Below are 66,089 nucleotides of genomic sequence, written 5' to 3'. Positions count from 1 at the left end.
AACAAATAGCAACGAATATTCCATAATGTCCAGAGCACATCTTGCGCTATATGCCGTCTCTGACAATGATTTCTAAAATAACTGGAAAGACAATTTTCTTACTAAAACCGCTCCATTTGATCCGAGATCTTACGTTACTGATCCGGTTTTTCAAAGTAACGATTGGACACGGTGAATACTATCATGTATTCAAGTTACACACAGCTTATCGATTTAAGTGTGCTTGGTTTCGCTTTTGTTTTCGGAAAATCTGGTACAATAATAATAAAATGAATCAATTTCTTTGCAAACTTTGAAGAGTTTCTTCTTTTTTTGTAAGAGATAAAAATAATGAATAATGGAGAAATATATAGATATTTGAAAATGTTTCATACCTTTTTGTAACTTTTAAATTAGGATAACATTAAATACATTCAAACTCTTAGCACACATACGAAATTCGCGTAAATTCCATAAGAAATTGTATGCCGTAGTTTTGTTTTAATATAGATTAAAATCTTCTAATATTTCATACTTCTATGATTTACCCATCATTAATGTAATTCTGATCAATAAAAACGTCTTTGTACATAGAAACACCTTCTTTTATCGTACTTATTACAGTAGTGAGATTTCTTATTATCAAACTTTTCGAACGATTTACTAAATTAAATGATCGACTATTCACAGGCAGTTTTCTCCACTTTTGCTAAAGCGATGGCAGATAAGTCAGTTTTGCTTCTTCCACCGAAACCTCGTTTTAAACAAATAATTTCTGTTTGAACAAGATAAGGTGAAAGTCTTTTGCATGCATGTACTAGTACATAGTGCATAAGATATGGAACAAAATGTGGCAAAGATGTTTCCCATTTGTGAAACCAAAATTTGCACGAAGTTAATTCAAGGTATCTAAAATCCTACAAGAGGAAGTAACACGCTCTATCACTTCCTTTTCTATTAATTTAAAAATGGAGGTAGGAATATATTGAAAAAAGTCCTTTAAATGAAAATGTAACTATATACTAGTAATGTTTCATATGATCTAAATTTTGATAACATATCATTGACATGGACCGACATACATTTAGTATTGACCAATATACAAATTTTGACCAACAATACACTTAATTCTCCAGATACGCACTAAAAAGGGACGATATCAGATATTTGCTGTATGTTGAATGTTAAAACTGAGTGTGAAAGATGTTTTTGACGAAGAAAGCAGGAACATTTGCATTAAACTATAATGAAGTGTGCGGAATCAAAACAGGATTACGTATACAATTTGTCGGCTTGAATTACATTAAAAATGGCCGAAAAGGGGGGGAGGGGGGTGCTGTATTTTATTTATTTCAATCAAATATATTTTAAACAATATTTAAAACTTTAATTCATGACCTTTATCAATTATAGCCCTTGAAACCAAATTTATTCAATTAGAATTAAACACATTCAATATACATGGCTCGGAAAAAATGATATGATGCCATAGGGAAATTGTTTGAAAATTTCATTTAAAGGGCAGATTAATTCATTTTAATCATTAAAATATCATATCAACAGAACTTAACATGAATTAAACGAACTGAATTCATGTATATCATTATGAAATTAATCCATGTATATCATTATAAGCTGAGTTCATGTATATCATGTATAAGATATCAAACGAAAAATATCATTTTGAGGTGCACGAGGTGGCTTATATAACATGCTTACATAAATAGTTAGTCTCATCATCTTGAATATTCCATTTTCATTCCTGTTCTGTAAATAGCTACTTTCTTACATCCTTTTAACAAGGATAATGCTGTATTTGGTTTAACTTGACGTAAATATTATCTGTTATTCGTGTAATTATAAGGACAATAGACTTATAAAAAAGTGAGCCCCCTTAAAGGATAATTTTAGTATGTTTTTTTTTGTAGTTTTGTACATTTATTTAAACATCACATGTAACTCTCCTAATCTTCTGTCCGTTACGTAACATTATATGACATAATCATCAAAAGACCCAGAAAATAATAAAAACTGAGATTTGTAACCTTTCAATAGATATCTGAGAACTGCAATAGGTTTTCCAGCAGTTCTCTATGGCTGTACATACAGTAAATTTGTTTGACAAATTCACATTCCCTATACATAACTATGTTCTTGCAGTGGCACTTAATTAGTTCTATTAAGTGTACACCACCATAGAAACCAAGTGTCATTATGGTTCATCTAGAGTAAACAGGATTAAGCCATTCAATGACCACAGTTAATGTATCTTCCCAAGCATGGCCCCTAGTTATCAAATGGTTCTATGGACATAATTGACACATCGGGTAGTTGGGATGTTTTTAGGCTGTCTATTTCCTTGTGGAACTAGAATTTTGTCTGGCTCCATTTACTGACTTACAGCTTAATACCTTTGTTTTACAACATGACAATATATAGTTCCAAAAGTGTAAAGTATGTTAAAACATTTGGTGCACTAACTGGTATTCGATTAAGCAGTGCCATAAATAAAGGCTCTCTTCATGCTAATGCCTGCAAACGCAGAGGCTGTATCACAATTAGATAATACATGAAAGAACATAATGCCCAACGATACATACATCCAGCACTTCATATGCACCCACGAGAATACTGATCATGGTATGAATTTGTTTGCCGCAGATGCATTAAAGCAAAACCACATAGGAATAATGTTACGTGCAACAGACGCTGAGGCACAATGGTGTTGTCTACAGTAAATCAGTTTGCTGGTTGTTACTTGTAGCTGCATTTGGCCATTTAAAACACTTCTGAAACAATTGACTCATTCTGTAGCAAGCTGTCATTTTGGGTTAAAAAATGGACTAAAGTCCAACAGGAAAAAACACATCAAGAACACAGCCGCCCATAAAAGCTAAATTAAATGTTCTTTATGCATTAGCTGGTTGTGATACTGTCTCAACATGTTTGCAGGTATATGGCATCTCTGCTAACGGCTATGCCCCGTTTAAAGGTTTGTCAAGTGCAAATGACGATTGGAACGATATATTGTTCTGTTATACAATAACATATCGATATGTGAATTAGTAAATGAAACCAGAAAATATATTTTCTTAAATAAATAGACACTTTGAAAACACTTTTGATGTTCACTTGCATAGAGCATTGTATCAAGCAGACAGAATCTGGAAACAGGCAATTAAAGCAAACACTGACATCGTTATCCTGCCGAGAATAGACAAGATAGCTGGCACTTGGTTTCAATTATGTTACATAATTCGTAAAACTGCTTACAGTTGCAAGAAATTCATCAAATTAAATACAAGAAATACATTCACATGCAGATATTGATATATTAAAGCAAATGTACTCTGTATGCAGTCATGTCAATGACATTATGAATACGTTCGTGTTAGAGAATACCTATCGCTGTTTTGATTTAAAATGACATAATTAAATACTAGAATGCATTAAAATGAGTTTTGTTTACTTATGATCTTAATACTTAAAAATAAATTCACTTTATAAATGATTTTTTTTTTCTAAAACAATGTCCCCCCTTTTAGAGCCTCATCTAATTCATTTGTTTGTGTCTTATATATTAAATGTGTATAAAAGGCAACTGAATAAATACAGTGTCAAGAATAATTACTGATTAAGGTCATAAATAAACTTTTTGGAAAACGCTTTACAATATATAATTAAAATAACAAAAAAATATAGGTCCCCTGTTGGGGCCTCATTTTAGGCAATAACGCCGCGTGTCTCCTACTTTCTTTTGATTTAGCATACTTCAAAATAGGTATATACAAAGTTTCGTATTTTCTCCACAAAAAGAAATATATTTTCCCTATAACCCGCCGCTAAGTCCTATCAGATAGTTTAAACTTTATTTCGACTATTACGCTTCAAGTTATAGTTAAAAGCTGCGAGATAAGCCGACGCACAATTTGAAAATTAAAAATAAAATGGCCTATTTGGCATAAACTATTTTGGACAGTTGAGCTATTACACAGAGCCTAAAATAAATATGTTGGTTAAGGATAACCTTAACCTCCGCAAAGAGACAAAATTTATTGCACTTTCCTTCTTGTTAAATTGTTTTTAAAATGACAATACACTTATGAACGTTCTTTACATTGCTAAGATAACTATTTTTTCGAGACTTCTAAACAAATAGTACTTTAGTATTTTACAGAATATCATAACGCTATGCAAATTTCGCTACAACTGTCATATAACTGTTCATTTGTTCCTTAGTGCTCACGTTTTCATTATACCACAACCATTATATCAATTTTGCTTGCAGAGCAGAAATGTCTGAAGAAAAATTAAATGACTTAACAGGAGCGTTGTCCTTGGCAACAGATGCTATCCCAATGTCACCAAGGCAATCACCTGAAAGTAGTAGACAGTCTGTGATACCGGGACAAAATGATCAGATACATGATGAGCGGACAAACACAGGAACAGAGGTGCAGCCAACGGAATCCTTAGAAAATATACCTGACCCACCAACTGATTGGAACTTTAATATTTTACTAAACAACATAGGAGAGAGTCTATCAGCTGAAGATCTAAGCAAAATGAAGTGTCTTTTTGAAGGTATTAAACAAAACAAGAACAGCAATTACACTGATTTAGTTAACAATTACTTAAGACCACTCCTGGACGTTTTATAATGTTAAAACTTGTCTTTTTGTTTTGACACACAATGCTTCTCATATTTAATGTAGGCATCAGTAAAAGTTTGCTATATAGGTCTTCATATAGATTGAATTATGATCTTCGGCAGATTTGATATTGACTAGATATTGTTGTTATTTTCAAGTGAAAAACATATCCTAGGAAAGAATTGAATATGCGAAGTATTCAGTTTGGAAATTGTATGAAATTCTGTACAATTGTTATTTAAACGTTTCAAAACAGACTTCCGTCACGTCTATAGACCTGAAACTATTATAAACAAGTTTGTTGAAATTGAAGATTAAACAGCATAATTATGAAGATTATCTGAAATAATCTGCACATGATGAAACATTCTGTATAAAACACATACACTTTCAATTCCAAAAGATAAACGGTAAGGGAGGTTATTCTTAAATATACAATCGTGCAAATATTTGCAACAAATAAAAACAGTAAATTAATTTTTTGCTAATGTTACCTGTACATTGTACATATTTCTCCATGTAAGCATTAAAACATATTTTCATTTCCTTCAGGTGAGGGTGGAATAGGCAAAAGCGTCCTTGAAAAAATTAAATTACCACAAGACCTTTTTCGAATATTACGAACACGTGGTTACATCAGTCGTGACAACCTCTTGTATCTTCAAGGGATCCTTTACTTGGCAGGGAGGAGAGATCTTATTCAAGATGCATTGGACTATTCTAAAACAGTTGGAAACGTTTTGCATTTGTATGCGCCATCATATCAGCCAGGTATTTTTTTGTAATTCTTAGCTCGACAATATGAAATTTTCAGCTAGTAGAGCTATTGCTATCACACTTTCATTGGGGAGCGGTGGTCTAGTGGTTACGGTGTCGGCCGCTCAATCTGGGAGTCGTTGGTTCGAGCCCTATTGGGGTCACGATCACGTCTTCTCATATGACACCAGTACTGGTTTTTCCAGGAAGCGGACTCGAAGTGGTTCAAATAAGCTTAAAGCTTTCATCACAGTCCAGCTAAAATAAATTTGTATAAACTCAACTTTCACTGGCTTCGGCATCCGCGTCAAAAAGTTTTTCATGTAAGCAGGTTCTCTTAAACTACTTGACCTTATGCTTTCAAACATTCAAAACATGTATTCGGCATTTTGAGATAGATGACCTAACAGGACAAATTACATGAGTCTAGCTTTTATTTTGGCAAAATCAAGCCTCTTTTTAATTTAGGTTTTCAGATTAAAGTTTTGCATGAAAGCAAGTGTCTCAATAACTGATTGGTCAAGTGCTTTCAGACTTCACACATGCATTTGGCATCATGAGATGACCCATCGCGCAAGTAACTTTTCTCTAGCATTTATTTTATTAAAATAACGGCCAAAGAATATTCGGCTTTAAAGTGTTGCATGTAAGCAGGTTTCTCAAAACTACTGAGTCAAATACCTTCAGACTTCACACATGACTTCGGCTTCATGAGATGACATTGTGTGGCAACACGTGTAACTGTAACTTTTATTTTATATTTATATTATGCCCCTTTGTAACATAGATTTTTATTGTACGGTTTTGCATATACGCATGTTTCTCCTAATGTTTTCAGATTCTCCATACGTCTTGGCATCTTGGGATGACCTCACATAGCAAGTTTTATTACTCTGGCTTACAATTTAGCAAAACGTTGCCCATTTTTCAGCTAAGAAAATTTGCTAACGTTTTTGTATGTAAACTAGTATTAGGTGGATGGTCTTCAAATAGTCGAGCGCGCTGTCATTAGACAGCTCTTGTTACAGTTTGCATTTTAAAATTGTCAAGTTTCGTAAAGGGACAAATGTACTAATCAATCGAAGCCATCTTTTCAAGATCTGCTCTAGATTTATTCTCCTAAATATATGCCTTACTTGTCATTAACTGATACTTGAATAATTAGAGATTAGTTTACATGGCCGGTATGCCTTAAGGCGATATTGGCATACTAGGAGAGATATTGGTCCAGAATGCCAATATCGCCCTAAGGCACACCAGCCCTGTTTTGCAACCTATTTATTGCAAATGTTCCACTCTACTGTTAAAGTAAAAACAAAATTAAAATAATTTAATGTTGCACAGCGTCATTGGATGTTCATGTAATACGCGGGAACGTCACCGTTGTCTGATGACACTAACGTCATTTCCTTTCCAACATTTGTTATAAATTCTTGCGTTCTAGGGCCGTAGTTTCTTGTGTCAGCATTAGTCAACCGCGATAGAAGAGGAAGCTAGCGAAATTATGTTAATTTACCATCCTTTCTTTTGTAAAATAAATGTTAGTTTGTATACACATGACATCCTGTTAGTGGAAGTATAAAATCTGTATGTTTTGCGCAGCCGGAAGTGTGCCTGATATCGCCGGAAGTGTGCCAGATATCGATATCAGGCACACCAGCACAAACGAAAACTAATACCGACCTAACGCTGCTCATATACGTTTGAATTCAGTATAAGTAACTATTTTCAGTAACATATGCAATAATGAAACATATTGTCTTTATATACCTGTGGTATGCTATACATGTATCATATATATTTTCGTTTTTTTCCCGCTTTTTTCAGAAAATGGTTACAGATTCGTAAAATTCCATGTTGCTGGTAGAAACTTCAGAAATTATTCAAGGAAAGATGTAGAGCTTCTGCGTTGTAGAGTACAGAAGCTGCTCTTTGTGCCAGAGAAGTTTGTCATTATAAGTGGAATTGAACCATCCTCAAGCTTAGTTATCACATTTATGATACCCGATATGTATGTTGAAATACTGCAAGATTTGCTAGTGGAAGGTGATGACCTTGTCGATCTACAGGAGAATGGTGTCGATATTGTTGAAATAGATGGAAAAGTTTACAATATCAAAGGTTCGGAAACAGTAATGATATTTACAAACAGTTAGAAAACATAACGATGGGCTTTCTCAAAAGGGCATAAAGCATATTTTCTCAGTAGTAGAATTAACCTACTAGTAGATAAAACAAATGAGTCGTACCGAAAGTAAAATGAACGAATGAAAACGTGTCTTGCGTTATCTTTAAGCTTGATTCGGCAGATAAGAATATGAGTTGCAACTTTTTGTTTGCCTCTTTTGCATATTTTAAATTATGCTTTCTAGAACACCATTCATCACTTCAGTTTTCTTACGATATAGACAATTGTCTGCTATATACTTGTTTATTGATTATAATTGACCTGTCTCGAATACACTGCAGGGGTTGGATGATAACTTTCATAATTATTGCCCATAGCAAAATATAGATTTACAACAAACAAACTTTTTATTCAAAAGGTACCAGCGAGAGTCTCTGTGTGGAAACGGACCAGCAAATCAAGTTGTTAAATGTTTACGAGCAACTTCAACAGACCAAAGTACGCCTTGACAGTAGTGAAATGGCATGCATTGACCTTTCGCGTCAGATCAATTACCTTCAGTCCAACATAGACACAACGGAAGAGAAACTACGCAAAGTTGTGACAGAATTGGACTCTCTAAAAAAAGTAGTTTCAATGTCAAGAGATGAAACACAACCCGCGTCCCTAAAAGAACTTACCAGTCTGAAAGAATTTACTGAAGCTTTACATCAAATTAATATAGAAACGGTCGACAAGAAAGCAGTTCAAAGGTTGATTAATGCCTCTGTAAATATAGTATCTACAAGAATGAGGGAAGGTCACAGGATACAGGAACAAAGTTTACTGCTCGATTTGCAGAACATGCAGTCACAACTTATCCCCCTGATGTTTGAGCTTGAACAACACAGATTTTTAACGGATTTGAGCCACATCGATAAATCTGTGCTCGACGGATTGCAGTTGCTATTACAATCTCTCAAAGGTACATTTATCGATTTACATTTTCAGCATACATACATACATACATACATACATTTATCGATTTAAATTAACAATTTCACCATACATACATACATACATAGTTTTTATAATTAACCCAATTTTTATACGCCCGTTTGAAAAACGGGACGTATTATGGGAACGCCCCTGGCGGGCGGGCGGATTCGGCGTCCACAGACTTTGTCCGGAGCATATCTTCTTCATGCATGGAGGGATTTTGATGAAACTTGGCACAATTGTTCACCATTATGGGACGGAGTGTCATGCGCAAGAACCAGGTCCCTAGGTCTAAGGTCAAGGTCACACTTAGAGGTCAAAGGTCAAATTCAAGAATGGCTTTGTCCGGAGCATATCTTCTTCATGCATGGAAGGATTTTGATGCAGCTTGGCACAATTGTTCACCATCATGAGACAGAGTGTCATGCGCAAGAACCAGATCCTTAGGTCTAAGATCAAGGTCACACTTAGAGGTCAAAGGATACAAGAATGAAAACTTTGTCCGGAGCATTTCTTCTTCATGCATGGAGGGATTTTGATATAACTTGGGACAAATGTTCACCACCACGAGAAGGAGTGTCATGCGCAAGAACCAGGTCCCTCTGTGTAAGGTCAAGGTCACACTTAGAGGTCAAAGGTCAGATACAAGTATGACTTTGTCCGGAGCATTTCTTCTTCATGCATGGAGGGATTTTGATGTAACTTGGCACAATTGTACACCATCATGAGACGGAGTGTCATGCGCAGGTCCCTTCTTTAGAATTACTTCCCTTTGTTGTTACTATAAATAGCTTATATTTGTAACTTTTTCATTACTAGTCGTAGGAAAAAATCGAGACCACTTTTCTGTAGTACAACATGCATGTTACCTGGTAAGTATTTTTGTGTGGACTTTAATTTTTTTTTTAAGATTAACTTCCCTTAGTTGTTACTATAAATAACTTACATTGTAACTTTTTTATAACTGACCGTAGGGAAAAACCAAGACCACTTTTCTGTGGTACAACATAGATGTTACTTTCAATTTAAGGTATCTCTACCTAGTAAGGATTTTTTTGGTGGACTTAGAAAAACAAAAGAATTACAATAATTACTAAAAAAAACATAGTAAACAACCACAAAATTAAAATTCCATTTGCAAATACAGGTGCTAATGTAAAGAAATTTGCTGTGACGGGCGTATATTGTGACATTCTGGCACTCTTGTTGTATTTATATTTATTTCACTATAAGGACTAAATATACATCAATCATGTAAAAGTCCTGCGATGACGCCATTGTTAGATGTTTTTGCCTTTATTCGTGGTAACTGCACCAGAGGGGTTAAGTGTATAAGTGTCGTTCTTCTATTCATTTTTACGGATTTGGTTCCGAAAAGACTAAGATGTATGAAAATGCATTGGTAATAAGACGAGATATGTCTTGACACATTTATATTTAACTATAACTTCTAAATGTTTGCATATTTTCTTTGCTGTGTTAATAGCAGTAAACGCCTAGACTGATAACAACATAAGTTTTAGAGTTTGTCACAAACTATGACAAGTACTGTGAGAAATGAGTCAGAATGAAATTAAATTCACATAAACTAAAAAAGCTTTGAACAAAACGTTAGTTTTACATTATTAACTTGTTTTTTATGATTTACTTTATGCAAAATTACAAACGAATAAGGTTGATATCAACTCCACAATGAAATGACATCTTATTACAAAATTTAATTTTTGTTCCCATGTGTTGTCATTTAGCGCCAACACAAATTTCCCTGACACCGCATGGACTACAGATGTTGAAAAAGATCAGCAGTAAACTCCGCTATAAAGAAAAAGAAAAGCTTAGACAGAAATATCAATGGACTCCAGATGGCAAAATTGAGAAATCCATGGCAGAAGACCCAAACCTATTTCTTGCATGTCTCTACCATAAGGAAATAGAAAGAACAAGATTATATATCCATTGCCGTAAGTGTGGATTCATTGGCATATATTAATTAATAGAAAGCAGAATGTTTAAATATTTCCTGTAATTAAAAGAAGAAATCATAGTAAGAGAAGATGCTATAATTTGACCAGTGCTGTTTGTCAATTCAAATGTTCTTAAAATCTTCTACACATAATATTCAATAATTATTATAGTATGTTTTCAATAGGTTCGGGCCAGTGGAGCAGTTATGACATTATTATTCATTAGAAAATTTTTCCCATTATTAAAAAGTCTTAAAAATTCAAATAAATAAGTTTCACTTGATTAAATGAGTGAAAACTATTTGTCACGAAATATTAACATATTAACTTTTCATAACAATATAGTCAAATATCAGAATTTGTAAGATACTGCAGGAAAACGACGTCGTTTTTGTTAGTGTTATTGGTTTCTGTAAGGATAATGGAATTCGTTCGTTTATATAATGTCATTATCTAAGAAAACAATATGTGTTTTTGTTCATTTTCATCCTATGATAAGGTATTACTGCATTTTTAGCTCACATGTCACGAAGTGACAGTGTGAGCTTTTGTGATCGCGCAGCGTCCGTCGTCCGTCCGTGCGTCCGTCCGTCCGTGCGTCCATCCGTGCGTAAACTTTTGCTTGTGACCTCTCTAGAGGTCACATTTTTCATGGGATCTTTATGAAATTAGTCAGAATGTTTATCTTGATGATATCTAGGTCAAGTTCGAAACTGGGTCACGTGCGGTCAAAAACTAGGTCAGTAGGTCTAAAAATAGAAAAACCTTGTGACCTCTCTAGAGGCCATATTTTTCACAAGATCTTCATGAAAATTGGTCAGAATGTTCACCTTGATGATATCTAGTTACAGTTTGAAACTGAATTACGTGCCATCAAAAACTAGGTCAGTAGGTCAAATAATAGAAAAACCTTGTGACCTCTCTAGAGGCCATATTTTTAATGGGATCTGTATGAAAGTTGGTCTGAATGTTCATCTTGATGATATCTAGGTCAAGTTTGAAACTGAATTAGCTGCGGTCAAAAACTAGGTCATTAGGTCTAAAAATAGAAAAACCTTGTGACCTCTCTAGAGGTCATACTTTTGAATGGATCTTCATGAAAGTTAGTCAGAATGTTCACCTTGATGATATCTAGGTCAAGTTCAAAACTGGGTTACGTGCCGTCAGTAACTAGGTCAGTAGGTCAAATAATAAAAAAACCTTGTGACCTCTCTAGAGGCCATATTTTTCATGGGAACTGTATGAAGGTTGGTCTGAATGTTCATCTTGATGATATCTAGGCCAAGTTCGAAACTGGGTAAACTGTAGTTAAAAACTAGGTCAGTAGGTCTAAAAATAGAAAAACCTTGTGACCTCTCTAGAGGCCATATTTTTCAAAAGATCTTCATGAAAATTGGTCAGAATGTTCACCTTGATAATATCTAGGTCAAGTTCGAAATTGGGTCATGTGCCTTCAAAAACAAGGTCAGTAGGTCTAAAAATAAAAAAACCTTGTGACCTCTCTAGAGGCCATATTTTTCAAAAGATCTTCATGAAAATTGGTCAGAATGTTCACCTTGATGATATCTAGGTCAAGTTCGAAACTGGGTCATGTGCCTTCAAAAACTAGGTCAGTAGGTCAAATAATAGAAAAACCTTGTGACCTCTCTAGAGGCCATATTTTTCATGGGATCTGTATGAAAGTTGGTCTGAATGTTCATCTTGATGATATCTAGGTCAGGTTCAAAACTGGGTCACATGAGCTCCAAAACTAGGTCACTATGTCAAATAATAGAAAAAAAACGACGTCATACTCAGTTCAAAACTGGGTCATGTTGGGACAGGTGAGCGATTCAGGACCATCATGGTCCTCTTGTTTAAAGTTACTTAAAGTTTAGAATATAACTAACAGCACTTCTTTCTGAAACTAAACGCCCCATGGGGTCTTAACACTTGGGTTTGCAGTAACTCTGTGATTCCAGCAGGTATGCAAATTTTGATTCCATACCTCATATTATTATTTCGATGTAAATGAGATGTGGAACCAAAATTTGTAGTCCTGTTCGGCGCCATATAACCTATACTGTGTTGATGCGCCGTAAAACCCAAATAAATAAATAAATGAAATTCTGAAACTAAATAGTTTAATTTATATCTGGATAAATACCTCTTTAAATGGGGGTAAACTGTGAAATGAAATCACTGGAACAGATAAAGTGAGAAGACCTTCCAATTTTCTGGAATACAATCATGATGGTAAACTATGATATAAGAAAAGATCACTTGGTCTGAGACTTAGGGCAAATAGATATTCTACATGCCGTGTTTTCTTGTAAACAGAGATTAGAAAATCGTTGCTTACGACAAAATTGTCAGTAGGGTATACTTTCCATTTTTTGGATGAAATTTCATTTTCAGAAAGCTTTGTAGCAGATTGCCTGACCGAAGTTGGCAGAGAAGACTTGAAAAAGTTTCTGGAGCCCAAACCGCAACCGAACCCACCGAATCCACCGAGCCCACGCTACTTTACCGAGGCAAGACAAAAGGCAGATCCTTCACAAGGTCAGAATAGTCAACAGCATCAAAAGCAGCAACAGGCACAAAGGCAAGAGACACCACAGTTTCAGCCACAACATCAAGATCAATCTGTTCTTATCACAAGAATGGCACAACAAATACAAGAGATGTACAACACCTTGCAGACAAAACAGAATATGTACGCATCAAAATTTGATGACTGGAAAACCCCGAGCTTTCCATTTTCACCACAAGCGTTTCAAAATACACAGCGAATTTAAAATGTCATTGGTCGTTTTTATTCTCGCTATTTTTAGATATTGTTCGAATATTCAAATTTTCAGATAGCTGTTTCTTGTCAGAACATTAACTTAGAATTATCTGACGTAAAGGAAGTTATCGCTTTGTCGGAATGAATTTTGTTTTACAGGAATATTGCTAGAAATCGATGCCTCTTATCACACAAGTAGAAAATATAAACTAGCTCCAGTGGCTTGTTGCTTGTAGTTACTAATGAAGTGAACACAGAATTAAAGTGATTTCCTTCCTATAAAAACAATGTAAAAATATTGAATATATTCCAATTTTATTTTGATATGTGAGGCCGGCCAACCTAGTTCCTTTTCTTTAGGGTGAAACATATTGTTGATGTTTATTGTAAAGATTATGTTCTATAAATTATATATTTAGCGTAACACTTCTGTCACCGTAAATATGCTATTATAGTTTTAATAAGGTTTAGAAGTATGTCTATCATGAAAACAGAAATATTTGGTAAATAAACAACATCTTTACCAGGAATCTACCTGTTCATTACATGTTCAACTTCTACCGTGCTTTCAAGTAGGATTGGACAAATTAAATATTCTCAAAAGTTGTCAGCCTTTAAAAAGGAATGCCATTCGTAAAGAAATGGGGAAAAACAACTGTTGAAAACTACGTTTTACCTAGTTATGTGAAGTTTCAGCACTTTTACATCATTGCAAATGCATCAAAACGCTGATATGTAACAGTTGTTTTTTTAAATTGTGAGTTTTTAAAGGCGCTGAACTGTGCTAAAGTGCTGCACATTTATGCAGTCCTTTTCAGATATTTCAATGACATTTTATAAGAAATATATTTTTCTTGTTTTCAAAGGTTAAGAACTTATTTGAACTTATTATGCAAGTGTTACCCTACTTTTTGAAGATATGTAAACAAAAGGGAGACCACTACTTTTAACAAAGGGATAAGTTTCAGAATACATATTTCAGCAACGTTTTAGTTACCTTCCCTTTAGTGGTGATAGTTTAGAAATATACAAAACGTAAATAAGAACTTCGCCCCTTTCATTGCGCATGCGCAGCAAGCAATTTACGATTGAAGTTTATTATTTTTTTTTTGCAATAATGAAATACTTGCGAGGTAATCCATCATCCGTAGATTTTTTTGTTGTTTGCTGCTGTATTTGTTACTAAATGAATGCAAAGTTTCACCACCAAATTTGTTCGTTACGAACATGTCTTTTCCACCAAAGAAATTACGTGTGAAATTCTAGCGATCGGCACTGTCTACTTTCATTCGGTGGCCGTCACATTTGTTTACATTTAAGCTCAAGGTCATTGAAATACCTACCTTTTCTGGAATTCAATGTATATATAAGTTCATAGACTATTGTTTTATAGAGTAATAATCATGATTTGTTTGCTGTTCAGTATTCATGTAAAACAACCCTTATTTTCTATTGTTTGGTGTTGTTTGATTTTGTTTCTCAAAATATGGGTGTAAGCGTAAAGGATACTTTTCACTGTTATGTTGATGGGTAGTCATGCTTATTTCTACACGACTTGAAATGTAATTCCAACGATTACATTGTGAAATGCTTATTAAGCTCCGTATGAAAAATGTTTTTAGACTAGTAACGGGTCATATCTTTTCATACATGATTATCAAACAGGTCTTTCTTTAGGTTGCTACAACCGTGTATCTGATTCAAAGCAGTAGCAGAAACAATGTTAACAAAATTGGATAAGCTTTTTTAGAAGTGAGTAAAATGTACAAGACAAAGACATAAAAACTGTCATTTTTGGAAATAACATGTCATATAATATTTCAATCATGACAGTAGTTTTAAACATTACAAATTTAACCGGGCTATTTACTTCTGTTTACGACAACGCTGCATGTTTGATCTATTTAGCCTGTTGACTGTTATGGAAGTCTAAACTTCTCGTAATTATAAACTACAGTAAACACTGGCTTAGCGACCCCTTGCTTTCAGCGACATTCTGTCTACAACGACTTTTTTATTTCCTCCCGATGCATTGCGCATTAAAATTAGCTTGTTTCTAGCGACCACCTCTCTGATGCGTACAGCGACCATGATTTCTTAGCCCCAAACCAAGACTTTGAACCTTTATAACGACTTTTTGAACCTCCCTTTCAAAGGGAGAAACTTCTTCAATACAAATCATGGAGTGTGGTTCGTGATTTTGATAACTGGGTCACCGTCTTATCAATTAAAATTAAGTGAAGCAGACTGAAAATGCCTATAAAAATATTCCATGTTTTATGAGAATGTTTAAAGGTCCTTGATAAATGCTAACTAGAATATGTCTTATTTGCCTTAAACCAATACCTCTGCTAGTCAGATTGTGTATAGAGACTCCCTGTCTACAATGACCTTTTTTGAAATTCTCCGAAGGTCGGTCACTGTAGACAGTCTTTACTTTATGTCTAAGGATCACACATTATGTACTACTATGAGCAACGCATCCACATCACAAAACATTTAGTTTTGTTGCAAACAATAGTAAAAGAGAGTGTTAAATTTAGCAATTGACTTGTTACTCCGTTGTAGAAAATATATTGATCAGTTTACAAAAACATTTAATTAAAGTACACATGATGTCAAATGTTACAGTGCATATCTGGGGTGTGATATGTAGTTTTCGTTTTTCTGTTTGTATTAAAACAATTTGACAGCAAAGAATTACAACATCAAACGTCTTTATTCGTATTTAAATTCAGGTTATTGACAATATTTGGTTGAGTGGAATAATTTACTAAATGTTGTGTTGTCAAAATCTCCTACTAAAAGCAGAATAATCTGACCTAAAAAACTGATAGCTACATAAAAGGGCTTTGTATTCGCACGTTTTTCTTTTCATTTGTTTTTCAAATGCTTTGGTACACAATTTATTCAAACTGCGCATTTTCGTTAAATGTGAAGCGATATTCCAATTGCCAAGGCGTGCACATGATAGTATTACTGTTTCTCTGCACATGATCTGATAAATACATAATTTTGTATCAAGACTGATAAATAATACTATTCCTCGTTACTATTATGAACTAATATTGAACAAAACTTCTAACTAGTCAGTATTTGTTTTGAAATTACATTTTAATTAGAGATTATATATCTTTGACATTTACAATATACACTATTGCCTTGCTCGTTCAATTTGTAATAATTGGCAGGAAAAATCTTTTCTAAAACCTTCTTATCTCTGTCAAAGAAGTTTTTTTTTGTTTGTTTTCTTTTTACAAATCTAAATTGCATAGCCAGTCCAAATCACTTACGGAAAATACAAAAAGACACCTTCGACAAGACCATAACTGCTAGACAAGACCATAACTGCTAGACCTTTGGCAAGTTACCCTTGTCAACCTCCTCCGGATTGCCGACAAACTGATATAACCCTACAAGGAATGTAATAAAGAGCAAATCGATATCCAATGCTGATAACTGTCCTAACGATTTGTTACAAAGAAATTTATATAAAAACATCAACCAACAATTAATTTTTCTCATTTATAGCAAGTTTCAAACTTCTTACCATATTTCTAAACAATTTTAGTACATCCTGAATTTGTGTAGTCTTTCATAAAATGCAAAGTGAAATTTTTTTAAATCAAAGGCTACTTAAGAGTCTAAGACTCTCAAATTTGGGAAATGTATTTTAGTTTTGCGTGCTTTCTTGGCAAATAAAACACGGTTTAGAGTTCAGATGCGTAGTAATCTAATCACGGAGGCCGAAGGTTAAACTAAAGGCAAAACTAAAATCTATTTCCATTCTAACACGTTAGAATTACACTAAGAAGGGATACTAACCTGGAATTAAATGCTGTTTTTAATACAAGGGAGTAAACCGGAATAGCTAAAATCAGGTCATTTTGCGAAACGTGTTTTAATCGACAAGACAATACACGGTAAAATCCATCTTTGTTTATATAAAAGAAAATCTTAAAAGTTAGAAAAAGGCTTTAAGAAATAATGCTTTCATTGGGAGGACCCCACTGAAACGTATGGTGAGTGATAAATTACAGGTTTGAAACAAAATTGAGGATTTAGGTTAAAGATGCCAATTTCAATTTAAATCAAAATTGTATATCAATAAAACGATCTCTACGTTAAGTTAATCACTAAAGCTTGAAACGGTCAGTGGTCTCAACGTATCGTAACGTAACGGTCATTTTATTAAAAAAAAAAACAACTGAATATATCAACCAATAATAATCTGTAACTGGAAATAGCAATTTACATATATATTTTTCCAGTAGTTTTCACGCTTTCTGAAATGTTCTCGAAAATAAGACACATCCCCCACAAAATATATCTATAAACTTATGTCATTATAATTATGAAAATAGCATTTAACAGTTATTAAAAACTGATATTAGATTGAAACTCTTACAGCAAAACCAAAATGACAAAGCAAGCGATTTCACATTACGACCAACATAAAAGGACAAACGTTCACAACACGGTCAGTTTTTAAGCGACTCGCATTGAAGTATTAGCTGAATAGGTTTTTTTAAATACATAACCACTAAAGTGATTTTCATTAAAATAAACAAGAAATAGAAAATTGATATGTTCAGCGGTTCAGTTTGGATAGTAAATGCTTTTATGACACAAATAGAAAAGTCGACGCATTCTCCGTACAGCAAATAAATAAAGGCTAACGCTTTCCCAGCATCCTCAAAATCAAAAGGCAAGTACTTTCAGTGTACAACTAAAATTAGACCGCGAAAGACTACATTTTAAAGGGACCAACCAGCATGTTTAAAGCGCAAAGTAATTCCTCTCAAAAATCCATAAAAAGAGAGTACTCTGAACTTCTGAAGTGCCTATTGGTACAAACATATTGATATAAGATTTTTGCAGGATACTCATAAATAACCAAAAAATATTGTGTAGAAGAACGCTTTTGAAATAATTCAGAAAAATTACATTATTCTTCATTTTTTCCAATATCTAATTGGTTTCACTTACTTCATCAGTTTTACAGTGTCATATATTCTTTCAATGCCAAACATGACGGAAGTGAACATGTCGAAAATTTTCACCTTAACTATGGGACAGTAGCTTTAAAAACCAAATGTATTTTAACATTTTGCAATTCTAATCTTGAAAAACATATCCACAACTTGATCTACATTTAAACTTATGAAATTTTCTGTGCTAATCACATCACAGCCCGCCGCTAACGATATTCAAAAATGTTTACAGATAAATTGTTTCAAATTTCTTCAGCTAACATATCCACTAATTCAAGTACACAGTAAGCCGAAAGTAAAACAAGATATTTTGTAATTCCGTATTAGCATATATTCCTTATTATGGCAGTAATCTTCGTATAACATATTCTAGCCAAAATCAAAACTTTAAACAATATGAAATGTCTCATTTTGTTGAAACGATATGTCGTCTAATTTTCAAACTCAAAACATTCGTCTTTACGTTATCATTTACTGTTACCTTACCTAAATTTTGTTAATAGAAAATCCTTAATCACAGGTAAATAACCTTTGTGAGGAAAGTCAGTTTTGAAGTAAAATTAAGACAGAAAAAACTTGATACTGGTATATCCACATTTTAAATTATTTATTTCATTACACTTACGCGCAACGATTATTAAAATTATCGATATACGTATTTGACATTTATTATATCAAAGGGAAGTAATTTCATGCACCAACAAGAAGAAACTTATTTCGGGCACATCTGACCTTTGCACATTTCTTGTCATGGTGAATATTTATACCAGGTCATGTAAATATGTCCATAAATTAAAAGTTACAGACCAGACGAAAACATACAAGCATGTTTATTACCAGGTGTGACCTGGACCTTGAGTTAAAGGTCTGGGTCTTACACGGGACAAATCAATTTACTATGGTAACTGTTTGTGCCAAGTTACTTGAATATCCATTTATGCAAAGTAAACTAAATGTCCTGACCAAAAAAATATTTTTATCATGTTTGACCTCTAAGTGTGACCTTGAACTCGAGACAGTGACCTGGGTCTTGCATGTTACACGTTCTTTTCTTACGGGGACCATTTATGCCACGCATTTTCAAGATCCCTTCTCGGATGTCAGAGTTATGGACCGGGCAATAGCTGTGACAGACTGAAGGACGGACGGATGGACGGAAGGACCTAGCCCATTTTTATGCCCCCCCCCCACCTTCTTTCTTCAGATAAAAACGTTTCAGAAATAGTGAATTGTGTTGATTCAGTTCAGTTTAATACTTATGCGAAAAGTCGCGAAGCCACTTTTTTAAAATACTAAGAAATATTAAGAGTTTACTGACTACTTTTCTTAAAGAATTTGATAATTATATTTACTAGCTTTCTCTAAGTTTGTTCCATAGTTTCATTCAAGTATTAGCGTATTCATTAAAGGAACAACATGAGATGCAATTAGCATGGATATGAAATTTCATATAGATGGAATATAACAATATTTGAAATATGTATTTTCGCGGTAACGACCAGGTAACATAAACATATATCTGCATCATAACGTTTTTTTTTCAAGTTGCGTCTGGGAATATACCAACAATTGTTGCAAGGAAATATACGTATTTTGTAAGTTTTCTACGTCGTCTGCTGCAAAACTCCGTACACCCTAAACTGGCGAGAATTCGGCAAAGGTGGAGTAGCGCTCATTTGGCACAAGTCTCTTAGTCAGAAGATTCAGATAATTATAGAAACAAACAGTGAGCGTATCGCCATTTTAAAACTTATTCTACCAACACAATCGCTGTATATTATTCATGTGTATCTCCTTAGACTAGTATCTCCCATGTAGAGGTGAAAGTTTAGATTACTTTAAAGAAGAAGTTATTTGTTTGTTTGTTTTGGGTTTAACGCTGTTTTTCAACAGTATTTCAGTCATGTAACGGCGGGCAGTTAACCTAACCAGTGTTCCTTGATTCTGTACCAGTACAAACCTGTTCTCCGCAAGTAACTGCCAACTTCCCCACATGAATCATCAGAGGTGGAGGACTAATGATTTCAGACACAATGTCGTTTATCAAATAGTCACGGAGAACATACGCCCCGCTCGAGGATCGAACTCACGACCCCGCGATCCGTAGACCAACGCTCTACCTACTGAGCTAAGCGGGTTAATAAAATTAATGATTTAATCTCGATGATGGATTACGACTCGGGATTGGTGTTAATGGGAGACTTTAACTCCAAAATTCTAACTGAAAATGACAGACAACGTGATAAATTCATATTAAACTTGGTGCGATCTCATTACCTGAAAGTAGTAACAGGAACTAGTATGTGTACCGGAAGTAGGTTCTCATTTGTACCGAGAACTGACATGTCGCCAAGCCTAATCGATCATTTCATTGTGTCAAATAACTTGCACAGGGTTATAAAGTCGTGTTTTATTGAAGATGATGCCCCACTAAATGTATCACGCCACTTGCCGCTACATATGTACATACATTTCAGTGCAATAAACGAGTGCACATTTTCGACAGACCAATTTTGTAATTACTCTTATAAATGGACATCAGAGAATCAAGTTGACGCGTATCGCAACGAACTAGAAAACCTACTTAAAGAGACAAAGACCGGAAGATGAAAGAGGCCCGTGTGAAAGGCTTAGAGCCGTGTAATGAAGTATTTCGACCCCCATAGAATAACGACCCCCGGTCATTATTCTATAGAAAATGTGACTCCTTTCCTGTAAAATATTGACTCCCCTTATAAAAAACTGACTCCCTTTGAAAACTCTATAGAATAACGACCCCCCGGTCATTATTCTATAGAAAAACTGACCCCTCCAAGTAAAATACTGACTCCCTAAAGAGGACTCCCTTCGAATCTCATAGAATAACGACCCCGGTTATTATTCTATAGAAAAAGTGACTCCTTCCATGTAAAATACTCACTGCCGAAATTACTACATTCGAACTCTCATACAATATCGATTCCCGGACATTATTCTATTTAAAAAAGTTACTCTTTCCATGTAAAACACCGGCTCCTAAAAAGACTTTCGACGATAATATCTATTAAAAAGTGATCCCCACCAAACCTAACGGACAATTTTACTAGATCTACAACTCTAATACCCTCCATTTCCAATAGTTAACACTTTGATTGTACTACTACTACTGGTGCCGCTACTTCTATTGCTATTACTACATGTACTTCTTCTTCTTCTACTACTACTACTACTACTTCTACTACTACTACTACAACTGCTACTGCTGATACAACTATACCTGCTTCCACTAATACGTCTTGTACATCTACCTCTTCTTCTCCTGCTGCTGTTGTTGCTGTCACTTATTCCTCTGCTGCTGCTGCTGCTGCTACTGCAACTGCCACTACCACTGCCACTACTACTACCACTACTACTACTACTACTACTACTTTCTACTGTTGCCGCTACCGTACTTTACTGCCACTGCTAAGTATTGCAACTTCTGTTAATACTAAGTTCTATGCTAGCAGTTTCTTGTGCAGTTTTCTTCTGAAGAAGTACTTCATACCGAAGTTTGCAGGGATTATTGACACTGGTGTGTTTTGTGAACGTATTGTGAATTGTTATTTTCCTGAAAAAAATATATACACCAAGATACAGCGTCTAGAAATAGAATCCCTTTTCCCGTTGCGGAATGCTCTGATTTCTGTGTCAAGTGATGGTATCTGGGGCTAATGGTCAAACGGAAGGACGGACGGACGGACGGACAAGGGCAAATCTATATGCCCCCTCCCCCGAGCGGGAGCATAAAATGCAGCAATTAGGCCTTAGATACATGAGTTATCACTAAATTTGACCAAATGACCGGGGGTCGTTTTTTATGGGAGTCAATATTCTTCGTGAGGTTCAGTTTACTTCACGTGGGGGAGTCATAGTACTATGATCTGGAGGTCATAATACTATGACCGGGGGGTCACTTTTTCTATAGAATAATGACCGGGGGTCATTATTCTATGGGGGTCGAAATACTTCATTACACCCGGCCGTCCACGAACCGGCGATTTATTCTCAAGATATAAAGAGCAGAATCGTACGTTCAGGCGTGTTCAAAGAAAAACATCATCAACAAATGAGAGAAACAAATATGACCGAATCGATAGACTTGCTGAAATAGATCAGAAAGCTTTCTGGAAAGTCGTTAATTCGAAAAAAGGAAAGAAATTAAAACAGAACTGTACAGAATGTGTTTAACAGCGAGAGTGCAAAAGAGCCAGAATAAATTCTGCTCGGTTTGCAAACACATTTTACTGATTTGTATTCATTTTCAACCGATAACGAATTTGATAGCCAATTTCGACAACATGTTGAACAATGTGTTAAATCATCCTCTTCACAAAACCAAACAAATTCACTTTCTAGAGAAATAACTAAGAAAATGTCTACCAAGGAAGTACATAATTATGATAGAAAGTATGCCAGAAAGTAAAAGTGCGTCGCACGATAACGTAACATACGAGCATATCAAAAATGACGGCGAGACATTAGTTAACTGTATAACTATTCTTTTCAATGAAATATTAACACAAGAACACGTTCCTAAACAGTTTAAAGAAAGTCTTACAATAACTTTTTATAAAGGTAATGAGAAAAGTAAAATAGATCCGAACAACTACGGAGCCATTTCTCTTCTCCCAGTGCTATCGAAATTGTTTGAAAAAACATTACTTACTCGAATTGAAAAGACTGAATTTAACAGTAAACTTAACCCCCTTCAGAAGGGAATGTCGTGTAAAATGGCCTCATTTATCTATCAGGAAGCCGTTAACTACTGCCAAGAAAGTGGTGACGTCACGTATACATGCTTTATGGACGCCATGAAAGTATTTGACATGACATGGATCGAGGGTGTCATATACAAGCTATTCAACTTCGGAATACAAGGAAAAGCTCTCAGAACATTTCAAAATTTACTGAATGGAGCATCTTGCCGAGTTCTCCTTCCAACACGTGTCGCAACCATTCAACATCATGCAGGGCACCAGACAAGGTAGTATATGTGCTCCGTTTCTGTACAACGTTTCCCTTGATGAACTTCTGAATCAATTAAGCAAATCTTCTGGTGGATTGAAAATAAACAATATGCCAGTCTGTGCACCCACACAAGCTGATGACATTATGTTGATTTCACTCAGTAAAAAGGGACTGTCTGATCTTCTAAACGTGTGTTATAGATACGCGAACAAATGGCGGTATGTTTATAACCCGAGGAAATGTGCAGTACTTATCCATAATCAGAAACAACGTATGCGTCACGAAGAGACAATCATAATGTATGGCAAATCACCGCTACAAGTAACTACAGAGTATAAACATCTCGGCATTACCCAAAGCAAAACTCGTAAAACACCCACTAGCGTAGACAAGGTACGCCAAGTCGCTAGAAGGGACTCTATTCAGTTTTAATTGTATACATAAAAACGGGGTCAATCCAATCACATCTGCGCGACTGTACACGTCAACAGTTCTTCCGAAAGTTATTATGGCTGTGAGTTATGGAACAATACCAACATAAGCGACATGCGTCATATGGAGGCAACGCACCATTTTTGTCTTAAACGTATACAATCGCTGCCAGACAGAACACGTTCATACATGGTAAAGGGCCTCCTAGGATTCACATCCATAGAAACGTACATAGACCAACAGAAACTGAATTCCCTCGGATCACTTTGTAGAATGAAATCCACAGACATTGTATTAAAATTGTTAATAAACAGATTATTTCATTATTGTAATAACTGTTTATACGAATTTTGTGCCAGATATCATTCGTATTCTGTCCAAATGCAACTTAGAACACTATTTGATTGAATTTTAACATTCAATGTACTATCCGTCAAAATTATCTTGGAAAAAAACCTGCTAACATTCACTAATTTCGTATGAACAATCGAAATGGATGGAGCGTATGAAAATATGTTCAGATTTCAGCAGATTCCGAGAAGTGCATTCTGAACTGACACCTTCAAACATTTGGCGAGTCGTGCTTATGAAACCAGACAGTATCGAACTCCTGACATTCCTGGCAAAATTATGTTGTACACTGGTTACAAATATAGACACTACTTGTTTTGTTTGTGATACAGCATATAAGGACTATATCTCTCACCTAACTCTGGTCTTATAGCAATACGTGATACATTAATTCTTAACACAAATTTCAGTTCTTTTCGAAGAATTTCATAAACTGTTCACAGACAATATAACCAGATCGTTACAATTACAGTATCTACTTGGATATGTCGACAATAGACTGACAAATGTTGTTACCCCTGAGAAATACGCAGATATCATGTGTGCTGTAGCATCATATTAAAGACATTTATTTAAAACGTATCCTGTTTTACAGTCATAAATCTGTATGAATGACAATATAAGAAAAATAGCTAAAACACTTGAGGTAATAATCCTGTATCATAGTTCGCTTTCGTTCCTATTTCGCTCTTTTTGAAGCTACTGTCAATGGGTTTTATTGCTTTATTGTAGTTAACGAAGAATGTGCAGTAGTATTTAGCCTTAAACTGTGTATATTTTTAAGGAAATGCTATGAAACATATATACATGTATTTTGATGTATGATACGATAACCACGTTAAATAATTTTGTATATAACACAGAGGCTCTGTACTCTGTCTTTATAAATTGATTTGCTTTTCCTTTATACATGCAATAACAGTTCTGTATTTATACTGATATTTGTATATTTGTATTATTAATTATATATGACTCTTCATTGATCTGGAGGAAATAAAGTTGTATATAGTTAACGATTGCAGAAACATATTCTGTATTGTTAAATAGTTCATATAAAACTTTCGGAAGTAAGTATTTAAAATGCGTTCCTATGTATAAAACTCATTTAGGATATACACACGACAACTACTTGACATTTTGATGTAACGTATGTACCAATAAGCTGCATCTAGCAAAAGGATGCACTTTGAATAACTTTCCATGAAGAATTATTCAACATCCATTAACTCTAGAAATACTTGTAAACTAAGCACTGAAATTATATGTTCATTGTGTAATTAAAAAAGCTTTTGACCATCTCAAGTGCTATAATGTAATAAAGGTTCTGGTGAAATAAATGATAACTAAACAAAGCATGATATACTAAGTAGTAGACAGTCATTGCTCAGCAGCATATCGTATTTTTGACTACTAAAAAAGGTATTAATTTTTTGAACGGCGGGTATTTCAAATTTTCGTTTGTAATATTAAAGTCACTTTATCATGCCTTACTGGTCAAAATTATGTTCCTAACATTTTCATGACTTCCTTGGATCTGAAAAAAAGTTTACTTCGCATTGACGTTTTCTGCATCGAATTTTCATCTGCCTCGCTAATACAGTTTTTCGTTATCAGTTTTTTTATTCTTAGTTTTCTGTATGTCATTGTTAATTGTATTTTTCATGAATGTGAAAAGTTTAGAACTTTAAAATGTTTTTCTTAGAGCACAAATGCAGTAAATTGTACAATCGGAACTACTGTACTATATTCGTCGAAATGAGATCCACTGGGTTAATTTAAATTATAATAAAACATTGGGCTTTGTTGTTTCCTTTTCTACCATTTTCAAACTACTTCATCATGCAATCAAAAATTGGTAAATAGTAGAAGGAGCATTCTGTTTAAAAATTATGTGAAATGAACGTGACTTGTAAAAAGAACTGACTAATATAAAAAGAAATCCAGAACAACACCTGTGTTATGTAGTATAGTATAATAACGCAAGTATCGGAACACACGTTACATTGGAAGCATGCTGAAATAAAACGGGAACCCCATTCCCTATAACAATGCTTATGGTATCTGTGCGAAGGTATTAACCTAATATGCAGACAAAGGGAATGTTCATTTATCAAAACTCATTGGTTGTTGTACTATACATGATGGATGTTAATGTAAGTGTCAAGGGGCTGAGGTCGAATATTTAATGTGTGCTTAAATATGTAGATAATACAGAAATTATAGATCCCTGTGTCTATTGATTATGACCATCTGCTGAAAAGTTTTCGATGTATTTGAACTCTCCCATAGGCAAGTGGATTAACAGAGACGTTTTAACAAAGGCTTTATCAACTGATGCGATTGACATTAGTTCTGTTTATGCAACTGAATAGAAAGTAATGCCAAGATACCAAACTTACTTTTAGTAGTATTTCAGTTGGCAGTATAGTCTCTATACTAATGCATATTTTGCTGATATAAAACTGGTAAACAATGAAACTCATATTTGAGACACTTTAGTGACATTTAGTGGTTAACGGTATGGCTCAGACAACTAAATTCTATAAAGGGAGATAATTTAAAACATGATCGAGATGGACTAATATTTTTTTTTACACTGCAATTTCTTTTAATCGCTTTTATCATTGTGTGAAGTTTTAACTCAACAAAATTGGATAGTTTTGTGAGTTATTCTTTGGAAAGGAAATGTTACATGTAAGTTTCATATAAGGAAATAATTCCAAAAGTAAGTTAGATAGATTCACTGTCCTTGTATAAAGCACTTTACCTTAATATCCTTAGTCGTTATATAAAGTTTGAATTAATTCCATTAAATTCCTTTTAGGTAACGTATTAATAGTATCATTAGGTCCACATTGTCTCAACGTGAATAGATAAAGTGCATGACCTTTGACTCTAATTCCAGACATTTTTTTTCTATTTCTATTTTCTATTTCAGCTTTGCATAAATTCTAAATGACTAAAAATAGTTCCATAATACATTTTGGGTACAATGTTCCAGAAAAAAGTTGTGATTATATAATCATATATAAGCTACACAGAAAACTTACAAAATCAAAATTTCATTGAATGACGTTTTGACCCCTCTAATTTACAAAAGAATATTGTTGTAATTTTGGAGATACCTATCAATGTAACCGAGAAGGTTCAAGCTTTAACTAGGCATTAACATACTGGCCCTCGTGGCACTTTTGTCGCTAAGACCACCTGACTGAAAAGACAAAAACATTTCTTAACTCGCATATATTTCTGGAAAAGGACTGCATAGATGGGCCACACTGTTGGACAGTTCAATGCCTTTAAAAACTCACCATTTTTAAAGAACTGTTACGTGTTTTCGTTTTGATGCATTTTCAATAACGTCCGAGTGCTAAAATTTCACATAACTAGGTAGATGAAATTTTTTAGTATATTTTTTATTTTTACAAATGGAAATCATTTTAAAGGGGGTGGGGGCAACTTTTTGAGAATAATTTTGTGTTTTTTGTTTGATTATCATACTCTCTAAACCTTAAACGAGACGATATCTAAATAATAACAAGCGGAAAGGCGTTATTGTACGCTTTACGAACACAACACTTATACAGCTCTAAAATAACTAGGGTTTAATTCAAGAACGTCACAAAATGACATAAAATTTGTTACAAGAAGGACTTTCGTCTAAATTGCTGATCACATCAGCAAATACTTTTCATTAAACTTATTTTAATTTTATTTTAAATGCCTATTGGAAGTTATTAAGATCGAGCCAGCCTAGGCAAGTGCTTATTAAATTTGAGTTTCAGGTATAAACAAAAGATTAGCTAGTTCCGTTATCAGTTTCGAAAATGAGCCTTACATTTCATATACTTTGAATTTTTTCAACAAAATAATATGTTGTTTCATGTTTTACTTAAAAAGTATTATTGAAATCAACACTTTCGAACTTGGTACTTCGAAGATTTTGTGTCATGTCGTACAATCACCCTCTATGTAACTTGAGATCGAAATAGTCGATATTGCTCATGTCAAAATCTTTTAAAGACAGTTCTTTTAGGACTTACAGTTAATAGACCCAGAGAAGGGATTTTAATCATTACTGACCTAATTTCAAATTTATTACAGACCGGAAATCGTAATACAAAACTTATCAACTTACCAACTTCCAACAAAATGGAAACAGGCAATTGTAAGACCTTTGTTGAAGAGAATAGGACTGTAACTTGAATTCGCAAACTACAGGCCTGTTAGTAAACTATCGTTTCTGTCAAAATTAATTGAAAAAGCAGCTCTGTTCAGGCTTAATGATCATGTAAACAAACACAATCTTCTACCGAAAAAAAAACACTAAAAAGAACCAAAAAAAAAAAAAAAAAAAAAAAAAAAAACCAATCTGCTTATAGGAAAAACCATTCTTGCGAATCAACATTGTTACGTCTTGTAAATGATTTACTGGATGCTATGGAGAAGAAAGAAGCTACGATGCTAATTGCCATCGATCTCAGTGCCGCCTTTGATACTGTAGATCATGACATTTTTGTTGATGTATTAAACAAGCAGTATGGCGTTCGTTGAACAGCACTGAGCTGGGTTGATTCCAATCTGCGCCCCAGAAGTTGCCGTGTAAGTATCAATTCAGTCATGTCATTTCCACGCCAATTAAATTGTAGCGTTCCACAAGGGAGCTGCTTAGGATCGTGGCTATATTTAACATATGTGGGGACACTGTTTGGTATTATTTCGCCGTCAATTTCAGTTTAGGGCTTTGCGGATGACCACACTGCTAATAAACGCTTTCAACCATCATCTCCAACAGTAGAATCCCAGGCAATACAAGAACTTGAACAATGTGCTAAAACAATCAACAACTGGATGAAAGAAAATAAGCTCAAAATGAACAAATCAAATCCAAAACCGAGTTCATCATGTTTGGTAGTAGGCAACAGCTCTCTAAGTGTTCAACTGACAAAATATGCATTGTATGTGATGAAGTGAAATCAGTGAGATTTATTCGATATTTAGGTGCATTCCTGGATGAAAACTTGAATCTAAAAGAGCATGTTAAACAAAAACGTAGAACAGCAATGCTCAACTATCTCAGAATAAAATGTATCCGGAAATATCTTACCAAAGAGGGTACCGAAACCCTTGTACTGTCATTTATGATATCCCATTTAGATTATTGTAATGTCATTCTGTATGGTATTGCTTAAAGCGAAGTAAACAAAATGCAACGAATTCAGAACATGTGTGCAAAACTTGTCCTAAATCGAAGAAAATATGACAGTTCCAAGCAAGCGCTGTATGATCTTCACTGGCTACATGTATAATTGTTCAGTTGGAAACTCTCCAAATATCTTTCTGAACTTCTCATAAAACAAACAAAGAAAATAAACTTGCATTCTTCAAATTCCGTTACTGGGTGTTTCGTTGTTCCTTTCAACAAGCGCAAAACGTTCAGCGACAGAAGTTTTGGTACTGTTGGACCTAAACTCTGGAATGAATTACCTCTCGAAAAAAGGAACTCAGACACAATAGATGTTTTCAAAAAGAAGTTGAAAACTCATTATTTTGGAAATTACTTTGCACTCTTTTAGAGACTGTGACTGTGATTTTTAAGAGATTGAAGTAACGTGAACAGGATGATTTTATTGTGTAAATACATTCGAATATGAACTATTTTATAACAAATACAAAAATACAGTTGTTTGTAATAATTTCCGGACATGTCGCAATAACCCACTTATTCTTACTTAATAACAAACAGCCATCTTACTGTATCTTAATGTTCTAATATTTTATTAATCTTATCTGATGCCTGATCTTTTGTTTAATGCTTACTAAATAGTTAATTCACAATGATATTTATGCTCATTTATGTCATATGTCATTTAAAATGTATTAATTTTTGTCGTATTTTTTATGTATTTGTAAAACGCCATTGAATATGTTTTAAGTAAAAATAGGCGTTAAATCAAATAAAACAGTTTCAAGTTTCAAGTTTTTATATCATTTACTGCGTTTACACCCATGAATGATTTCAAAATTTAGCATCAGAAATTATACGCAACAGGTATATGTTAACGTTAAACTAATCGAAATATTTTTTAAAATAAACCCCTTTAAAAGCGGCTCAGTATAGAATAATGCACACAACACCCGTTTCAACTAAATACTATTTTGGGAGAACTATTTAAAACCGCTATATGATGATTCCTCGAACATCAGTCCCAAATTTGTTGTTTAATTTCAAGCAGGTCCATAAAATCAAGGATAATGCATGTCTCGGCAAAAATGTTTTCAAGCATTTTATTAAATAGATATTAGGCGACCATTACCACTTTGTGATACATTTTGGACACACGATTTCTGATGTTGACATTTTTATGAATAATGCACTTTAATAGAAAGTGTTCAGAAAAACATTTGAAATGGTTCGCAAGTCTGAAAGTATTATTACTTTTGTTTTGATTATAGTATAAATCGAACTTGTGACAATATTTTTAAAATCTTTAATGAATACTCTTAGTAGATTTATCGTGTTATAAGTATTTTAAATTCAGAAAAACGTAATGTATCCCATCAATGAATTACCTTCCCTCGTTAGCTTTAGATAAGCTCACCAGCAAAATCAGACGTGTGTTAACATGCTGAACAGAAATTTAGTAATGTTTTCTTCATGAAAAAGTGAAATAGTTTGTAGTGCATTTTAGTGCATTGACTTTGTCGATGGAACAATTTGACAGAAAGATAGCTAAAAACCTAAGTGCGCAACAGTTTTATTATATAAAATTTTATGCGAAACTTCTCTTTGCAAAGAAGTCATTTTTACATTTTTCTCCTAGCAGTCGTAAATTATTTATTTATGACATTATAACATTTCGGATTAGGTTATATTAGACATATGCGATTTAAGACGAAACGGACTGTTGACACCTAGGATATTTGCAGGGGACCATCTCGACATAATTTTATTATATTATGTGCGGCGGGAAATACATGCCCATAATGATCATAAGAGTTCTTGCTTATCATGCCAACACATAGTGTCAGGGAATATATAGTTGGCTTTGTCTGTCCGTAGGTTCGTCCGTCCGTCATAGAAAAGTTTGTGACCTACCGTCATTACAATTAACTAAAATGTTCTTCAACATTATAAGTTATGCACCTGAGACAAGCTAGTCAAGGTGAGATGGTGTGATGACCAAGTTTCCATCGTTTATCGTCGTCGCTCGGGCGTGCGGCATGCCCCTGGACCCCCCATCTGGAAGGCTAATTATCTAATTCAACCTGTTCAACAAAACTTATTGACAGCCTTGTACTTGTAAACGGCTAACAACAAAACACACATATCAAATTATCTAGTGTATAAAGACACAATTCTATGTTTGTCATAGCTGGAAACGACTGATACGTGTCATAGTGGGGGTCGCTTGGATCCCCCTCTGAGCAAATTGGCGGATCTGCGCATGTATTGCGACTTAGGCAGAATGTTCTTCTTAACAAAATGTCGGAAAACTGTGAAACTGGGTCAAAAGCAGGTTACTGGTGTGTACATAGTCAACAAAGTTTCCTTCTATAATTTGACAAAGTGACATGATTTTTAGACCAAGATAATTTAATATTGAAATTGATCTAAATTTCATGAAGACAAATATTCCAACTGAATTTCTTAAAATTCAAACAGAAAATTATTACGTGTGTAGTGCTAAGAAGGTTTTTCTATGATTTACTCTGGTTATTGGCCCAATATAACAGAGTATCAAACTTGACCAGATTTTATAAAAAGACAAACTTTCTGACCATAATTACTTTTATGAAGATCAGGTAGAAAATAGGCATTAAGAGCGTTAAGAATGTTTACCATGATATAACCTTGTGACTTAGTTTTATATCCCAGATAACTATGTTCTAAATTTGTTCTACACTTTATAAAGAGAAATGTTTTGACTAAAATAGAAAAATTGGAAACTCCACAGGTTGCTCAACACGACAAAAACGAAAATGTTGCAGACTCGGTTTGATTGAGCCTGTTCATGGACGGTAGTGAAAATGCATGTAAGTTTCATGTAGACGATATTGCATCTAAAGGGTAAAAAATGTTTTTCTATGACATACATTTAAACGTTAGTTGACCAAGTTTCAAACTTTACCAAGACTTGATTAAGTAAACATTATTCATATAGACCAGATAACTAATGTAGTCTCTATAGTGTGAACAAGGCTTTCTATTATTTAGCCTTGTGACATAGTTTTGACCAAGTTTCAAAACTGATTTACATTTGATAAATATTCTGAGCCGGATTCATAGAAGAAGTGGAATATATTACTTCTAGTGTTTACAACGTTTGCTTTTCCTATGATACAAACTCGTGACCCCATCATTTTTACTGCCAGATGATCGAGCTTGAAACTATATCTAGATTTTATAATGTCAAACAATGTTTTTTTCTATAACTTAACCTAGTGGCTTTGATTTTTTTGATAATCCAGTTTCAAACTTGTTGTAGATCTTACAAAATATTCTGACTGGTCAGGTCCAATATCAAGATAGAAGAAAGATGAATCTAGAGTTTTAACAAGGTTTTTCAATGATTTTACCCAGTCAACTAGTGTTTGGGCCATGATGACGTAGTTTTAAAATCTACCGAGATTTTAACACAATATTCTAAGTTTCATTACGACTTGGCGAAATTTGTGACGTCTAAAGTGTTAACAGTAAAATTGTGAATGAAGAAAGAAGACGGACGGCGGACACATTGCTACAGCAATAGCTCACATTGAGCACTTTGAGTTCACATGAGATATAAACTCGGTTGCGCAACTCCTTTATGCTGAATGACATTTCTATACACTTTCATGACGGTCGGTATATGTGTAACATAGATTATCTCTGAACGACAGACGGACGGACAAACATGACAAGGCAAAATCTATATCACTAACCGCAGAGTACTGGCATAATAATCCAGCCCTTGTCACCGATACACGCGTATTTTTCTACTGCACGTAATACAGTCAAAATATGTTGAGATGATCACATTGAAAAATCGTTCGTCATAGGTGTTCACACTAATTTCGTCTTAATTTGCAAATGCGTATCACAAGGTTACAAGTATGAAAATGAAAATGTACATTATATTGCTGAGAAAAAATAGCAACAAATTTAAAGTAAATGATTTTTGTTATAACTGTTTTGAGAGTCAATAATGTTTATTTCTGTGACAACATTTGCTACCGTACAATAGTTTACTTTGTATTCTGAAAATTTACTATGTGATTTACTCAAGGTATCATCGTTATTTCTCTTTCGGATTAACTTCGAAGAACACAATCTTAACCTGCAAGTGCAATTTGGGATATCTTCCTCCTATTTTTATTCCGTTTTACTCTCTTTGATAACGGACATTCTTTGATAGGCGTAGCATGGCAAGTCGTATTGATTTTCTTCCTTTTGAAATTTTGTTCTTGTTTCTTTTAATTCTAAGGATTTCTTTCTCTAACTCCTTCAATTGATAGGTTTTCTGTTGAAGTTGCCTCTTCAGCCCATTTATTATGTTTTCACTTTGTGTTGCTTCAACGGTGTGTAGTGTTTCGTCTATAAACAGAAAACAAAAGATATTGTCTCAGAACGACAACGCACACTTATGAACAAAAGAATAAATGATAATAGATAAGGGCAGAGTTCTCGGAAGCATAAAACACCACAAACACAGCCTCATAGTCACGCGTTTGCAAAGTAGTAAGCATACAACAAAAATAATCTGTAACGGAAAAACATTATAGACGGGTTGCAAGCCGCTGGAATAAAATGTACTAACGATATCTTCATTCCTGTGTTTAGTTTGCAAATACCGGTCCCTTTTCCAAGTAGATTGAAACATTTAAGGATGTTCAGTCATGCTGGTTTAAACATATTTTACATCCTAATATATAAGATACATAGATGAGTTTTGGACTGGAAGTCAGTAGGCTTATTGAAATCCTCTCCATAAGGTTCAGTCAAGTTGGTCCGGTCCATATGACCACTACATGAGAAAAGTATCTTGTATACTTTCTTGTAATTGAAACAGCGAATTGATAACTATCATACTACCCAATCGAATATCAAATTATAAGCCGGGTAATAAAGAATCAGTAAGACAAATATTATATTTGTATTATTTACCTTCAGTTTCTACATTGAACGTAGAACAAGGCAGTTTTATTTCGTTAATTCCTAAAAGACCCAATGGCTTCAATATATATCTTAATCGCGGGTTTTCAAGAATCTTTCGGAGTGTTTCAATGAAAAAATCTGGGAGCATAAATGTTAGATACACGCTGTTGCTTTCTTCTATGCCTGCAACCATTATATCGTCCATCGGAATGAGAAATGCCCCAGAAATTGTATTGCGTATTGTTTGCAGGTCGGCTCCCGTGAGACATCTTCCGCCTTCGACATGAATGCGAACGAAGTTATGGCCTTTTGCTAAAATAATGAAAATCTACTTTTGAGTTTATATGTTAACATGCAGTTATTACGTAAATGTGTTCAATATATTTGTTTTACAAAGTAACTTAGATAAATATAACTATTTGTTTTCTGTATCTCCATTTATACTAAGATTTACTTGTAAAAAAGAACAGATATCATTTTGTTTACTGACCGATGCTTATTACAACAGTAAAAGAAAAACATACGGTGCGTTGCTGGCATAGGGTAGAAATGAAGAATCCTTTGTTTATTCGATTCCGCATATACAACAGTCTTTTCAAACAGGTCTGAACGGTCAAGAGCACGCAAAATAATTTGGAGGTAAATCAAATTGTCCGCGGAAATATATCTTTCAACTTGTAGTAAATGAAATGCTTCTTCCCATGATCTGACGGCTTCGGGTATGATTCCTGAAGATGGAATAAATAAATTTAAAAATATGAACAAAAAGTCCTGTCGATCTTAAGGTTGGTCCATATTTCTCCTACTCCTGTCGATTACAATAATCTTTAATGATCTTCAAGCATGAAATATTTGTTAGAAGAATATGTGCAGTAACCGAAATGATATATATGTATGATATTCTTGTATTGAATGGGGCCCCCATGGCCGAGAAGTTAAGGTTGCTGACTTCAAAGCACATGCCCCTCATCGACGGGTTTCGTGCCTCACTCAAAACGTTGAATTCTGCATGTGAGGAGACTATCCAGCAAACTTACGGAAGGCCGATGATTCTACCCAGGCGCCCACACGTGATGAAATAATGCACGGAGGGACATCTGGGTTCTTCCTCCACTATTTAAACTTGAAAGTCGCCACATGACCTTTTACTGTGTCGGTGCGCCGTTAACCCCAACAAAAAATAAATAAATAAATTTTGTATTGATGAGTTCTTTGATTTGCGCATTGATTGTTCTATGTGGCCTTAACGTGCTCCTGTTTGAAAAATGTGACACATACTTTAATATTGCTTTAGACATTATTCAAAATTCCGTTATTTCTAAAGTTAATACCAGATGATTTTAGAAGGGTTAGCAAAAAAAAAAATGATTCACTTACTGCTAAAAATACAAAATTTAACGTTTATAAATAATGCACAATAACTTAATTATATGTATCGTGATTAAAGCCCTTAGTATCAAGTTCAATCAGCCTATTTATTTCACAAAATCATTTACCTTTAAAACGCAACTTTATTTTTTCAATATCATTTGCATCCAAGTTTTGACGTATGTCTGCAACGAGATTGTTGAAAGCCCAATCACTTGGTGGCTGCATGAACTGACTGCGAACCATGCTGTCCGGGCCGTTACTGCTATCACAATGTATGGATTCAGCCATAATTCCGACTAGATAAATGATAAACATTTTATGAATTTTGTCATGCTGAAGTTTAACACAATATCTGGTAATGATTACACAAAATGTATACGACTCCAAACTTGGTTTTCCGAGGTTAATTTTCTGAAGATACATTTCTGAATAAAAAAATAGCAATAAGTAGTATTTATCAAGAGACTACACTAATTTCGTTCTAAATCTTCAGCTTTAACAAGACTTTAAAATGCTGTCAGAAGCTTTAATTCAAGCGCTCTAGTAGACTGGAATAGAACTAATTTATAAATTTTGGTAGATGTTTTTGATATTTCTATTAGTGCTCATGCTATTTAATGGGAACGCTTACTAACAAATAAAACAAAAGTATGTTATCAAAACTTGTCGAAAGAAAAAACATAAATGTATCTGAAAGAGGTAAAGAATAGGAATAACCATGTTCCCAACACACATCCCAAAAGAAACCTACAATTCAGTTTATATAGATGTGTATATGACTAATATGGGCATAAAAGTACCTAGAAACGCAACACCTAATTTTCAACAGCAAGTTTTGAATAAGTGTAACGATAGTATTCAACAAAACTGTCTTCAAGACATGGCAGGCTCCCTTAGCCTCAGATCCCGTTTCTATCTATTGTTTTATTTTAACTGCGGACCATCGCTTTTTATGGAATTACACACTAGTGCGTCATTAAAGGTTCCTTACGAACCTCTATAAAACATATCTGCGGATGTCTCTGAATTGTTAATGATAGTTGTAACATACATATGTAATTTTTTGGCACGATTTTTTATCATTTCTGTGTATTTTCATTAGATGTTAAGAATGTATACATATAAAGCATAGAATGCCACTAAACAAAATGAGACGAGATTCGGTTTGATTTGAGCTCTTAAGAAGAAATGAAACGTTTAATACAAATTCGTCCCCTAGCACCGCGTAAAAACTCAGTACAAATTTATTAATTTATGAGAGTGCATAATAGAAGGTTCATTATTCCGTAACGAAAAAACACCTTCCCCAACCTCCACATTCCAGGGATACGCTTACACCATACGATAATCAGTTGCAGAATATTTGTAACGGATAACTTGACCCCAATTTTTCTAAGTAGGAAGTGGAAGAATTATGCGATTAGAAAGAGAGACATTTCGAATTAAATAAGCAAGTGACTGAACGCAACCTCCGCGCAGGAATATTGTCAAACAATCATCCCTGCAAATCACTTGATGAGGGTTCAAAATGGTGTCACGCTTAGCAACGCCTGGTAAATCAAATGCCTGCCATAATCTAAAGGCAAATTGGCATTGATACCACAACCGTTATGAACATTATGAAAGTATTTAATGTATCTATATTTTGCAGTATGTCATTCGTCAAATTCTGGGCAGTGAAAATGTGTGTAACACTCTAAAATTTGGTAGTCTAAACGTAAATGGCCTCAAAAAGAAATTGAACTACCCCGACCTTATTGAATATGTGAACAGTTTTGATGTGTTTTGTGTTTCTGAAACTCATACTGACTCCACAGATAATATTGATATTGAAAATTTTGTGTTTTTTGCCAATCATCGCAGTCAAAATTATTTGAGGAAAAGTGGTGGTATTGGTGTGTACGCATGAAAAGACATTGTGTCTTAGGTTAAGGTTTTAGAAAATGATTCTGATTATATACTTTGGCTAAGCTTTGACAAAAGTTTGACCAATCTGTCTGAAGATTTGGTGTAATTTATTTGCCGCCTGAAAAAAGTAGGTTTTTTAATGCTGAAGACTTAAATGTTTTTGAAAATGAAATCACAGTATTTTGTAGCTGGTATAAGTTTGTCCACTTGGCAGGCGATACAAATTCAAGAGTAGCTAAAGAGTAGCTAAACTGAAAGATTTTGTTTAAGCTGACAACTTCCTCTGTGACTATTTCGATATTGAAGAAGAATCACAAGAATTTTTAAATAAATACCTAATTCTTGAATGGTTGTCTGTTCCGCTAGAACGTTATTCCTGTGACCTCAGAACAAATACACACGGTTATAGGCTAACAGAAATATGTCGTAACAATAACCTCTTTCTTCTAAACTCGCGCGTTGTTCTTTTACCTTTAAAAATCGATCGGTCATAGATTTCTCATATCTACTGCTTTTAGTACTTTACAGAATTTGAAGTTCTCAGGAAACGAACAGCCTTTTTTCTGTCGGCCATAGCGCCCTTTCGCGGGAGATGAAAATAGTAACGTTCAGAATGTCTAAACAACCAAACCAAGTTGGGATAGTACATCGAAAGAAACATTTATTAAAAATATCGATTTAGATGAACTAGATTTATTAAACGAACATCTCGATTCGGAGCCAATCAACAAGCAAACTATTGAAAAATTCACTGATGAATTAAAGAATTTATTCCACGGTTCGTCAAATAAAACATTTCCGCAGAAAAAGTAACTTGTTCCGGAAACAAATTGAATAACCAAACATCATGATTCAGTCCAAAATGTGCTAAAGCTAGAACAATTTATCACGATGCCAAAAATGCTTACCGCCTAGACGACAATTTTTATAATAAAATACGACTTCGAAAGCAGTACAAACGTACAATGGATTTTTATATTAAAAGAGAAAGATTTTCTAATGCGAACAAATTACGAAATTTAAGCGAAAACAGCCGAAATAAAGTATTGGAAATTTCTGAATAATTTAAAACCGAAACCAAAACAAAGTCTGTATCCATGTATTGATGACTTTTACAAACATTTTTGGAAATGGATTCAGACGTTTCGATGGACGGAGCCAAAAACCCTGATGATATTTTACATATTCCTGAAGAATCGAATTTGCTATTGAACTCGAGAATAACTGAAAAAGAAATTTCGAAATGTATCAAAAATCGTAAAAATGGTAAAGCATCTGGTCCAGTAGATAACATTATTAACGAATACATTAAATCTTCTAAGGACTTACATATTCCTACATACACCAAACTATTTAACCGCGTTTTAGACTCTGGAATTATTCCAAACTACTCTTAGTTACAAGGTATCATTATTCCTTTCTTTAAAAATAAAGGCGACCCAAAACGTCCAAGTAATTACAGACCTATAAGAATACTGAGTTGCATGGAAAACTTTTTACTTCTGTTCTATAACAAAGATTGACTAGTTACCTCGAAAATAATGATATTTTGAATGAAAACCAAGCGGGGTTCCGAAAAGGATACTCCACCTCTGACCATTTATTTACTCTACAATCAATTATAGAAATTCTAAGAACGGAAAAGCAAAATTTCTTCTGTGCTTTCGTAGATCTTTCCCAGCCTTTCGACAAAGTCTGGAGGGTCGGTATGTGGCATATATTACTTGGAAATTTTATAAATGGCAAATTTGTCAAAGTTATACATAATATGTACTCCGATATTAAGTCTTGTGTATCACATAATGGCGTTTCTTCAGCTTTTCTCATCTCAGAAATCGGTGTTCGTCAAGGAGAGAATTAATCCCCTGCCCTCTTTTCCATCTATTTAAACGATCTGCAGAAGTATTAAAAATATAACGGTACCGTGGGAGTGGAAGTAGAAGACTCTCCTGATTTTTCACTTTGGCTTAAGCTGCTAGTTCTTCTCTACGCGGACGATACTGTCCTTCTTGCTAGTACATCAGTAGATTTACAAAACTGCCTCGACTCATTTAATACGTTTTGCAATACTTGGCGCTTAAATGTTAATGTAGCCAAAACAAAAATCGTCATCTTCGGTGCCCGTCAATTTCGAAATTTTAATTTCGAGTTTGGAGATAAAGAAATTGAAACTACAGACAAATATCACTACTTGGGTCTAATTTTTTCTAGCAGCGGAACTTTCCTCAAAGCTAGAAAGCATGTTGTCGAACAGTCTAAGACAGCGATGTTCATACTACTATATAAATCCAACAACTCAGATCTTCCGATCGATCAAATTATTAAACTGTTTGATCATACGGTGCTACTTATATTAACCTATGTCTCAGAAATATTCGGATTTGAAAGCATTGAAATCTTAGAAAAAGTTCATAATGATTTTCTACGTAAAATTACCAAAGCGCGGATTTCAACGCCTTTGTATATGCCTTTCGGTGAGCTAGGCCGATACCCACTATTTATTGTCGTAAAAACGAGAATGATCTCATTCTGGAACAGACTGATAATGGGCAAATCATCAAAACTATCTACGCAGCAATATTATTATATGTTAAGTCAATCAAATGTAGAATACAAATGGTTGAAACATGTCAAACAAATTCTAAGTTCTGTTGGTACACCTGATATATGGCTGAATCAGAACTTAACAAGAGTGCCAGAATGTCACAATATACGCCCGTCACAGCAAATTTCTTTACTCTAGCACCTGTATTTGCAAATGGAATTTTAATTTTGTGGTTGTTTAGTAATCATTGTAAGTCATTTGTTTTTCTAAGTCCACAAAAAAAACTCCTTACCAGGTAGAGATACCTTAAAATACACCTAAAATTTGAAAGTTACATCCATGTTGTACCACAGAAAAGTGGTCTTGTTTTTTCCCTACAGTCAATTATAAAAAAGTTACAATATAAGTTATTTATAGTAACAACTAAGGGAAAATAATCTTTAAAAAAAAAAAAATTCAAAAAAAAAAAAAATTGTAAGTCCACACAAAAATCTTCACCAGGTAGAGATTGGTCAAAATACACCTCATAATTGGATGTAGCATGCATGTTGTACTACAGAAAAGTGGTCTCGATTTTTCCCTACGACTAGTAATGAAAAAGTTACAATATAAGCTATTTATAGTAACAACAAAGGGAAGTAATTCTAAAGAAGGGAACTGCGCATGACACTTTGTCTCATGATGGTGTATAATTGTGCCAAGTTACATCAAAATCCCTCCATGCATGAAGAAGAAAGGCTTCGGACAAAGTCATTCTTGTATCTGACCTTTGGCCTCTAAGTGTGACCTTGACCTTTGACCTAGGGACCTGGTTCTTGCGCATGACACTACGCCTCATAGTGGTGAACATTTGTGCAAAGTTATATCAAAATCCCTCTATGCATGAAGAAGAAATGCTCCGGACAAGGTTTTTATTCTTGTATCCTTTGACCTCTAAGTGTGACCTTGACCTTAGACCTAGGGACCTGGTTCTTGCGCATGACACTCCGCCTTGTGGTGGTGAACATTTGTGCCAAGTTATAACAAAATCCCTCCATGCATGAAGAAGATATGCTCCGGACAAAGTTTTCTTTCTTGTATCCTTTGACCTCTAAGTGTGACCTTGACCTTAGACCTAGGGACCTGGTTCTTGCGCATGACACTCCGTCTTATGATGATGAACAATTGTGCCAACTTTCATCAAAATCCCTCCATGCATGAAGAAGATATGCTCCGGACAAAGTCATTCTTGAATTTGACCTTTGACCTCTAAGTTAGACCTTGACCTTAGACCTAGGGACCTGGTTTTTTGCGCATGACACTCCGTCTCATGATGGTGAACAACTGTGCCAAGTTTCATCAAAATCCCTTCATGCATGTAGAAGATATGCTCCGGACAAAGTCTGTGGACGCCGCCCGCCCGCCCGCCAGGGGCGTTCCCATAATACGTCCCGTTTTTCAAACGGGCGTATAAAAACCAGTAAATATATACATAAGTCAGTCAAGCAAACACTTATAGATCAATATAAAAAAATCGTGGTCACCTAAACGTATGGAATCTAACAAGGGACGCACATACAAAGACCTACATTGTTTCGAAAATTACTTTAAAGTTCTAGATCTAGATGACGCCCTGATATTATTCAGGTTTAGAACTGCCAATTTCAAACTACCAGTTGAAAAGTTACGATACGAGAACATCCCTTATCATGATAGAATCTGTAATATCTGTGATAAAAACGAAATCGGTTCTGAGAGTCATTATCTGTTTCAATGTTATTTCTTTCAACAACAAAGAACTCGTTTCTTAGAAGAATCGCAGTCAAATAGACAAAACGTATCATTTAAAGTACTACTGTCGTCTGAAAACACTCAAATGCTTAAACCATTGTGTAAATTTCTAAGCACCATAATGAATAAATTTCGTTAAAATGTCTGTTTCAGCAAAGCACCAATTCCATCAACGATTCATCTTACTTGATACCATTGTTATAATGTTTATTTTGCTTATTAACCAGCAACTGATATTAATTTTCGTGTATGTAACCGCCAGCATTCAACTGTACTTTAATATTTATCTGCTACATCCGATTTCTTACGATGTACTTTGTAATTGCGAGTACTCTAATCGATGGATAAATTCCCGTTCTTGAAAATAAGGCAATGTATCTATATGTATATTATTACACATGATGCTCATGGTCTTAACTCGTAAAATAGATCTGTTTTAACTCAATCCCATTGACATACTTTTTCCGTAATTTAAAACAAATTGTAAATTATTTTCCAAAACGTTAAAAGGTAAACTCAAAATATCATTATTGTACTTACAAGTATTTCTTCTTAAAGCAGCATGCCTCCAGATTTGGCTAAAAAATAATCTTTCTTTCAAATTGAAGTTTTGATCATATTGTGAACATTAGAATATGAATTTTTGTATCTAAAACATTTAAAAAATTCCAAATCAAGAAAAAAAAGATGACCGCGTCGGGAATCGAACCCCGGACCGCAGCGGCAATAAAGACATGTCCCGTCGTCGTAACCAATAGCGCTATAGCAGAAGTAGTTTAAACATAGTTTATTTCAAACAAAATTGCAATATTTACAATTCATGATACATGGTACATAAGATAATGCCTGAAAAAGGATCAGAGCCGAAAGCAACAGCTTATAGAGATCTTCTCCTACAGAAACATATTGTTGTAGGTACAGTACGGCAGTGTTTATGATCTTGTCTGAAATATTATCTTTAAGCAATATAATAAATCTTAGCGCTTAGTCAAAGAACTATATATAAGAACAATATCAATAAAGGGGTACAAAAGTGAAACAAGCACCCATGGCTAATGAGTGTATAAGTTTAAAGTGAGATAAGCAGAGAAAGAAAGAGAATGCATTAAAGTATAAAGATTCATTCGGATTGTAAAATGGTGGCAGCCAGTTATATTACATAATCAAGTGCTCATGAAAATCTTCTACTTTCCATGATGTAGTTTTGAACTGCTTGAAATATCTGGAAGTTAATATCATCGCTGAGATTCCTGTCTCCATTCAGTAAGGTGTGAAGTGTTACAGTACAAAAGATGGAAGCAGTCTCAAGAAGACGGACTCTGATGTCACTATAACGGTGACATTCAAAGAAGAAATGATGGTTACTCTCCGTAGTGCCACATTGACAAAGAGGTGATGGATGAATGTTTTTTCTAAACAAATGCTGGTTTAAGGAGCTGCATTCAGTACGAAGACGAGCATGATGGACTTGCCATTTCCTGTCGCCTACGTAGAAGTATTTAGGACATTTCGATTCGTTCAATTTAAGCTGCGTCTTGAAGGAGGCCAGGGACGGTGAATTTTGTAGCTCTCTCGGAAGTTCATTCCAATCTCTCAGAGCCGATGGCAGAAAAGCATTATAGTAAAGGGATGTCCTTGTGTGGAATGACTGGATGTCATCGGCATTGCGTAGGTTATACCGAGAAGTTTCTCCAACAGACGGTGGGACTAAGGATGAGAGGTAATCAGGAGTTAGGCCGTTTTTCATTTTGTATAGTAGAGTTAGTTTATGGTTTTGTCTTCGGCGCTCCAGGGAGTCCCAAGGAACTTCTCTGTTGAGTTCATTGAGAGACACAAGTTTAGTTGTCCCAGAAACGATGCGGGCAGCTTCATGCTGAATTTTGTCAAGTTCGAGTTTCTCATACTGCGTACAGTTGATATAAACCACATCAGCATATTCAATAAGAGGTCTAATAAAAGATAAGTATATCACTTCTAGTGATCTTCTGTCAAGCTGAAACTTTAGTTTACGCATGATATGTATTCTTTTCCAGGCTCGCTCTTTAATAGAGTTTATATGAGAATGCCAGGAACAGTCATCAGAAAGATAGACTCCAAGATGTTTATGTACAGTTACTGAAGAAATAGACTGATTATGCATAACAAGTGGTGGATGTAAGGGTTTGGATAACTTACGTGAGATGGTCATAGTTTCCGATTTGGAAGGATTAAAGGTAACTAACCATGTATCGGCCCAATTTGATATCCTATCAATGTCGGATTGGAGTATTTCTGCAGCCGAGACAGGGTGATCAACAATTATATGCAAGCTCGTATCATCAGCAAAAAGATGAACATTTGAACCCAAGTCGTCAACGATATCATTGATAAACACTAAAAATAAAAGCGGGCCAAGAATAGACCCTTGGGGAACTCCTGCGTTCACCGTAGACCAGTTTGACTGGGTACCCGGTAAGACAACAGACTGGCGTCTGTTGAAGAGATAATCAGAAAACCAATTAAGTAGACGTCCATCCAATCCAGCATTTTTTAACTTGAAGAGTAGACCTTTGTGCCATACTTTGTCAAAGGCTTTGCTTATATCAAAAAATACAGTTCGTACTTCTAGTCCATCATCGAGAGCTTTACAGAAGGTATTGTACAAGTATGTGAGCTGATTCACTGTTGAATCTCCTGGTGTGAACCCAGATTGTAAAGACGAAAGAAAGTTATTATCACGTAGAAAATTGAAAAGATACTTAAATATAATGCGTTCAAATACCTTTTCTATGCAGCAAAGCAACGATATCGGTCGATAGTTGTTGGGTAAAGACGGGTCGCCTTTTTTGAATGTAGCACAGACGTTAGCGTCTTTCCAAGTTTGAGGTACCTTGCTGCATTGTAGTGAAGAATTAAACAGGGAACAAAGAGGAAATTTAAGCACAGGAGCAGTTTCGCGCAATATACGGTTGCTAATTCCATCGGGTCCGGCAGCCTTGTTGATATTAAGGGACTTCAGGGCGTCTTCAACATCTTGAGGGGTAATAATAATAGAGTCAAGTTTGTTTCTTTGTTCTGGATAGTAAAAGTTAGGAAGGTCCTTATTGGAATCGTCAATCGAAGCCTGGTTACAGAAGGAGTCATTCAATAGATCAGTTTTAGACTTAGAGTCAAAGACTAGCTCATGAGTGGCTGGGTTTATGAGTGGAGGAACAGTTTGTTTGTCAGATGGAGAAATGAAGTATTTAATAAGTTTCCACCAATCTTTGGTAGTAGCAGAATCAGATTTAAGCGAATCAGCCATTTTTAGGAAGTGATTTTGTTTAGCAGTGCGGATAAGTGATACTATTTCATTACGTATTGTTCTGAATTTATTCCAATCAACAGGGTTCTGAGAATGTTTAGCTCTGTGGTAGTACTTCTTACGTTTCAGAATTTGCTTTTTTATTTGTGTTGTGATCCATGGTTTATCATTAGGTTTAACATTTATAATTCTTGATGGTATGCACTCCTTTGAAAGTTCAAGTATTTTGTTTGTAACAAGTGAAGTATAAGTGTCAATATCATCATTCTTTAGTTGGTCCCAGTTTATGTCGCTGATTTTACGTCTGAGTGAGGTGTAGTCTCCCCGGTCGTATAGCCAAACAAACCGTTTAAAGGACTTGACATGAGGTTTAGAGAAGTTAAATAGTGAATAAATAGGGCAATGGAACCGTTGGTTTTGATCTAGAACTGGTTCTCCAACACCAGAGGTAATAACTTTGTGGCTACATGAAACAAGAAAGAGATCCAGTATAGAAGCAGAAGTAGTGAATAATGACTTTAAAATATAGATATTTATAATTGAGACAGTTTACCTGGAGTAAAAGCGTGACAAACGCTTTTCGATTTTCATCATAAAAAGTAGTAAAAAAAGCAAATTCTTATGTTTCCGTAACATAAAGTTTGTCAGTAATTAAGTTTTAAGAAATATAGCATTTTTTTTCAAGATATCTTAAAAAATATATTTTTTTGTTGTCGAACGATCTGGAGGCATGCCGCTTTAAAATCCATCTCAACTTTTACACTGTACATGTTGACTATATTTAGTTTGGCCGTTACCGTAATTAGAACAGAACTACTTTCAGTTCTTTATTTAGAACAGGAACTACTTTTGGAGAACCCATTGAATTACGAGCGTAGCTGGATTCAAAATTTTAAGGCTCTCCCCTCCAAAGAACAACGTATTTTCTTGTTATAGTTATCCATTGTGGAACATATAATTTCTTTCCAAATATGAAATTTATATCTATCTTGTTTCGGAACCGCTGTCAGTATATTAAATAGAATGCGTTTTGTTTTATGCCCTTGCTGTATATGTTAATGTACATGGCTTAAAATAAAAGAATAGCTGAGTTGAGTTGTTGAGTTCTTACTATATTCAAAATATTGCGCTATTTTTTAACCTGTCAAATGTGCATACATTACACGCTTTGTGCATTCGATATTATGATATTATAATATTCGGCCCAACTTCGGTGCTATCCCTATGGTTTACGGAAAGAAATTTTGGTTAAGTGTCCAAAATTCATTATTAGTATTGATGGTGAAACACGTACTAATCGTTCGTGTCTGTGGCCCAGTGGTTACAGCACATGACTCAAATGCTGGAAATCGCTGGTTCGAGCCCATTAGGGAGAACATTTTTATTTTTCATTTTTGATTGTTTATATGATTTATATGACTCTGATGACAGCAGTACCGACACCGCGAGCGAAACTGAATAATGAATTTAGCTAGTTGTAATTTATATGTATGAAATTCATAATGCAGTGAAATGAACTGTGAATAAAAATAACATAAACATATATTTAAAATGAGAAATTAAAATAAAAAAAACGACATATAAACATAAAAAGATACTTGTGAAAATTCAATGAAGGGAACATTGCATAAAAATGTACATACACAAAGTGATTCTTGAAATTTGTAAAAAAAAAAACGAAAAAAAAAACAACAACAAAAAACAGACTCTGAACGGTTTCAATCTAAAGATCTCCAGGTTTAAAGCTATTGACGCTGACCACTGAGCTATCGTGACTTGCGTACATGCGTATGCACGCTTTAAATATAAACCATTTTAATTCCTTGTTACTTTCCGTATACTATACGGAATGTACCGAAAATCAACCGAAGATTAAAATATTCTGTGCACCGCCCATGTAATCAATATGCATTTGACAGTTCAATAAAATAGTAGTCTAAGAATACCGGTAAATAATTCAATTGTTTACATTTTTAGCAGGTGGGCGTCCAAACACCAGAAAAGGAAGTAATCTTAGTATTACTGATTTATTTCCTCGTTTTAAAGTAAAATATATATTATAATATTTAACTACTAAGATAAAAACTTTGTACAACAAAATGAAAATAATGAAAACTATAACTCGGCTGAAATTCAGCCCAATTTATACTTGGTGGCAGTGTCTATTGTACCGATAGGGGAAAGAAACATTGTGTTGGGGTTTGGAATGAAAGGTGAGGCGATAAGTATTCGTTTGATATTTTATGTAATGTTTCAAAATATATAAATGTTTGTGAGGAAAATATTGATAGCCAATTTAAGTTCGCGGTAGACCCAGTGTCGGTATATTTCCAAATGATGACTTAAAGCTTTCAATGGCTGATAATATATCAGGTGAATGTCTGAAATTCTCTCGAATTACAACCTCTTCTCCAAACATCAGTATTAAAATCCAAAATTGATTTTAGGAAAACACCTTTGTTTTATTCGGTACTGGTTACAAACAGGAGGTCGTTCTAGAAAAGTCGCATTGAATAACTATCTTGTTTTTACTGAAGGAAAATAAGAGCATATATTCTTTCGTACCTGACGGGATTTTTTTCGTGTTTTTGCCGGTGCTGGAAAGACACGTCCTAGACGCCAGGCTGTAAGGTGACTCACGTTTAGCTTTATGAATGAATGCGTAATTTCATAGGCTTCTATAGTCAAAATGTACTTTAGTATCTATCACTGTTTGCTGGTGCCTACCTAAATATCCAGCGCTCGGGTAGCTGTTTTCCAAGTAGTCGACATAGCCTCGTCACGCATACACAGTGTCTGGTATAGTAATGGTAGCACCGTTATTCAAATATTTAAATTGTAAAGTTAAAGATTCAAGTTTATTGAATCGGTTAGTATTAATATTCATAATTCCTGATGTTTTTTTTATGAAATTTTCATTAAAGTGAAGTAAATTGCGCAAAACTATGATTTATCACTTATCTTTGATTAATTACTAATCGACTAATAAAAAAACTGTTTCAGTTCACCTGTTTTAACACTACTGGTCAGATAACGGGTTTTATAACCATTTTATAAGAAGTATATTCATTAAATTATATTCTCAAACTGTCATCAACGTAAAATTGAAATCAGTCGAACATTTAGAATATTGTTAATAATCTTACCTCTTATCACTAAAACATTTCTCTAACTATGCTGGAATGCAACGTTTTATATATTTTTGTATCATTTACAGTGTTAAACTAAATTCTTTATCATAAATTCATAACCGTTTGTACTTTGTACGGTATCATGATATCATTTTTGGTATCTGTACATGCTGATTTCATTGTTCAAACTTGCTTACGTAATACACTCGAATTATCATAAAATTGTCACACGTCAGTACATTGAGTACAAGTTCGTTTAATACTTGTCATTATGGAAAGCGAGATGTGCTTTGTTGAAAGACTACTAATTACACTAAGTACAAATTGACGGTAATGATAATGGTAGCGTTTTTCGCAAAGTTACAAACGTATAAAAAGACATTATATGTTTTCGTTATTGAAGACGAATTAGTTTTATATGAATTAACAAAGAAAACATTCTTTTTTTGTTTTATATAATGAAACCATTTAATTTCCTATACATAAAAGTTAGATGTATTGGCCAAAAACAGCCCATGGGTCTTACACTTCAAGAATGACAGAGGTAATGTAGTTTTTTGTGCGTTTGATAAACCGAAAGCAATGGCGTAACGACATTTATCCGCATAACGTTACCTGGACTCGAGATACGAATATGAACAAATGACAACACGTGTGTAAATTTATTAAAACGGCAACGTAACTATTATTCTAAAGATAAAATATATTATAAAAATGTTTGACACATTAAATAATTCCAAATAACGTGTAATGCGTGAACCTCTTTAATCATGTGTAAATATCTTAAAAAACAAACACATGGACAAATAAATTTAATTCCCCCATATTATTGACTATTAGGTGTTTATCTATAATTGAGAGAGGTTTCTTCAAAATCTAGAGAAATTTCTATCAACGAATGTATTATCAAATTTGTGATTTTCCCTGTGATGCCCATTTGGAAAACTTGCGCGAGGTTCAAAGTTTTCAAATCAGTATAGCAGCACACGGTCCTACCCCTTTTTGCACTCTTGGATTTAGGCCATTGAATTACTCGAAAACTACGAATTTAGCGTTGTCCACTCTCTAAGTCGAACAGTTTTCATTCGATCCTCACCAAACTTGCTGACAATATTTGTGGGCATAATGTCTCGACCAAGTTCGATAACCGGCAAAATCGTCCCAGGCACTCTTGGAATATTGCCCTTGAATTACTAAAAAACTGCAAATTTAGTCTTGTCCGCACTCCAAGTCGAACAGTTTTCATCTGATCTACACCAAACTTGCTGACAATGTTTTACGCATAATATCTCAGTCATGTACGATAACCACCTAAATTCCCCAGGCACTCTTGGATTAAGCCCATGAATTAGGCCAAGTTCGATGACGGGCGTATTTTGTGACTGTCTGGCACTCTTGTTATTACATTTAGAAAGTTTAAAGGCATATATATATTTGGAAATGTCTCAGACAAATTATATTGAAAGAAACAGATACTCTTCTTTTTATATATTTTCTGATGTTATACTGAGATGATAAATATGGTCATTGTATTTATTTGTACGGCAAAAATTTAAATTTTATAGAAATGGGATTTCTCTCATTTGGGCTTACGGAAGTACTGTTATATCACTGTTAATGGGACTAAATAAACAACGTACTGTTATAAACGCTTAATTTGTTAATAAAATATCTAAATATTAAGTAGATAGGTAGGATTTTAGGTAGGTATAGTAGTCGCAACTTGACCGCGATGGTTGACCTTAGGCTGATTATTCATATCGATTATTTCATTACAGTAATCAAGGGTGCTTAGGGTAGCCGTGTATATTTATATTGAATTAGTTTGTATACATTGCAGTATCAACGTATAATACTTGCATTTGATCAGTTAAAACTTTCCAATACACTAATCTATATTTACATAAATTTATATTTCCTTTTTCTCGTGCAGCTCGTGTTTTACGTACACTCCTTTTCAATATTAGGTTGTGCCTCATTATGTTTTATAATGCAAAGGTCAACCATCGGGGTCAAGTTGCGTCCACTTTTTTTTTTAAAGGTAGGTAAGTAGGTGGGCGGTTAGGCAAATTATTCAAACAAAAGATTATTCAAACAAAAGACCAAAAGATTATTCAAACAAAAGACATTATAATTATGAGCTTACAACACGTAAATAAATGGAAACATGATATAAATGCAGAAGAGCATCAGTGTTATCAATTGACGTCATCATAGGCGGACGAATTTAGTAGCGTTATCATAAGATATGACGATGACATTTACTATTTTTTTGACATTAGTATTGAACTATACAGATCATCATATCTTCATATCGGACACTTGACTAGTTTACGATAAAGTGTGCAAAGTTACTTCCGTGTATGACCTCCACGATTTGTCATTCGTTATGCTTATTGTCGGCTGCATGGGCCGATTTAATAGTTTTTGAAAGTTTGTGAGTTCTGGTCTTTGGATTTTGGCAGCGTTAAATAGATTCAAAAGCAAATAAATTTTTTAGTCGGAAATTAGACTTAAAATATGTTGTAAATATGGTGCAGACGGAGAAAAGTGATTAGTAAAATAATGGATTTCTTTAAAAATTTCTCACATGCTTAAAATAAATACATCGATAGTTTTATAATTATTGTCGGATTCTCTGATGACAACAATATAACATTTCAGGATATTCGGCCTATTCCAATAATATTTATATAATTATGTACTGTATACTAAATTCATTAAAATGTTTGCATTCCAACAAAAAATAAAATCCATCTTCAAATTTATTGAACATTCAGCATTTCCTTACATATTTTACAATTTGTTTTAGGTTTATGCCATCTTCGTGTCACCAATAGTAATCTGTGTTCAGAAAATCTTATATCTAATACTTTTATATTTGTTGTATGTTAATACAAGAAGCATTTGAAAAGTAGTGGCAACAGTGGCGGGCTATCCATACCTCAGTCATTTTTTCAAGAAATGACTATGTGATACCTTCAAAGTACAATCCACGTGACTGTTCACACTTTTCTAGGCGCAACAGCCATTCAGAAAATACATTTTGGAAGCGCTTTTAGGTATACACTGAAATAGAGCTTAAGTATGATTTATTGTATGGGTTCAACTAAAGGTCATAAGAGGAGAGATCAGTGCTATATGGTGGGTGTTGTAAACCTCGATATAATTCTCCTCGAGGCATTCATGTAGTACGGCTGAGAGGACATTTTCTTTATAAAATATACCAGTAACACTACTGTGTTCAGTGACAAGTGTTTCGAGCCGAAATGCCATCGGAGCCAGTGTAGAAGTATATATGTTTGAAATCTATGTGACGAGACCTTTTCCACGGTGATGGTCCCAAAGTTCTAGAAGGGTTTTTAAATTTTGATTTAGAAAACAAAAACAATACAGGGCCATAACTCGAAACGATTGAAAATCTAATCGTTAACACCATATTCATATTGAAGGTAACGACTCATTTTATCGATTGATGGCAACCATGATTTTAAATTCCATATCGTAAAATGTGGCAACAGAGATAAACAAGAGAGCCAGAATGTCACAATATACGCCAGTCATAGCAAATTTATTTACACTAGCACCTGTATTTGCAAATGAAATTTTAATTCTGTGGTTGTGTAGTAATTATTGTAATTCTTTTGCTTTTCTAAATCCACAAAAAAACTCCTTACCAGGTAGAGATATTTTAAAATACACCTAAAATTTGAAAGTCTATGTTATACCGCAGAAAAGTGGTCTTGGTTTTTCCCTACGGTAAATTATAAAGTTACAATATCAGTTATTGCTCCAGACAAAGTTTTCGTTCTTGTATTCTTTGACCTCTAAGTGTGACCTTGACGTTAGACCTAGAGACATGGTTATTGCGCATGACACTCCATCTCATGATGGTAAACAATTGTGCCAAGTTATATCAAAATCCCTTTATGCGGGAAGGAGATACGCTCCGGACAAAGTCATTCTTGAATTTGACCGTTGACCGTTGACCTCTAAGTGTGACATTGACCTTAGACCTAGGGCCCTGGTTCTTGCGCATGACACTCCGTCTCATGATGGTGAACAATTTTGCCAAGTTTCATTAAAATCCCTCCATGCATGAAGAAGATATGCTCCGGACAAAGTCTGTGGACGCCGCCCGCCCGCCAGGGGCGTTCCCATAATACATCCATTTTTTCAAACGGGCGTATAAAAACCGTTCGAGGATCGAACCTAAGACCTTTATAACATTGTAAAAAAGAATGATGATGTCCACTGCATTATTGTGCAGGATACTTATTGTATTCGGCAACCTGATTTCTTATTCAGTTGCCATCCACCTTACATTGTAACCAATGTAGCGTTGAAGTTTAGCCGTTAGTCACGGAATTATATTGCTCTGCCTATTTTGCTTGTATTTTGAGATGCCATTATGTCAGAGATTAAATCCGCCCCGACAGGTCGAATAAAACGCACAAGAGTAATTATTTAAATTTTGAAATAAGAATTTTGTCCAGTATACCTTTAAAGATAGGACTTTAAGTGTTACTAAATGTAAATGTTTTATATTGATTATGAATATTAATATTATAATTTTTATATATTTACCTCAATCTTAATCCAATACGGTTAATAATATTTCTGATCGCTTACAAAAAACTTAATCGATCAATTATGTGTGATAAAATGATGAATAGTAAACTTTTCACTGATAATGTTAATAATAGATAACGTTTAATCGTTTCGCTGACATCATTTGCTTCATGGAAATATGTTTGTAAATATATACTGAACAGCAAAAGAAACTATCCAGATGTTTAACTGGTACATTTTGAAATAAAAAAAATGATTTTTTAAATTTGAATAGTTTCTTCATTTCAAAATTACAATTGAAGATCTTCACGTAATAAGTTTTTAAAAATCAATCAACCGTGAACAATAGCCCTTTGAAAGTCTATATCTTCTGCGTGTCAGTTGCATTGTAACATCCCAATTGATTCATTCGTATGGTGCAACCAACAATATTTTTTAAACTTTATGCTGTTTTTCGAGTTATCAATATTTCCAATGACAACAAAATTTCACAACGAAAATTGTTAATTACAGGCGCACGCGAATTTCGTGCAAGACAGCTATTTTGGGACTATTGACTTCACGGTTGATTGATTTTTTTTTTATTTTACACGTGAGATTCTTCAAGTGTAATGTGACATGAAAAGAGACATGAGAGGAAATAGTGGTCTCTGACCTACAGCACGTTGTCAGATATTAGCGGGGAACAGTTTTTGATGATTTTTGTGAATTACAGACTGATTTAATCCGTATTTATAAAGCTGTTCCTTGTATAGATGTTCAGAGAGTGTATCTGCCAGAGGTATCTCAGATTTTATTCGCAAGAAGCTGAGAAATTAAAGACATTTATCTCAAGGAGACTATCTGGTCGTGAGGTGTTTACCTCGTCACCGGTCTCGGCGGAGTGTCATAGGTTTTCGCAGTTTCGACATTTACATTTTTGAAGTGTTTTGGACTTCTTTTTATGATCATTTGTTGTCTGGTGTATACCAACACCAAAATTCTGGTTCTATATACATCTGTGGTGATTTTAATAGTAGGACTGGAGAGCTTGATGACTTTATTGTTGATGTAGATGAGTTGCCTCATCGCAAAATTATTGATTTTACCACAAATTATTATGGTGAACTTTTTATAAACTTTCTAGTCAATACAAATATGTGTATGTTGAATGGACGGGGTACTAGTAATGATCAAAATTTTACATCTGTATCAGTAAATGGTTGCTCAGTGGTTGATTTTTGTATCGTACCACATGAACATTTATGTAATTTTATTGATTTTGACGTTAATTTGACGTCAGATTTGATGACATCAATAGGAAGTATTGCTAACTTATCTCCTACTAGTATTCCAGACCATTCTTTATTAGTATGGAATATTGTCGTAAATTTAAACTGGGATGACAACAAACAGTTCGTGGATAGTGATAGTAACGAATATAGCTATGTTTAATTTGATTTTAAAAACATGCCAAGTAATTTTCTTGGTGATCAGTCTATTTTGCAGGAATGTAAATGAGCTTATCTTTAGACTTGAAAATAATGAAATAAATAGCAGAAATATTGATTCAGTATATCAAGAGTGGTGTGATATAGTTAAGAGCAATATGTATACCAGTATTCCACATAAAACTGTTGCCAGTAATTTGTCTAGTAACTATAGAAAGCACAGACCAGGTAAACCCTTGTGGAGTCTTGATCTTACTGAATTGTGGTCCAAGCTATGTATTGCCGAAAGAAATTTGTTAAATTGTTCAAACAGAAGTCTTAAAAGCGTTCTCAAAGTAGAATATGTTAATATACGTAAACAGGTTGATCGGCAAGTACAGAAGGCAAAGCGAATGTATTGGTATACTATGCAAGATAATTTGTTAAAGGAATGTGATGTTGACCATAGTACCTTTTGGAAATCTATAGGCAAAATAGGAGTTAGCCATACTAAGAAAAAAACATATTCCAGAAGAAGTTGTCTTGGATAATGGAGATATTTCTTCAAACATTTCAGACGTATTAAATAGATGGAGAAATGAATTCAGTTCTCTTTTTGTTGATAGAAATAAGGATAATACACAAGGGTCTACTTTTGATAATAGTTTTAGTTTTGAGTCTGATGACACCAAATCCTTTAATGAGTTTATTACTGTAAATGAAGTTAAGGCGGCAATATTGAAGGCTAAAAATGGAAAGGCTTGTGGCATAGATGACATTCCTTCTAAGGTTTTTACGTAACGACACAGCTATTTACTTTTTACATGTTTTATTCAATTTATGTTTTAATAATGGTATAGTGCCCACCTTATGGAGCAAATGTATAATCAATCCTATCCCTAAGTCCATCACATTAGATCCAAAGGAGCCTATGTCTTATCGAGAAATTGCCCTCGCTTCAGTTATTTATAAGGTTTATTGTGGAATACTTAATGATAGGTTGACAGTTTATGTGGAGAGAAATAATATGTTAGTGGACGAACAAAATGGCTTTAGAAAGAAAAGAGGAACTGTCGATCAAATTTCCTCACTAACTAGTATTATAGAAACTCGTAAAAAATGTAAACTGTCTACATACCCTGCATTCATAGATTTTAAAAAGGCGTATGATTATATTAATCGTTCGAAGTTATGGCTTAGATTACAAAATATTGGCGTATCTGGTAAAATGTTACATGCTATAAAGGCAGTATATAAATCTGTTTTCTCATGTGTTAGAGTCAACTCACACAGAACAGAGTGGTTTGATGTCAACTGTGGTTTAAGGCAGGGATGCATATTATCCCCTTTGATATTTAATCTGTTCATTAATGATCTTGCTGTGTATTTAAAATCGCTAAATATTGGTATTCAGTTAGATGAAGATAAAGTTTGTATTTTACTCTATGCGGATGATATTGTTCTTTTGGCTGATAGTGAAGAGAATTTACAAATATTGTTAAATAATCTGAATGATGGTGTAAAAGGAACGATATGTATATAAATGTTGGTAAAAGCAATATTGTTCATTTCCGTTCGGAGGCAGTTCCTAGATCTAATTATGTTTTTACATGTGGAGATAATATTATAGAATATGCTGATAGTTATAAGTATCTTGGTTTAACACTGAATGAACATTTAGACTTCAGTGTTACAGCTAAGATGATGGCTCAAAGTGCTAGCCGTGCAATAGGCTTACTCATTGCTAAAGTTAAACTAATTGGCGGAGTTCCGTATAATGTATTTACCAAACTTTATGATTCAGTGGTTTGGCCTGTCATTGGCTATGGGGCGGCAGTATGGGGGCATAAATCTTTCTCCTGCATCGCTGCAGTCCAGAACAGAGCCATGAGGTTCTTTCTTGGAGTAGGACGATACACCCCTAATCTTGGAGTCTCTGGGGATATGGGTTGGGTTCCGTCAACTATACGTCAGTGGAAGACAGTGACTAACTACTGGGCCCGGCTTTCCACCACTAACTCTTCACGATTAAATAAGCGTATAGCACTCTGGGCCAACACTAAAGCTGTGAACTGTAAGAACTGGTTCTACTTTGTTAGAAAACATTTAAATCATTACGGTTTAGAGCAGTACTCTGATTTCACTACACCAATATCCAAATATAATATTGTCAAGCATATTGGAGAAACTATGTTTAAAAGTCACATAACAGAATGGAATAATAGTATTAATGCTGTCCAAGGAAACTCCGGTAGAGGTAGTAACAAACTTCGAACATACTGTACCTTTAAAAAAGAGTTTTGTGTTGAGAGGTATTGCACTTTGATACTTCCAAATTCACATAGATCAGCACTGTGTAAATTTAGATGTGGAGTTGCTCCGCTCCGAATTGAGACAGGGAGATATGAAGGTTTACCTATAGAAAGAAGGATCTGTCAGTTTTTTAATGTCAATAACATCAATGTAATTGAAAATGAGAGCCATGTTTTGCTTGATTGTAGTATGTACAATGATATCAGAGATACCCTTTTTAGTAAGGCCATAGTTTCTGCACCAAATTTTATGGAGAAGAGTAATGCTGATAAAATGAAAATTCTTTTTACTTCTGATGTTTCAACTAGAGTATTAGCCAAAACCTGCTTTTTAATATTACAAAGAAGACAGTTTTATCTTTGTAAATAATATCTGTCTATTATAAGTGATTTCTTTTTACTACTTTTGAGAAACAACTGCTAACGAAATCAGCCTCAACAATATTTTAAAGCCGATTTTTTTTTGTTTTTTTTGGGGTTTTTTTAGTCACATTTTAAAAATTAAAGTTGTTTCTGGTTAGACTGATTAGCTGTTGTTGCTCAATTTTATCTATGGGTATGTACATAGTAGTGTGATATATGTGCAAAGTTTACTAATGTAAAATGTAAAAGTAATCTTTTTGTCATTTACTGCTATTACTAACATTTTTAACATAAAGTGTTTTATGATGTGATATTGTTAGAACATAGATTTAAAAATTAGGGAGTCATTTTCAGAATAAGAATATTTGCCTTATTCGAATATGAATAGATAACGAGTGGATTTATTACTTGACAAGACAAAACAATTACTTTAATATAAACCACACTGGGTTGTCTGTGATTAATAATAGTTGGTATTCTTATGAAATCCACCATTGTACTGGTAGATTTTGTAGTCAATGTAAGTTTAATTTATAAGTCTACAATTTCTTCATACAAGTGCATACATATTCTTCATTGTACTCAGTATGTTTAATTATTGTTCCTTAGTCACGTGTTCATTGAAATATGGATTTGACTTCCAAACTTAACATATCAGTTTACTTTGAGGTAACTTTCCCTCATCAGATTCAATCACACACACACACACACACACACACACACACACACACGCACGCACGCACGCACGCACACACACACACACACATTAAAGGTTTTTTTTATCTAGTTACACATACACACAGACACCTGCAGACAGATACACACACACGCACCCACAAGCACATGCAATACACATGTACACACACGCTTATACATTTGAATCTGTACTATTTTAAGTAATCTGGTTGCTTTTGATGTTTGATTTGTAATTTTTACCGTTTCATATGTCTCTTATAATTCTAAATTGAATGGCCATTTACATATGTTTGTATTGCTATGATGTATACTTGTATATACCTGTATTTTGTAAATGGAAGAGACTGAAATAAATAAATAAAATGAAAAACACGAATGATTTAAAATTAAAGTTTTTAAATAAAAAATAACCCAGTTATAAAACTGGATAGTTTCTTTTGCTGTTCAGTATATAAACTATCATAACATATCTTATATATGACTGATATATAATATTAAAACAAATATTTGCATTACACACGCGACCGTAAAGGCTGTAATGTTTTTTTAAATGACTTAACCCTGAAAAAGGAATTATTATATTTCAAGGGTAGCATATCTAGCAATATTCTATAGCGGTAATTATTTCTTTCCAGTGAAAACCTGGTTTTTGCGTATTACATGCGTAGAGAGATATCAAAACACATTAGATAAAGTCTATAATTCATTTCTCAGTCCTCGAAATAACAATTAAATAAATAAATAAAAATGTATATTTTCTGAAAAATGTGTTTGCAAAGAATGGCAACTCTTGCCTTATGTGTATGTTTTTATTAGGTCTGTACAAGAATGGATATGTATAAGTTTACTTCACTTGTACTGTCACAATAGGGCGGACATAGGCAAATTATGATATTGATTTAACAATGAAAACAAATCATATTTATTCTTCTGTGTAAGGCTTCTTATTGCGTAACTATGTCAGTGTCCGGGTGCCAGCAGAGATATTTAAATTTGTCTTACGTAAGACGAGTAGCATCTCCTACGTAGGACTTAGTATCTCCTGGTAGGACATAGCATTTCTTACGTATGACTTAGAATCTCCTACGTAGAACATAGTATCTCCTACGTAGGACGTACTATTACCTATGTAGGACTTAGTATCTCCTACGTATGACTTAGTATCTCCTACGTAGGACATAGTATCTCCTACGTAGGACTTAGCATCGCCTACGTAGAAGTATCTCCAACGTAGGTGTTAGTACCACTATATCCTACGTAATACTTAATATCTCCCACGTAAGAGAAACTAAGTCCTGCGTAAAGGATACTATGTCCTACGTCGGATATTCTAAGTCCTACGTAGGAGGTAGTATGTCCTACGTAGCAGATATTATGTCTTACGCAAGAGATACTAAATCCTACGTAGAAGATACTAACACTTAAGTAGGAGATACTAAGTTCTACGTAGGAGATGCTAACTCCTATGTAAGAGATACTACGTAGGAGATACTTAGTCCTACGTAGAAGATAGTAAGTCGTACGTAAGACAAATTTGAATCTCTCTGCTGGCACCAGTACGCTTCCATTCTTAACTGCTTCTGTTGTGCCAGATTATATATTCAGGAATCCAAGCGCAAATAATAGTTTTAGCTTGCAACAAATTATTATATTCTAGAAACATACGAGGGTGTAATCATATTGACCTGTATAACATATGCATAGCATTTGTCTACTAACGAAATTCCCTTCTGTCATACAGCCCGCCCAGTCAGCTTATCAGTGCGAGCGCAGGTCAATGGATCGTGGGGTCGTGAGTGCGACCCCGGGCGAGGCGTTTGTTTTCCGTGACGATTTAGTAAATGCCTTCGTGTCTTAATTAAAGTGTCCTCCTCCTCTAACACATTGCAGCGAAACTGGACTTTGAACTTACATCAAGTCACTATGAGGAAGATATCTGCTGTCTATTATTAAAATATTATTGAGGGGCATCGTTTTATTTACATTTTGAGTGTTATGAAGGTTGAAATTCACACATCGGTTTTGGACATTTTCGTAGCATGGCGCACACTTGTGCCAAATATTTTTTATTAACATTATTTTGTGACACTGATATAAAGCATACGAATATGTACTATGTTGCCGCTACATAATGTGAGTTATAGGAGCTGGTACTTATGCTAGATAATTACGCCTAGATATAACCACATTAAAAACTTCATATGAATCCGACAGAAAGCTCCCCATAAACATAATGGTGCAAGAGAAGTAACTTCCGTTACAGCCTTATACTATGACAGGGAAAAAACTGTCCGAGCTATAACAAGAATGAGAATACCCGTAATATAACTTAATTCACGATTCAATCCAGATCCTACAGAAAAATAAAACACCATAAAACATTGTTACTTATTTATTGTAAAAGTACTTGTCGCAATTTTAGAACTTTGAATGAATTAGGATCTGCAGAGTATCATGAATCAACTTTTTTTAATCTTATTGCACCAGATGTACAAAGTATACTTACAAGGATTAAAGGTAAGTTACCACTGCTCATCTAAATTTTAGAAACATGCAATAAATGGGTATCTTATAAAAATACTGAGAGAAACATGTCGTAGCAATACTTCAACAAACCTTGAAAGATAATGTCTTTGGAAGAGTGCAATAAAAAGTGAATAAAACGCTGCGCTTCAGAAATCCACAAATGATGGAAATGTTTTTCAGGATACTCGTATATGCCTTTATCCATAGGGTTAATCATGATAACACATGTATGAGTCTGTCTTTTTCTCTTTTCACTAACCCATAAAACTTTATACATTATAATACATTTTGAACACCCCTTTATTTCAGTTATATTTAGTAACCGGATCTAGTTATTCTTGGAAAAGGCCTACATTAATCTGCCTACGCCATCGAAATCTTCCATATACGGATTTATGTGTTACAGTTGCACATGTTATCGATTAATATCTATTTATATCATTTATTTACTATATTTAAAAATCTATAAATAAACAAGTACATTTAAGAGAGTGTTCAGTATTTTAAAGTTAGGGTGATAATAAAGATGTGAATGATTGTTCTGTGTCATAGTCAACTGTACTCTGTAATTATGTCTGTGATTTACAAGGGAACGGCTACAGAAGAGCAAGCTTTTGGAAACTTTTGTACAAGAGTTAACGAAATGATATCTGACGAAGAACTGGATGTTATGAAGCAGTGTGTTAAAGGTATCATACATTTTAGTCATTCTAAATAATGATTATATCGTGATTAATACTGATTATGTCTGTCTCTATACAGGTGTTTATGTTTATTACGGTATACTGTATTGTTTCGGTTCAATAGTTGAACTTTTCTGTTTTAAAGCTAACTATCTATTAATAATCAAAAGTAATAAAAGGTATTCTAATTTGCTCACAGGAATTGTGTTCTATTGCAGAGAAAGATTCAATCGATGAAAAATATTCTGCTAAGTGTTATATGGCGCCTGCTTTTTAATTTTGTCTTTTGGCAGCTCCTATGATATGCAGGCTCCATAACCTCAGATCCCCTTTCTAAATTTTAGTTTGTTTAGTTCTGCTCATTGTTTTCTCGTTTAGGGCAAACCCATTATTGGGGACCATACGCCGCTTTTCATGAAATTACACACTAGTGTAGCATTATAGGTTCTATGTGCACCGCCGTATGAACACATCTGCGGATGTCTCTAAATTGTTTTTTGTACTTTTAACATGTGTGAATGTTGAATTCTGCTCAACCCGGGGCCAGAGGGCGTGGACGGTAGCATGCATTTCCACTACCGTCCATGAACAGGCTCAATCAAACCGAGCCTGCAACATTTTCGTTTTTGTTGTGTTGAGCGACCTGTGGAGTTTCCACTTTTTCTATTTAGTATTTAAAAATGTTATTACTACAATATTTTCCGAATATGACATACTAGTAGTACACGTAGATATGTAATCATGAATGAATCAATTTGTATTGTTTTAGATTACTTTGGCGAAGAGTTAATGGATATTCAGACGTTTCCGTTGCTCATACAAGAGTTAATCGGGAAAAAGCATCTTTCTAGTTCAAATTTGGCATTACTTAAAGAAATGTTGTACAGCGTCGGTAGAAAAGACCTTATTAGATTGGCAATAGAAGACAAAGATATAAAAACAAACAACAGAAAAACAAAATACGTGGACACAGGTAAAATTTGTAAATGATTCTAGTCATAATTTCAATACATATATCGTAGGCATATCGTAGGCCTCGTTCGCTTCCACATATTACTTGAAAAGGAATGCACTAATAAATGTACATATGCACAGTGTTTCTTAAATACTATGAACTTGAACTCCAAATCAGTTAGATATTGTTTTCTTTTTGTAACTGGTATAAACAATCCAGTGATATATTGAGAAGACAAAGAATGTGTTCAAAGTCCGATGATCTGTTTATTTCAAGCTGCTATATCAACCAGTACAGAAAGGATGCGATGTATACTGATAACGTTGGTAACCACTGATCAATTGATAACTCGGGTTAGGTAGTAAGACAATAACTTTTTCACCACTTTTGTCACTGACGCAAAAGCAGATATTGCTTAACCTACACTAAAAGTTGATAAATAATTATCAAAGTCCGAGTTTTTATGAAAGTTATATCCAGCCCTGATTCACAAGCCTTCCAATACGATGATCGCAGTTTCGAATCTAGGGCCATTGGGCCACGATTCTGTTCATAGTTACATCTATTATTATCACTGGGCCTCTAGATTTGATATATATGGTTAGTTGTTTTTGCTTACTGGTCAAAAGCTCAGCAATACTGGTTGTCACTGTACCTTACTAAAGTATAGTGTAAATATAGATCTAAACAAAACGATCGAGAATTTTAAATTTTCTACTTTTAGACATAGAGCGTGTGTCAATAACAGTCCGGATTGAGTTTTCGTCGTGCACAGATGACCATATGCGGGAGTTGTTGCGGAAACTGTCTGATCTGGTGTTTGCACCAGCTAATCACATTAAAGTAAATCGGATTGAACAACTATCTGCAGGAGGATTTATATGTGTTCTGGGGATTGATAAAATCTATGCAGATATTTTGCAACCCTATCTTGAATACGATGATGATAACAGTGGACTGAACTATTGTGCTATTGTGGGTGACGAATGTTTTCATCTGTAACACAACGTACAAAATAAAAGGTATAATATTGTCAGTTTAATGCATTCGTAAAAAATTAGTAAAGCTTTTAGTGTATTTTATAGTAATGTTAAACAAAGAATGTATATTTGATAGATTGGACCAAGTCTGAATTGACTGCAATTAATAAAAGCGTTGTATTTACTAAATAAATTTTAATAATGTGTTATATTATAAACATGTTTCTAAACAAAATGATAGTGTGTGATACATGTATTTTAAGAAGTTCACACTTCACAATTTATAAGTTTATTACCTCTCGCCTGATATGAATCACTAGGTAATGGTGTTTGCTAAATGCTAAAGAAAGTCAAACGTCCGTGCATAATCTTGTGGTTTAACAATTATTTTACCGAATATAAACAGGTAACTGTCGCATCATTTTGTCACTTATCAAATTATAAAAATGTTTAGATTACAATAAATATATACTTTAGATTATTTCTTGTCGTTAGCTTCGTAAAGTTGTTTTTAAAATCGCACTGAAAACAAGTTAAGAGGAGTATGACACTTCATTTAAGAGATATCTGTTTCAGAAAATTGTTATATGTTTTATTGACCTTTTACCTTATCTGTACTTTAAATACAAAATATCCATGATCTGATCCCAAATTAGTTATTGATTTCTAGGGTACCTTTGAGATGTCGAGCCGTGACCCCTCCAGCTTGACATTTGCCCGTTTCCCTGCAAATTACGGTTTCCAGTCTGTGTTACATTTCCACGGAAATTAGCATTTCCGCCGCGTTGTGAAAGCATTGCGTTGTAATTTGGTCCCCAGTTAACATTGTGTGATCTATCATGCATTCTGTCATTACGCCTATTATTCCCATGGGATCGAAACCCACCTCGAGTCTGCGATTGGTTCTGGTATGAACCCTGTCTGTTATCATTTTGCGGTCGGTACTGGTAAGAGCCCTGAATGTGGCTATTTTGCGTTCACTTTCAGAATTACTGTTCTGTGGTTTCAGTGAAATTATGTAACGCTAAAGCCTCTACCACATCTTGACTTACCGTTGGATAAGCTTGCCGTGTCATTTTTCTGACTGAATGCGCCAATTCAGGGATTATCTCCTTTTTTCCACGGGTAGGGTACGGGATTTTAGTTGGGTACGGAAAACTTCAGCCTTATTTTCTGATCCGAAGCGAGCTTTAAGCTTTTCTAGTAATGATTCATAGTCGCGTCTCTCACGTTCGTTCATCTCGCGTAATAAAGATCGCGCCCCACCAGTCAAACAACTGGTCAAATACAAAGATTTTTTAGTATATCTCCAACCATTAATTTCTGAAGTAATTTCAAACTGAGTCAGGAAATCGTCCAAGTCTTCATCACCACTGTATGCTTTTTTTGTTTCATTTTAAGATTTTGCCAAGACGTCTGTTATAAGACATGGTATCGGGCCGGGTTGTGTTTGGTCGATCGTTTCTTTGAACATTGTAATTGAATTGTATCTCGTGATCAGGATTCTCAATTTGAGTAAATTTTGATTTCACAATGTGAACTTCATTTTCATCCGTATTCATTTGCTTTTGTAATTGTGTGTTTACACCTTAAGTAGTTTGTCCCAAACCATAAATTTTATCAAGACTTTGCGACATTTGATTGTCAATGTAACTTTCTAAGTCGCGGATTCTAGAATCACTACGATCAACATTTCGGTTTCGTGTATTATCCCAGTTCAAATTAACAGAAGTATTCTCTGTGCTAAAACCTAGCTGTGCATTTTCTGAGTTCTAGATATTTTTTCGCCATTTTCATTCTCTTTAGATAAGTCATTTATTTTCTGTGGATGAACCACCAAACACATAAATATGTCTACAGTCATCCGTTTTATTTCAAGTTTCTATCAACACAGTTTTATAATATAAAACTTCTATGTAAAATTTTACTTACTATTTGTTTGTGATGACAAATATATTTCAAATTAGCTAATATTTTTCTTTATCAGATTCAAACAGCGGTCACTAACCCAGTTGATGAACAATACAAGTCATTTTTTGCAATTAATGTGCACTTATTCAATAAACAATACTATTCTATTTTGTCATTATCTATTTTACTATCTTATAACCTGTAAGACAGACTTTTCCAAGATTTGTGTCAAAAGACACCAAAGCAATTCCAGATGTTCAGAATATTCCCATTTAACTGAAAATTACACAACAATATAGAGTTGACCTGGACAGAAAACAATTTCCAAATTTGATGATGGGTGTCAGAGGGCAATTCAGAAATTTAAGATCCCACGTCTGACACCAAATGCTGCGCTTGCCCTCAAATAAATGACTGGTGTCGCTGGCAAGGCTGCTTGCAGTCCAGGCTGTAAGTCTTGACCTAGAGTCGCAACATGAAAACCTAAGATGGGCACATGTGTTCGAATAGGACACCTTTAAGATTTCTGAACGTATAAGCTGAAAAATTCAACCAGTTCATATAATTATTATATTTTGTATTGTTATATTTATATTTCAATGATACAAATATGCATGGATCTCGAAGAAAATAAGTTGAGACCGGATTCGGTCAAGCACCAGATTGGGTCACTCTGACCAGATTGGGTCACTCTGACCAGATTGGGTAAAAATCACTATCTTCTATAAAAGGCAACTGCCCGGTACAGTGACAGAAACACAACTGACAACTAGCTGTCAAAAATGTAAACAATGATCCGCAGTATAGCGTTTGCCGCACGTGAATGCCAATATGACGTCACGTCCGGATAAACAAATGTGCATAGGAATTGCGCGTATATTTGGGAGCTTGATATCTACGATAAATATGCTAAATAGAATGGTAACATCGATGGAAATGAATAAAGTACAATCCATACTAACAAAACCAACAATCCAGGTTGACAGCGAGAAATAAGCGTAAAAATAGCGATATAACTGGAGTCAATACTGGTTGCCAGATGCAAATAAAAGGTATAGTAAGAAAGCGTCGCAAAACTGTCAGTTAATGTCAAGCTCGGTAGGCTGTTCATAGCAATATATGGAGGGCTGCCCACTTCGTGATGTCAAACATGGGTCAATTTATGAGGCCAGCCACTGTGTTAAATATAGGTTCCATGTACCACATGCATATATGATTTTTAAAGTAGCCTTTTAAACGTATAAATTTTTTTTCAAATAGTTTGGTTGGCTGTATTTTCATGTACGGGGGTCATTCTAAAGGTAATGACAATTATGCTCGAATGTGTACAGACTTAAAATTTAGTTTATCCATTCAAAGTAATCTTTGCTTCCACGCACTTCCAAGGTCGAGAAATACAAGAGGTGAACGCTGCAGAGTAGTCTACTATGATCTAAAGTAACTGCAAAAATAACACTCCCAACCCAAGTGCTTTATTCGATAAATATTTGAGCCTAGCCAGCATTTTTTGTCAGCCTTAGGAAGACGAGAAAGTCAAACGGACTTA

The 66,089-nt window shown here is 34.4% G+C and overlaps 3 protein-coding genes across 6 annotated transcripts; 2 read left to right on the top strand and 1 right to left on the bottom strand.

Moving 5' to 3' along the window:
* Window positions 1-4,267: 4,267 nt before the first annotated feature.
* On the top strand, window positions 4,268-13,867 carry LOC128554974 (probable basic-leucine zipper transcription factor R; the record flags this gene model as incomplete). The annotated part of the gene is given in 6 exon segments (XM_053536312.1): window positions 4,268-4,563; window positions 5,184-5,402; window positions 7,215-7,508; window positions 7,934-8,479; window positions 10,242-10,454; window positions 12,855-13,867. Coding segments are annotated over 6 exon segments (1,941 nt in total). The 3' UTR covers window positions 13,235-13,867.
* A 15,670-nt stretch (window positions 13,868-29,537) lies between these two features.
* Window positions 29,538-52,812, bottom strand: LOC128554975 (uncharacterized). 4 transcript variants are annotated; one of them, XM_053536313.1, is made up of 6 exons: window positions 48,152-48,249; window positions 47,571-47,801; window positions 35,625-35,795; window positions 34,653-34,856; window positions 34,138-34,440; window positions 29,538-33,567 (listed from the first exon to the last, which is right to left on the bottom strand). In XM_053536313.1, the coding sequence occupies exons 3-6, from the start codon at window positions 35,785-35,787 to the stop codon at window positions 33,356-33,358; spliced, it is 882 nt and encodes a 293-aa protein (XP_053392288.1). In that variant the 5' UTR covers window positions 35,788-35,795; window positions 47,571-47,801; window positions 48,152-48,249; the 3' UTR covers window positions 29,538-33,355. The 4 variants fall into 4 exon arrangements, with proteins under 4 accessions (XP_053392288.1, XP_053392289.1, XP_053392290.1 ...); XM_053536314.1 differs by having other exon boundaries at window positions 47,733-47,801; window positions 48,152-48,234; XM_053536315.1 differs by lacking the exons at window positions 47,571-47,801; window positions 48,152-48,249 and adding an exon at window positions 52,724-52,812.
* Window positions 52,813-60,327: 7,515 nt separating this feature from the next.
* LOC128554976 (uncharacterized) lies at window positions 60,328-62,669 on the top strand. Its single transcript, XM_053536317.1, has 3 exons — window positions 60,328-60,703; window positions 61,467-61,670; window positions 62,377-62,669. Exons 1-3 carry the CDS (start codon window positions 60,547-60,549, stop codon window positions 62,652-62,654), a joined length of 639 nt encoding a protein of 212 aa, XP_053392292.1. The 5' UTR covers window positions 60,328-60,546; the 3' UTR covers window positions 62,655-62,669.
* The last annotated feature ends 3,420 nt before the right edge of the window (window positions 62,670-66,089 follow it).

This window comes from Mercenaria mercenaria, unplaced genomic scaffold (genome assembly GCF_021730395.1).
Source record: "Mercenaria mercenaria strain notata unplaced genomic scaffold, MADL_Memer_1 contig_914, whole genome shotgun sequence".
In the NCBI taxonomy this organism is placed as follows: domain Eukaryota; kingdom Metazoa; phylum Mollusca; class Bivalvia; order Venerida; family Veneridae; genus Mercenaria; species Mercenaria mercenaria.
This window is presented reverse-complemented; position numbering and strand designations above follow the sequence as displayed.

Bases quoted from the DNA above. Each gene is read 5' to 3' on its own strand.
- LOC128554975 (XM_053536315.1), bottom strand. From the start codon at position 35,787: ATGGCTGAATCCATACATTGTGATAGCAGTAACGGCCCGGACAGCATG. The intron at 34,441-34,652 runs GTATGTTTTTCT...TCATTATTTTAG, and splicing joins CCCTATGCCAGCAACGCACC to CAAAAGGCCATAACTTCGTT. The intron at 33,568-34,137 runs GTAAATAATACA...TTCTGTTTATAG, and splicing joins GTTCAATGTAGAAACTGAAG to ACGAAACACTACACACCGTT.
- LOC128554976 (XM_053536317.1), top strand. From the start codon at position 60,547: ATGATTGTTCTGTGTCATAGTCAACTGTACTCTGTAATTATGTCTGTG. The intron at 60,704-61,466 runs GTATCATACATT...GTATTGTTTTAG, and splicing joins TATGAAGCAGTGTGTTAAAG to ATTACTTTGGCGAAGAGTTA. The intron at 61,671-62,376 runs GTAAAATTTGTA...TTCTACTTTTAG, and splicing joins AACAAAATACGTGGACACAG to ACATAGAGCGTGTGTCAATA.